The sequence below is a fragment of the Carlito syrichta genome, unplaced genomic scaffold (genome assembly GCF_000164805.1).
Source record: "Carlito syrichta isolate Samal-C Ts95f unplaced genomic scaffold, Tarsius_syrichta-2.0.1 Scaffold197851, whole genome shotgun sequence".
Taxonomy (NCBI): domain Eukaryota; kingdom Metazoa; phylum Chordata; class Mammalia; order Primates; family Tarsiidae; genus Carlito; species Carlito syrichta.
In genome coordinates this window covers 187,290-259,378 of record NW_007141947.1, presented here as the reverse complement: position 1 = coordinate 259,378, position 72,089 = coordinate 187,290, and the positions used below count along the sequence as shown (strand labels likewise).

General features: G+C 40.5%; 2 protein-coding genes across 4 annotated transcripts; both read right to left on the bottom strand.

Moving 5' to 3' along the window:
• Positions 1–29,465: 29,465 nt before the first annotated feature.
• SYCE1L (synaptonemal complex central element protein 1 like) lies at positions 29,466–42,687 on the bottom strand. Its single transcript, XM_008051562.2, has 11 exons — positions 42,622–42,687; positions 36,958–37,020; positions 34,242–34,301; positions 33,943–34,017; positions 33,368–33,415; positions 33,041–33,095; positions 31,432–31,495; positions 30,221–30,290; positions 30,045–30,132; positions 29,749–29,864; positions 29,466–29,587 (listed from the first exon to the last, which is right to left on the bottom strand). The coding sequence occupies exons 1-11, from the start codon at positions 42,680–42,682 to the stop codon at positions 29,577–29,579; spliced, it is 711 nt and encodes a 236-aa protein (XP_008049753.1). The 5' UTR covers positions 42,683–42,687; the 3' UTR covers positions 29,466–29,576.
• MON1B (MON1 homolog B, secretory trafficking associated) lies at positions 40,050–51,096 on the bottom strand. 3 transcript variants are annotated; one of them, XM_008051559.2, is made up of 5 exons: positions 50,490–51,096; positions 48,273–48,599; positions 46,877–47,696; positions 46,352–46,499; positions 40,050–43,971 (listed from the first exon to the last, which is right to left on the bottom strand). In XM_008051559.2, exons 1-5 carry the CDS (start codon positions 50,635–50,637, stop codon positions 43,771–43,773), a joined length of 1,644 nt encoding a protein of 547 aa, XP_008049750.1. In that variant the 5' UTR covers positions 50,638–51,096; the 3' UTR covers positions 40,050–43,770. The 3 variants fall into 3 exon arrangements, with proteins under 3 accessions (XP_008049750.1, XP_008049751.1, XP_008049752.1); XM_008051560.2 differs by lacking the exon at positions 48,273–48,599; XM_008051561.2 differs by lacking the exon at positions 48,273–48,599 and having other exon boundaries at positions 50,855–50,904.
• Between the last annotated feature and the right edge of the window lie 20,993 nt (positions 51,097–72,089).

Here is a 72,089-nt window from a genome sequence, read left to right as displayed (position 1 = left end):
GCTTTCCCTGTAGGTGGTTGTGTGTGTGTGTGTGGGGGGTATTTGTGGATTGGCTAGTTTAAGGAAAACATATGTGAGAAAGAAGGAGTTTACAGGACTGCTGCTAACCACTAGGTTTTATCATGGTCAGAAGCTGTGGGGTGCGATGGGTTTTGGGGTCAAAGAAATGAGGAACAAGCGAACTATATTGCAAACCACCACACAGGGTGGGGAAGTTTTAACTAGGCCAAAGGTGTCAGGGTACATCTAGGTTTCAAACAACTTATGTGAGACCTAAAAATGGAAGCTGAGACAGCAACTATATTACACAAATTTATTACAGCCACACACTGTGCTTGAGTCGGAGGATTACTGGAGAAAAAACTATTCTGACATGTGTGAAAAGACTCTTTTACATGACTCTGGTGTTGACCATTAGGTTTAATCATGGTCAGCAGCTGTGGGTGCAATAGGTTATTGGGTCAGTGAGATGAGGAACAAGCGGGCTATATTGCAAACCACCACATGGGGGAGGGAGTTTTAACTAGGCCAAAGGTAATGGGGTATATCTGGGTTTCAAACAACTTACATGAGACCTAATTAATGGATGCTGAGGCAGTAAGTGTATTTAACAAATGTATGCCACAGGAGTAACCCAGGAATTTGTTTGTATACTCTTAGCTTGTGTGGGGATAGAAACAAAGTAATAACTATTTTCTTATACATACTAGAGAGGAAACTGTCCTTTTGACAGACCCTATTAAGATGTATGTTGACTTTCTACGTGGCGTTTGGAGCAGTAGGAATATTTTTACTTTCTGTACATGTTTGTAGTGTTGGAAAGCCTTCTTCGGCTCATATTCTATCCCAGATGCATTTAGACCTAAGCCCCCTTTGGGTGTGTAGGAAATCTCTATTTCCATGCCAGCACTGGCCTACTTATAGCAGTAGAAATGTGTCTTGGACAACAGCAACATTTCTGACTTCCACCTAAACTCCCAGGACTGTCAACAAGTCTTACTTTTCATTCTCATCAGTTCCTTCTACATTTGCCACAGTGAAAAAGCAAAAACAGCCAATAAAAGAGTCTTTATCAAGCCCCTGGAGACACTCTGGGAGCCAGTACAGAAGCATGCCTCAGACTTTCCTCAGCCAAAGGACAAGGGAGCTGGAGAATTTAAGCATGGCATCGAGTCAGAGTCCAGAGAAAAACTACATAGTCATTTGAACAGATAAAATTTAAAATAAATGATTATTCACAGCCGGGCTCGGTGGCTCAGCCTGTAATCACTTGTTTTGGGAGGCTGAGGTGAGTGGATTGCCTGAGCCCGCGTGTTCAAGACCCACCTGGGCAACTTGGCAAGACCTCATCTCTACAATAAATCAAAAAATTAGCCGAGTGTGGTAGTGTGCACCTGTAGTTCCAGCTACTTGGAAGGCTGAGGTGGAAGGATTGCTGGTGCCCAACAGGTCGAGGCTGTGGTGGCCGGGAGCATGCCACTGTACTCCAGTCTGGGCGACAGAGTGTGACTCCAACTCAAAAAAAAAAAAAAAGATTATTCACTAAAATGGATTATATAAAAAGGGGTTGACTAGTAAAAGTAAAGAGAATTCTAGAGGATATAGAAAAAGCACAACTACAAAGCTGATATGGAGCATAAAAGGTAAACCCTCTTCCTACAGCCTGAAAGACCTTATTAGATAGGCTATGGCTGACACTCTGAATGGCAAAGAGATTGCTGTGGCACTTGCTTTGCAGAACTTTCAGGAAATCTTTCTTTTAGAGCTTGCCAGAAATCCATCCCCTAAGGTGTTGGGAAACCTTGTTTGTAGGGAGATATCTTACTAGGGTCTCTCTGCTACAAAATGACTGAAGTTGGGGAACCTGGTGGCTGTGGTGCATATGGGAGCCTAGTGCCGGAGAAACCACCCACCCTGCAGGAACCTACCCAGCTGGAACACCGGAACCAGAGAAAATGTCTCTCCAGAGCCCTCTACCGAGCAAAGGTTAATATTATATCAACTGGTGAAAAAAAACTATTTAAAAGGCCCAATCTACTTTCTCAATTAGGTACTAAAGGTGAATATGGAGCTGAGAGGCAATAAATTGTTAACTGGCATATATACCCAATCTTATCAGTTGCTAGATGAAGTCTTCCGGAGAGGGAGAGGCAGAGATTCATTCTGCAACACTTCTAGCCCAACACACAAACAGGTCAGGCATACCTCAGCATCCCCAGAAAAATGTCATGCAAAGGAATTTATGTGCTGGCAGATGGAAGTCAGTATTAGTGTACAGGCAGACACTGATACTATCTACTATGACCAGTATTCCATTTTCAAACTGCAATAAGATCATAATTGTGTTCATGCACAAACAGGCTAGCCTCATCCAGAATCCCACATGAGGATCTTTTCCCCCGGGTCTACTCCTGGTAGGAAGAATATCAGTCAGGGTCTCATCAGGAAAAAAGGGAGAATTTATTTGCAGCAGAGGGATATAATGCAGGTGTGATGGTTCGGGATAAGGGATACAAGATAGCTAGTAACACATTATTTCTGGGTGTGTCTGTGAGGGTGTTTCTGGAAGAGATTAGCATTTGAATCAGATTACTCTCATCCACTGTGAGAGGGCATCATCCAGTCTGTTGAGGGCCCATTAGAATAAAAAAGGCAAATATCCTCTCTTGTTATCATGAGACATCCACCTTCCTCTGCCTTCACACATAGGAGCTCCTGGTTTTCAAGTCTTCAGACTCTAGGACTTACACCAGTGCTCCCTTCAGCCTCAGAGTGGGAGTTACACCACCAGCTCCCTTCTTTCTCGGGTTTTTTTTTTTTTTTGAGTTGGAGTCTCACTCTGTCACCCAGACTGGAGTGCAGTGGCTGCTCCTGGCCACTGCAGCCTCGACCCGCTGGGCTCTGGCGATCCTTCCGCCTCAGCCTTCCAGTAGCTGGAACTACAGGCGTGTGCTACCACGTCCGGCAAGTTTTCTGATTTATTGTAGAGATGAGGTCTTGCCAAGTTGCCCAGGCGGGTCTCGAACCCGCGGGCTCAGGCAATCCACTCACCTCAGCCTCCCAAGGCGCAGGATTACAGGCCTTTCTTGGGCTTTTAACTTGGACTGGATTAACTTGGCAGTTGTGCCTTTCCTGGTTCTCCAGTTTATAGGCAATATATTGTGGGTCTCTTCACACTTCATAATCATGTAAACCAATTCCCATAATAATTCTCCTCTTACATATCTCTATAAATCTTATTGGTTATTATTCTCTGGAGAACCTTGACTAATACAGTAGGAATTGCAGGTGATGGAGGATCTGAGAACCAAACATGGAACTGGGAGTTAATAAGAGATTATCAGGGAGGCAGAGTTACTGGAGACCAGGGTCAGGAATCATTCAATAGAGGCTACAATCAGAATGAATCTGTCTGAGATTTAGTCACTGAGAAGAGGAAACCATTACTCTAACATTGTTTCCTTTTGATTGAACTCACTCAGAACCCAATGAGTAGAACTCCACCAATGCAGTTGCAGGTGAAGGGGAAGAAATGTCTATGAGGGCAAACAATCTCCGGGCTGAAAAATTAGGCAAGATTGTTGGCTGAAGACATGGGATTATATAGGTTGCTACTACATGAAAAGAAAGAAAAATGCTGTTTCAAAATTGGATCTTTTGAAAAAGACGTGGATGGGAAACATGTTAGAACATTCACATTATGAAACAAGGTAATTGGGGGTGGCATTGCTTTTAATTTCATTTAAGACATGTGACCGATTTCTTACTTGGAGGTAGTGAGTTAGATTCAATTATTAATTTGCATCTGATTGTGACAATAGTAATTTTTAAAATTCAGAGTATCTCTTCTTTCTTGTTTTATTTCTGAAATAAACCTTTAGAATTCTTACTATTTCCAGAACCTATTTAATCCTCAAACCTCGAAGGGTGTTCTTATCTGGTCTTATAAGAATAATGTAGTATTTAGAGCAAAGATGCAGTCAAGTAGCCTATCACAGGAAGCTGAGATGAAGACCTTCATGGCCTTCAAGAACTTCCCCTTGGTGCCATGATAGACAGGAAGGAGTGTGACCCAGACACTGAAGAACACAAGCTTGTTTATCTTCTATCACAAACCAAACACTGGATCAAAAGATACTGAAGTAGAGATTTATGTATAATCTCCACAATGCTCCAAGCTTCCTTTCTGCGCCATGACTTTCTCCTCCAGGAAAAATCATTTGGTCTCTTCTTTACCCGACTAATTCCTACTTGCCTTTAAAGAAGTAGTCAGCATTACCTATAGTAGAACATACTGGCATGCTTTCCCAGACTCCAGTATGTGCTCATGTCTTTGAACTCTTTATCCTAGAGTGTCTTCTTCATTAGGCTATGAATTGTCAGTGACAAGCACTGAAAAAATTGGTACCTGAATAGACAAGTAAAGGAGCATACTAAGAAAAAATCCATACAAAGAAATTTGTTGTAGTAATATTAATATCAGGCAAAAATAAAATGTAAGGAGATTTATAGAGGATAAAAAAATTTCAATATCTCAAACATGCCATGTTCTTTTTTAAAAGACTCGATATAACAATAATATTAATTATCTGTATGTCACCAGGCACCGTGGCTCATGCCTGTAATCCCAGCAGTTTAGGAGACTGAGGCAAGAGGATTGCTTGAACCCAAGTGTTCGAGACCAGCCTAGGCAACATAAGTAGACCTTGTCTCTACAAAAAAAAAAATTTTTTTTAATTAGCCATGGAGCCGGGCTCGGTGGCTCAGCCTGTAATCCCGCGCCTTTGGGAGGCTGAGGTGAGTGGATTGCCTGAGCCCGTGGGTTCGAGACCGCCTGGGCAGGTGAGAACTCATCTCTACAATAAATAAAAAAATTAGCCGGGCATGGTAGCACGCGCCTGTAATTCCGGCTACTCGGAAGGCTGAGGCGGAAGGATCGCCGGAGCCCAGCAGGTCGAGGCTGCGGTGGCGGGGAGCAGCCACTGCACTCCAGAGTGAGACTCCAACTCAAAAAAAAAAAAAAATTATCCAGAAATTGTGGCATGCCTATTCTCCCAGCTACTCCAGAGGTTGGGAAAGAAGAGTTGCCTGAAGCCAGGAGGTCGAGGCTGTGGTGATCCATAATTGTGCCACTACAATCTAGCCTAGGAGACAGAATGAGACCTTGACTCAAAAAAAATTCCTTGTATGTTAATGTATACATTTAATTCAATACAAATATAATAACAATACTTTTTTTAAAGTAAATAGACAATATGATTCTAAAGTATGTGTAGGACTGAAACTATCTTGGAGAAATTCTGAAAAGGTAGGATAATATGGAGGAAATCTCAGCTGGACAGCTTTATAATATTCTTTAAAGCTATTATAGAATAATGGGAAGTTTGGCATTGGTGCATGAGTAAAGAAAGATAAAGAAATGGAATAAAAAGTTCAGAAATTGACCAAAATATATAAGATTATTTGATATAAGATGAGGATGGCATGGCATTTAGGGGGGAAATTCTGTTAAGATGATGCATACAAACAAATTCCAAGTGGTTCAAACATAAACAAAATCATAAAAGTATTAGAAAAACCACTGAGGAAAAAGATTTAATCTTGGTATGGAAGAGACATTTATAGGTAATAGGCATTTTAGTTAGTGTAGGTTTAATAAGACTTTAGAAATAACACAAGAAAAGAAAAGCAGGGTCTTTCCAAAAATCAGACAGAAAATATAAGGACAGTGAGTCCAGAGAAGAAGGTCATTAATGCCTACTGACTTTCACAAGATAAAGCAGAAAGAAATGTTTATTACGCTTACATAGCTTTGAGAAGTAAAACATGACTTGCACACGCTAGGAAAAAACCAATTAATTTCAGATTTATCACTAAGGAAGGACTGCAAGACAACAAAGTAGCTGGGCTAATCTAACCATCTCCATGTTACAAAAGCTAGATAATGAAAGGAAGATGAAGGATGGAAGCAATGTGAACTCTGGATAAAATGCTATTGAGGATCTCAGTGAAAAAGATGCTAGATGAGTAATAAAAGAGCACAAATGGGGGTTTGAGTTTTGTAGGAAAATGGGAAACAGTATATGTACTTGTGAATGTTGTCGGTATTGAAAATGTGGTAATTCTGCTGACTGATTCTTTCGAATAGCTTGTAGGTCAGGGGTAGAATATCCATTTATCTCTACTATTCTACTAACTGGTTGACATCTGCTCAACAAAATCCTGGAACAGAGAAACACATGAGCTCACTCTCTAGCTTCCCAGGAAAAGGTTGCCTGTGATTGTTTTTACCTATACTTGATGTTTAGATTGCTATCTCCAATCTAAATATAATATAAAATCCAGTGATCAAAAAAGAAATGATGGATACATTTGAACCTATGAAACACAACATACTACATGGCCTAAAAATCTCATAAGCAAATCAAAGAGTAAGAAAATATTTTTCATTTAAATAGCATAAAAATGACTTGATCCCTTAATTTCTAAAAAGAAATAATTTAAATAAGAAAAAGACAACTCAATGGGAAAAAATGGTAAAAGGAGATGAACAGGCAATTCATAATAAGGAAAATTAGAATGGTTCCTGAACATATGAAAAGATGTTCAATTTTCCCCTTACTAGAGAAATTTAAATTAAACCAACCATTTTACCATTTTGTCTATCAAGTTAGCAAAGAGCAGACCAAGTACCCTCCCCTAAGTTTCTATAGGCTTTCCTTGCATTCAGAGACCATCTGACAGAAACAAAGAGGACATGTAGAGGACAAAATATCTCTTGTAAATTTCCCTCAGATAAGTTGCTTTAAGCCAGAATAAACTATTATCTTCAGTTGGGAAGTTTTAAGTGTTTTCCCCCACTACTTGCATCCTTCAGGTGTGGATGTTCATGAGACTAGATGAGATGTGCTATTTATAATTAAGCAATTTTATAATAAATATTTAATTGGGAGATGATAAAGGAGTGAGGGACAGTTGAATGTGACTTTATTGTAATACCTGTCTGATTGGAAACCTGCCTCTCTGGACAATGTTTACATCAAAGCAGCATGTTATCTTCCCCTCTAAAGAGCTTTTTCCTGATTCCTGGACCACAGCTAGAATGGCACACAGAGGTGAAAGTTAAGAAGTATTACTAACAAATGTATGCATTAAGAGAACTAGGTAAGATAGCTAGACATCAGAAAAGTTTAGGTGGACATTCTCAGGAGCAGGTGCCAACCTAAAAAAGATTGAAATCATTTGATGACAGCATCCTTCTCTTAAAAGCACCACAATTTTGATAGCCATTTCTTTTTTCAGGTCCCAGAGGAATTGCTCACCTTTCCTGTCATCTGAGACAAACAGACCTGCTGATCTCCAGCTAAAATATAACAGTGAGACTATGCCTAAGGCCAGGGCAGAGTCATTGGTGTCATCTGATAGAGTCGGGAACTGGCTTTGGTCACTCAGGAGTAGATCGAAGGGTCCATAAGAAATCTTAATGAAAGAAGAAAAACAGTCCACTTTGAGTTCTATGAAAGTAATACAGTGGAAAAGATTATCATAAAATGTAAATCATTTACTTTTTAATTTTTTATGACTAGAAACAATTTGTAGATGTTAACCACTGTTCCCTACAAGTGTAAAGTGAGAGATTATCTCATCCTGTTATCTTTCTAATCATCACACATTTATGATGTACCTGGAAAACCATTGTCCAAAAGCACAGGTCCTAATAACTACTGAGATCTTCTTCAGCCAATAATGCATAGATCTTGATGCTCCTTCTCTATACCTCTCATTTCCAACCAAAACAGCAATACACCATGCATGTGGTGTATTCTAGCTGTACACTTTGGAGAATGGTTAATCTGTGATCTCTCCCATAGGTTGTACACTCTGTGCATGGAAGTCCTGCCCCATCTTCAGCCCTACCTGTGGAAATGTGTAGAGTCCCAGCAACACTTTCACTTGGGTGAAAATACTGCTGCAATGACTGCCACCAACATGTTCTGTCTGTTGCAGCCATAATTAGGGATGGTTTTCCTCTGACCTGACAGCCACATCCGAGCACCCTCCAAAGTCCTGTGATCACTATGGTAGGCAATATAAACATGAAACCCCAGGGATACATTGGGTAGCAGAAAGGAGTTTTTGTTGATCTCCTCAATTGCAAACACAAAGGCCAGAACATAGTTGTAGTGCTTGAACATCTACCTGTATTGAGAAAAGAGTATTAGGAATAAGAGTCAATTCCTAGACTTCAGAGGGACCACTTCAAAAATGTATAGTTAAGCCATACACAGTGAGCAGTTGAGAATCCAGAGCTAATGTGAGTAGAGGAACCCAAGTTCAGTAAGTCTCTAATTTAGGGATTAGAGGCAATGACAGTATTCAAATGGGAATGAAATTAAAGTCAATGCGGAATGTAAACAGTAATTTTGAATTTGTTTCCACTCATTAACTACTTTATTTTGTTACCAATATGTTGTAGAAGGTAAATGTGAAAAGGGAAAGTAATATGAAGCCAAAGTATCAAAGCCAGGACCAAAGGACATGAAGTGAACAAGGAAGTAAACAAATCAGGAATAAAGGTAGCCAGGTATTACAGTGGTTTTGTGTGATGGTTGTGATCGAAATTAACTAATTCAACTTGTTAGTTCTGCCATCACTATGAAACAGGGAATCCAAGTGAGGATGTAAAAATTTTTATAAAAGGATGGCCCAAGACATTCTTGAGAAAAACATAAAGAAGCAGAGGCAAAAGATGACTGTAATCAGTGCCGAACACTAGACAAATCAGTATCTACTAAGCAATGGAAACATTAAAATTTATTTTTAAGATTTGGCTTTACCTTGTAAAAACATAGCAAAATGAATAAACACTTAAAAAGATAAAAATTCAGAGGAATCAACAGCAAGAAATACACTTGAGGTATAAGAAGTAAAGATTTAAAATCACCTGAGGGTCACTAAAAAGTGAGTCAAACAGTGAAAAGTCATACCACATTCTCCATAGGAAGACAATAATATAGGTGTTGATTCATTTATTCAACAATATGTATTATTGTTTCCTCTGAGTCTGGCACTTTTCTAGCTACTGTTGATTCAGCGGTGAATTTTTCCTAAGCTAATGTGTATATTTGATTGCATCTCAATTAACAGAACAGAGATTTGTAAAAATGACACAATGTGATCCTAAAGATCAATTCAAAAGTAAATAAGCAGGAGTAAACAAAAATTAATGATAAAAATAGTAGAATGAATGGAGTACTGGTTTCAAGAGATGTTAAAACATAATACAGTAATTAAAAATTTGTTTCAACATTGATGAATGTTTGTTCACTCCCCCAACTTAATTTTAGAAATAGTAAATTACAATAGCATCAAAATCTACAATTATGTAAAAATAACTTGAACAAATATACAACCTTTACAGAGAAAAACTTAAACATTATACAAATATATAAATAAATGTTCTCTCTCTCTCTCTCTTCCCAAATAGATCTGTAAATAAAATGTAATTCCAGTGTTCATGGACTTTTCACCAACTGTCTTCAAATTAATCACAAGGTAATTATAAGATTTATAAAATAAAGTTAAAAAGCCATTGCCAAGGCATCTAGAAAAGAGAACAAACAGTAATGAATTATTTTACCAGAAACCAGGCACTAATACAAAGCTGTACTTTTTAAAACTGAGAGATATTGGCACAGATAGGCATTAGACTGATAGAATAGAAAGACTTGAAATCATGTCCAGGTAAGTTGGGAGTGTATATGTAAAAAGGTGACACCAAGATCAGTAGGAAAAGACTGAACTAGTCAATGAATTGTGCTTGAAAAATTGGCCATCATACAGCACAGACGAAATAAGATCTTTACATCATATCGTTCACAAAAATACATTCCAGATAAGTTAAATATCTTAATTTGAAGAAGCAAAACTCTAAAACTTTTAACCAAAAACAAGGGAGACTATGCAACTAGCAGAAAATAATCAAAGAGAAAAAGCACAAAGCAAGGAAAAATATATTGCTATGCTTCACTACATTAAAATGCAAAACCCGCCGGCTCGGTGACTCAGCCTGTAATCCCACGTCTTTGGGAGGCTGAGGTGAGTGAATTGCCTGAGCCCGCGGGTTCGAGACCCACCTGGGCAACTTGGCGAGACCTCATCTCTACAATAAATAAATTTTTTAAAAAACTAGCCGGGTATGGTAGCGCATGCCTATAGTTCCAGCTGCTTGGAAGACTGAGGCGGAAGGATCACCGGAGTCCAGCAGGTCGAGGCTGCCGTGACCAGGAGCGGTCACTGCACTCCAGTCGGGGTGACAGAGTGAGACTCCAACTCAAATAAATAAATAAATAAATAAATAAAATAAAATGAAAAATATTTTTCATAAACCTATGTTAAATCAATGATAAAGGCTATGATTAAACTTGTCAAAAATAAAAATATGTTTAACTCTCATTATCAATGAAATATTAACATTCAGAATATGCAAAATGTTTTACAAATCAGTAATTTCAGGCAGAGAAATATTGGCCAAAAAAAGATACCATAGGAATTGACAGAGAATAAAGATAGACATACAATAGATATATATGAAGATAGCGAACTTCAGTTAGTAGTCAGGACGATAGAAATTAAAACAAGGAGATAACGTTTTGTTATGACAATACAACGTGTTAGCAATAATGAAGGAAATTAGAACTCTTGGGGGAGGAAAAATTGGTATAACCATATTGGAAACTGCCTAGTAAAGTTGATGATACATATTATCTATAACCTGTCAATTTTACTTCTGGGTGCTTATTAGGGAACAGCTCTTGTTCATGAGGGCATGTACAAAGGTATTTATTTCTGAGTTGCTTGTTATACAAGGCCAAGAAAACCTAACTACTGGTCAGTAGAATAATGGAAAAATATATTGTGGACTATTCAATGGAATATATAAAAAAATGAAAGTGAATAAGTAGAGTTGCATGTATCAATATGGATGTGTCTCAAATACATAATGCCATTTGTATGTGTGGGGGGTATGGGAGGGAAGCATAGTGTAAGACTATAGATATCGTATCATAGCATTTAGTAAGTTTATCAAAAAGAGCAAGACATTTAAGAATATAATATTGGCCGGGCTCAGTGGTTCATCCTGTAATCTCAGCACTTTGGGAACCCGCAGGTTCGAGACCAGCCCAGGCAACGTGGCGAGACCTCATCTCTATGTTAAATCAAAACTTAACCAGGTGTGGTAGTACGTGCCTGTAGTTCTCACTACTTGGAAGACTGAGGCGGAAGGATCACCGGACCCCAGCAGGTTGTCACTGGGGTGGTGGTGAGCATGCCATGGCACTCCAGCCTGGGCAACGGAGTGAGACTCCAACTCAAAAAAAGAAGAAAAAAAAGAAAAAAAAGAGTATAATGTAAACTTATTTAAGAAAAGAGATTATCTATAGGCAGAGAAGACTGGGGAAAGATAGAAGACAGGACTTTAGCTGTATCGATAATATTGTATTTCTTTAAAAGAAAACAATCTGGAGGAAATACAGTCAAATATCCATAACAACTTAATCGCAGAAGTGTGTTAATGTCTGGAGTTCTATCATGTTCTGTTGAATGTAAATATTTGAAACAATTTAAGAGAACATGTGTTAAAGTCCCCATATAGAAAAAGAATTTAACTAAGAAATAAAAATAGTAGAGCTCATAAATAATGCCTAAATTATTTGTGTTCACATGGCTTGAAAATATTGAATAAAAATATGTTGATAGAGAAGATTTTAATGTAAAAGATTATTAATTATAATCTGGGTCTAAAAAGCCCATCCTGTATTTTTTAAATTGAGAGGCATAAAGAAATGAACCAAAAATAAACTATAGTTTCCAGTCAAAAAGGAGTAGTAATAGGTACTTTGAAATGATTGATACTTAAAAGAATTATGGTTTCAATCTTAAAAACAAAAAAATTAATTATAAATTGAATTAAAGAAATAACTAACTAGAGAATACCTGGCAAGGAAGACATTAGGATTGCAGCAAATGATGAGAGGAAATATGAAACAAAATTAAAATGATTAAATTAGATTTAAAAGCAAACTAAATTTGAAACTGAAACCTCAGTCTGAAAGATAAATTTCACTGTGTTGTTCATAGAACACATACCTAAAGCTACAGCTTGTCAGTTGTAAAATTAAGGTACTGAACAATTTTCCTCTCTAAGGCAAACAAAAAGAATGACTGACACATAAATTGCAATTTGAGGTAAAAATCATTTATAGGAGAAAAGATTAACAGTGATTAAAGGTATGGTCTACAAGGAAGATAAAACAACCAGAAAATGTTTGTAGCAAGTAATATAACATTGAGGCATAACAAAAAGAGTTAGAAATACACAGAGCAATATAAATCAACCACTTTCTTAGTTTTGATATATTCAGTAAATAAAATATAAATAAATATAAAAGTTGAATACATAAAAAAGAGGATCCAAGATGGCCACCATGGAGCAGCAAACCAGTGGTGCCTCTCTTGCTGAGCAAGGCAGAGAATAGGGACCCAGCCAATGATAGACGGAGACACCTCTAACACTTTTGGATGGGTGAAACACTCTGCACTAAGCAAATGTCTCTCTGAACACATAGAGACCAGAAAGCAACAGCAGATGCAGGAATTTGAATGTCCCCTCCATGGGCCAGGCTTGCACAAAAACTGAAGTCCTGCCCTACAGATAACCCCACATATTTAAAATAAAATAAATACAATAAAGTAATAATAACAATAATAAAGAAAGTGGATGAGTGAGACAAAGATGCTTTGGGATGGTTCACACCCTCCAAGCTTGCTTGGGTCATCAGTCTCATGCAGGAGAAGTCTGGGCAGGGAGCATCAACTAGCAACTGCAACCTAAGCAGAAAAGGAAAAAGACCTGCACTGGTTCAGCCACCATGAATGCAACTTCCCCAGTGCAGCCATCATGTGTGCAGCTTCCTCAGCGCAGGCAACATGAGTGCAGTTTCCTGTGGACTGATGGCTCACAGGTAGGGAGGACCCACCTGCAGAGTAAACACCAGCTGACATGCACTGCCAGTGGCTGGTGGCCATCTCCCCAGCCAGATCAGGAAGAACCACCCCAAAGCTCTGCATCCCTGCAGGGCAGAGACCTTCCCCTTCTCCATGGCAGAGAACTCACTCTATTTCAGGAGCAGAGTATGGACCCAAACAAGGAAGGAATGACAGGAAACATACTCAAGGTCTGTTTCAATGGGAAGGTCTCTTGGGCCATAGGCTACAGATAGCAGACTGGAGACCCATCCCACCTCTTGCTCTCCATAGAGTGCTAGCAGTAGGGGCTGAAAGCTGGTCCAACTAGTTTAACAGTAGGAGAGAAAATATGCAGTGACAGAAACCTGTCACAGGGTGGAACAAGAAGCAGAAATGAATGCCCCTCCATCTCTTACTGAGTGACATATATTGGACTACAGAAAGAATCCCAGAACAATGGATATATGAATAGCTTCAGAGCATTCTTCAAATCAAAAGAGAAAGTATAGAGAGTGAAGAAAGTCCTGTCACAAATGAGAAAAAATACAGGCAATGCTCAGAGTACTAAAGAAACAGCACCCCAAAAAGCAGCTGTCAGAGCACAATGAAACCCCCCCAAGAATGACCTGCCCCAAAACATGAACAGGAACCAAGAGAAACTCACTAAAGTTACACAGGAAGTAAAAGTGGAGTTGATTAATTTTAAAAAAAAAAGCCTATTCTGAAATAATGGAAATGAAAAAGTACATCTTGGAAATTAAGAACACAGTAACAAGTATAGGAAAGAAGGTTAATCAGGAAGAGGAAAGAATCTCAGGGAAGACCAATTTATAGGATTAATTCAGGCTGTCAAAGACAGGAGGAAAAAATGCTCAAAAAGATGGAGCAATTCCTCCAAGAGATGTGGGACTATATCAAGAAGCCAAATCTGTGCCTGACTGTTATCCCTGAAGCAGAAAGGGAAACTAAGAAAACCGTGGAACAAGCATTCCATGAAGTCATTCAAGAATACTTATCACATCTTGCTAGAGAGGTGAACATCCAACCATAAGAGATTCAGAGAACCCCTGCAAGTTATCATATGAAAAGACCATCCCCAAGGCAAATTGTAATCTGCCTCCACAAAATAGCATTAAAAAAAATCCTAAAGGCAGTGAGAGAGAAAGATCAGACTATCTATTAGGGAAGACCCATCAGAATTGCTCCAGACTTATCTGCAGAAACACTACAAGTCAGAAGGGGCTGGAGTCCAATTTTTTTTTTTTTTTTTAGTCTGAGTTTCATTCAGATGCCCAGGATGGAATGCAGTGGCATGCTCACAGCCACTGTAGCCTTGATCTACTGAGCCCAGATAATCCTTGCATTGCAGCCTTCCATGTAGCTGGAAATACAGGCATGCACTATTATGCCCAGCTAATTTTTTGACTTATTCTAGAGATGAGGTCATGCCCAGTTATCCCGGCTGGTCTTGAACCCCTGGTCTCAGGAAATCTTCTCACCTCCACCTTCCAAAGTGTTAGGATTACAGGCACGAATCACTGTGCCCGGTTTCATGGAATCCAATTTTTAATGTTCTTAAAGATAAGCAATTCCAGCCAAGAATTTCCTACTCAGCCAAGTTAAGCTTAATCAGTGATACAGAATTAAAATTATTCCCGGACATCCAATCTCTAAGAGAATATGAAATGAAATACCTTGGCATCTACCTAACTAGAGAAGTGAAAGACCTTTACAACAAGAACTGCAAAACACTGCTCAAAGAAATCAAGGGTGACACAAACAAATGAAAAAACATCCCATGCTCATGAATTGGAAGAATTCATATTGTCAAGATGTCCATCCTATCCAAGACAATAAATCTACAGATTCAATGCAATACTCATCAAATTACCAACATCATTTTCTGAGACCCAGAAATGACAATATAGAGTTCATATAGAAACCAAAAAAAAAAAAAACAAAGCCAGAAATAGCCAAAACAATCATCAGCAAAAGGAACAAAGTGGGAGTTGTCACATTTTCAGACTTTAAACTCTACTACAAGGCTACAGTAACCAAAACAGCCTGGTATTGGTACAAGAATAGGCACATAAACTAATGGAACAGGACAGAGATTCTGGAAGAAAAAACTAATCTTTGACAAAGCCACCAATATCAATCACTGGGAAAAGGAGATATTTAGCAAATGGTGCTGGAAAAACAGTATGACCACATGCAGAAGAATGAAACTGGACCCCTACCTATCACCATAGATAAAAACCAACTCAAAATGGATCAGAGACCTAAATGTAGAAATTCAAACTATAAGAATCCTGGAAGAAAACATTGTTGTGCACATTGGAGTAGGTAACGAATTCTTGAACAAGTCCCCAAAAGCAAATACCATAAATGCTAAGATACATAAGTGGGACCTCATTAAAAAACTTGTGCACAGCAAAAGAAACCATCAAGAGAGTAAAGAGACAACCCACATAATGGGAAAAAATATTTGCTAATTATATATCTGACAAAGGCTTAACATCTAGGATCTACAAGGAACTCAATCAAAGTGAAAGGGAAAAAAAACCCATTAAAAAGTGGGCAAAAGGACATGGACAGAACAAATAGACATTTCTCAAAAGACAGCATACATGCAGCTAACAGACACATGAAAAAAATCCTCAGCCTCACTAATCATCAGAAAAATGCAAATTAAAACTACAATGAGATATCACCTAACTCTGGTAAGGATGGCCATTATTAATAGGTCAAAAAACAACAGATGCTGGCATGAGTGTGGAGAAAAGGGAATGCTTCTACACTGTTGGTGACAGTGCAATCTATTTCAACCTTTATGGAAAGCACTGTAGTGATTCCTAAAAGAACTAAAAATTGACTTTCCTTACAGTCCAGCAATCTCTCTCCTGGGAACATACCTGGAGGAACATAAATCTTTCTACAGAAAAGATACTTGCACACACATGTTTATTGCCACACTATTCACATTAGCAAAAACATGGAACCAACCCTACTGCCCTTAGAAAGTGAACTGGATAAAGAAAATGTGGTACATAAACACAATGGAGTACTACGCAGCCATAAAGAAGAACAAAATCATGGCCTTCACATCAAATTGGAGGCAGTTGGAGACCATCATACTAAATGATCTATTACAGAAATAAAAAACTGAATACTGCGTGTTCTCATTCATAAGTGGGCCCTGAACATTAGTCACATTAGCACAAGTTACTGGGCACTGCTAGGGGAGGGAGGGAGAGAGGAGGGTGGGAGGCATGTAATAACACAAAAGGTATTTGGTTCACTACGAAGGAAAGTGAGAGCCAGTTAGAAGCCCAATTCACTTGCATGCAGCCTACTTATGTTAATTCTCACTTGTAACCCCATCTCTACAATAAAATACAATTTAATTTTAAAATTGAATATCATTTATAATAATTTTGACAAAATATATGCATATATTTATATGTACATTATAATTATATATTTCTTTATATTTAAAACCAAAAAATCTAAAATACACACTATTTTTAAAAAATCTATAGAATGCTTTTGTAATTTGGTTCCAGTAATTAACTAGAAGTTCTAAAACCTGGCTACTCCATATGTTTATACAGTGAGCTATCTGAAAATGCAGATTCTGAATTTTGAATCAGAACACACAAAGTTCTGATTCAATATATCTGGATGGTCCCTAGAAGCTTTGTCTTATTTTTGCTTTTTGTGTTTTTTTAATTAATTTTAGAGACAAGATCTCACCAAGTTACTCAGGTTGGTCTCGAACCCTCAAGGCTCGGGCAATCCACTCGTGTCGGCCTCCCAAAGTGCTGGGATTACAGGCTGAGCCACTGAGCCCAGCCAAAATTTTGTTTTAAAAAGATACATATTTGGTTCTAATGAATAGTTAATATTGGGATTTCTTTCCCTAGATTTCAAAGAAACTCTAAATCTTCAAAGTTAGATAGCAAAAATTATATTTTCTGACAACACTGGAATAAAACTAGAAAATAATTTTTTAAAAATTATTAAAATGGGAAAAGTCTTGCTAACCAATACATAATATTACAAGTAACTACATGGTCAAAAAAAAATCTGAAATCTCAGTTTATTGAGAGAGAAACAGTAATAGAAATAAGATATTAACATGTATGGAAACATATTTAGAAATATCAAATAACTTAAATCTCTTAATTTTATAGACCATATAGATAAGAAAAATAAATCAGCAAACATTTTAATTTAAAGCAAACAGTAAACTCAAGGGAACCAGCAGGAATAGTGTGAAAATAAAAACTAAGTAAGAATACAAAAACCTAAATTTAGGGGTGGTTTCATAGAAAAACACAATATAATGGAGGAATTTCTTGCTTGTCTAAACAAGAATAGGAATAAGGTAAAACTGTAGTTGAATTATCATTATAGATGAGAAGAAGAATATAAGCAAATTTTTAGATGCATATTTATAAATAGGTAAAAATATGTACAATTAAGGCAAGTAAATTCTAAAATCTCAATGGAGTATACAGACTATTAGAAAAATACTATTTGTCAAAATTCAATTATGAAATTTTGGGAATTTCCCATAAAAAAATAAAAAATGTCAAAAATGTAATTTCAAACACTATGCAGTATCATGTGGTTTTACTCTGGAAGTTAATTCCAACTATAAATATAAAAGTTAAGAATGTCTAGTCAGTGTCTCATTAGAGACTTTTTGTTATTATGTGAAAATAGCACATTTATTCTTACAGGTGGACATAAGACTTATAATGAATAATAAAGAAGATATTTCAGCCGGGCTCAGTGGCTCAGCATGTAATCCCATGCCTTGGGAAGCCGAGGTGAGTGGATTGCCTAAGCCTGCGGGTGCGAGACCCGCCTGGGCAACTTGGTGAAACCTCATCTCTACAATAAATCAAAAGTAGCCAGGTGTGGTAGCGCGTGCCTGTAGTTCCAGCTACTTGGAAGGCTGAGGCGGAAGGATCGCCGGAGCCCAGCAGGTCAAGGCTGTGGTGGCCGGGAGTGGCCACTGCATTCCAGGATGGGCGACAGAGTGAGACTCCAACTCAAAATAAATAAATAAATAAATAAAAAATAAGGAAGACATTTCAAATTTAAGAAAAGATTGATTAAAAAAGGATTGACCACTTGCAAATTAAAAACTCAAATTATATTTTATTTAATGCAAACGAAAAATAAAACAAGCAGTTTAAAGAGCAAAATATAAAAATAAAACAGCAGTAGCCTTCAATAAAATGTTTAAGGATAATGAATAAGAATAGAGGTGCATTATTAATTTAAGCTTGTGGAAGTCAAGATATCACATCCACATAAAAGTAAAAAAATGAATAGAAACTTCAATAAAATTGATAAAATCAACATTTTATTTATGGTTAAAAGGTCATAAATAAAATAAAATAAAATAACCAAATGGGGAAATAGTTATACCATATATCACAAATATAAATATCTTCAACATTTTAAAGGACTTGTACTTATTTTTAAAAAATAGTAAAGTAGAAAAGGCATGCAAATATCATAAACTGTCAATTTAATACGTGTTATGTTAATGCAAGTCACTAACAAAGACATGAAAATATCAACTTCATTATCCTCAAAAAAAGGAAAAAAAATTTGTGCAAAGCAATTTCTACATCTCAATTTTGCAAATATTAAGAACAACAGTAATGCACAATATTGGAAAGAAGGAAGGATAAATTGAGCAAACTTTTCTGGAGAGCACCATTATGTATCAGAAGCTTTAAAGCATGCAAACCCACAGACTCAGAAATTCAACTCCTAAAGATTTATCTTAATCAAAAACACGCTTATAAAAATGCTTATTGCTGCTCACTGCATAATATAAAAATTATAAAAATATTGAATTTTCAACTATAGGTTATTTATTGACCTAATAATAATTCTATTTGGGCATCATGCCAAGATAATATAGATATATTATTAATTTGGAAATACATTTATAGATAAGCAAAGCAATATACATATATTCCATATAAAGATTACAGATAATATATAGTATATAAAGACTATAAAAGTCTTTATTACTCTGCCATCATATATATTTATGAAATATTTAAAAGTAAGACTTGAGAGCCTTACATAGTGACAAACATGTTTTTTGACCTGATTGGGCTGATAAATATTATTACCCAAATGATCAGATTACCATCTTTCCTAAAGAATTTGTGATTCAGAATCACATTGTGTACTTTTAACTTTCATAATGTCTATGTGTGACTTTACTTTCAGATCTAAGGGGAAAAAAGTAACATTTTCTTTTTCTTGCTTTAATGAGGAATAAGCAATGAGACTGGAAGGAAAAATGTGCAGGTCTGAGAGGTTAATGTAGGCTTTCAATATTCATAGCTGTTTTGTACCTCCTACAACCATCTTCAACAACCATTAAAAAAAAAACTTGTATTAAGGAGAAAAATCTTACTGGTTAAAATATACACTAGCACTTGGACTTGCATTAAGATGTTTCCGTTGGTCTGAATTCTCATTGGCCAATGTATAAAAGAGGAAGAGCCCACCAATAACAAGTTCCCCATCCCTATAAAAATGGGGCTTCGTGGCCAGAAGATGTCATCTTCACTGCACACAGACAATGGAAGCTGCAAAAGCAAAAACAAAATAATGAGAAGGAACATTAAGGCAAGAATCTTCTCTGTGATGTACCAAAGAGCAGGTAGAACTGGAACAGGAACTATAGCCTCAGCCTTCTACTAGGTGAAACTACAGTCTGTGCAGAACTCAACTCATTCCATGGAAACAAGATGAGGCATGTGACAGGCCCATGTCCAGGACAGTGGCAATGCCAGGAGCACACAGCTGGTATATAATGACATTTGTAGTGCTTGAAGATGTTCTTGTGGTAACTGAATGTTTACTGGCTTATTTTCCTTCACATCCCCTTTACTTCTTTGTCTTTAAGCCCCTCTGGGGAACATTCCGGCCTCAGAGCCATGGACCTGAGAAGCTGCACCCAAAAGAAAAATTAAGGGAAAAATATGTTAGAAACACCACTCTCTGCTCCAAAGAGTCTAAGAATAGCAATTTATGGGAACCACCCTCTTCTGAGGCAGAGAATCCTCCCAATCTACCTGTGGCAACTGTCCAGGTTCATGCAAGGAACAGGTGATTGCACCAGAGGATGGAAATTTGTCTGAGGGACAGAGCCAAAATATAGCCTATTCCAGTGTTAAGTGTCCTCACAGTGCACCCAGGATCATAACCCCCAAAGCCCAGGGCTGAGCACAAAGTTTATGCGGTGCAGCTCTCACCTAACCCGACCATGTCCTGTGTGAACCATGGTCCTGTGTGAACCATGACCCAAATCCCTGTCACCTGCCCAAAGAGTGGTTGGTAAGAATGTTTCAGGGAAAAGCCATTTACACTTCACTAACTTTCAGTAGGCTAAAATCAAAGCAAGAATCCAAGAAAGGGTATTTTTGAACTAGCCACCTGATCCTCATGCTTGCATCCTGTGCTAAACACCTGTACAGATGCTCTCAGATCATCTCAGCTCTAAGTTAGTGTTAGTTTCTGCTTGCATTTTCTGTGTTAACTTCTGGGGGTAAAAGAGGTATCAGAAATCCAAGTTGAGATGCCAGTATTTATAATGTTAGATAACCTTTGAAACTCAACTTAAAGTCTGTCGAGGTAACAACCCAGGAAATCTCTCTCTTGGTGTTGAAGATAATGATAATCATGATGGACACCATATAGGCATGAAGGACACTCCTCTAAAAAAAAATCCATGTCTTAATCTACCTGGAACCTATGAATATTATACGGAAAAGCCTTTGTTTAGGTGATTAAGCTAAGGATCTTGAAATGGGGAGATTATCCTTAATTATCTGAGTGAGCCATCAATGAAATCATATGTGTCCTTATACAAAGGAGGCAGTGTAAGATCACACACACACACACACACACACACACGAGAAGGCAATATGAAGACAGCAGAGAGAGAAACTTTCTGGTCTTGTAGACTGAAATGATGTGACCACAAGCTGAGGGACACCTGCAGATACTAGAAATTGAAAGAGGCAAGGAATGGATTCTCCCTCAAAGGCCGCCCCCCAAGGGAGGGTGATCCTGATGACATCTTGATTTTGGCCTAGTGATACTGATTTTAGACTTCTGACCTCAAGAACTGTGAAGGAGTAAATTTCTGTTGTTGTAAGCCACCAAGTTGTGGTAATTTGTTATAGCAGCAGACGTTATGATGATAGTAATTTCTATTTGTTGAACAAATATCAGAAATTCTTTTCATACATTAGGTAATTGAATAATCTCATAATAGCTGGTACTATTATTGATAGTTTATGTATAAATTTCAGTACAGAGAACTCAAGTATGCTGTCCAAGGTTGCTTTTAGAAAGTGTGAGAGATGAACTGTTCTTTCTTCCGAGACAGGCTGCTTCTGAACATGTTACTAATTCCTGGAGGTCTGACTTCCAATGTCCCCCTTCCTATTAAATTATCAGCATACTAAGTCTCATATCTTTAGAGCTCAAAACTTGAGGTTTCTGAAAAATACTCTCCTTTCTTACCCTTTCAGAATGTTATCTATCCCACCTCTGCCACTTCTCCCCCAAATTACCAAAAATTATATCTATGTAAAAAAATATCCAAGGTACCGTATGACCTTCATGTTAAAGAATCAGGGAATAGACTGTTCCTGCTTTGGCAAGAACTTCAAAGACTACTGCTTCTCTAGCTTTGCCCAGGGAGGAATAGATCCAAAGCAGGCATATAGGTCTTCAGAGAGCACTAACTCTGCCATGCCCCTCTCTTTCAGGTAGAATTAAACTCTAGGATGTAGACGTGATTGGTGATGATGAAGGTGGATATACTGGTTTTTTACTACTGCTGTAATAAATCACCACACACCTAATGGCTTAAAACAACACAAATTTGTTGTACATTTTGGAAGTCAGAAGTCCAAAATGGTTTTCACTATTGCCCAGGCTGGAGCACAGTGGCATGCTCACGACTATCACAGCCTGCTGGGTTCAGTCAAGGTGATGGGAAAAGAATAAAAACATCTAGTGCTGTTTTGGTTCCCAAGACAGTAGCTTGTGAACACTGATATAGATCTCCTGCCTCTTCTACATAGGAGTATAAACAAACAAATGGAAATCCTAAGTCCCCTAACCAACTGAACAAACTCCCTTTGGGCCAAGGGAAACCTAAAAAACAAAATTCCAAGCCTTGACAGGAAAGGAGGTCAGGCATGCCTAGTTATACTCCCTCCCCTTTAGAGTTTAGACACAACTGATTAGCATTAACAATAAAATAGAGAGCATAAGATTGACAAAACAGACTATGTGAGAATAAAAAACCGACTATGTGATACCAAATTCCAACTTGACTCATATGACAGATAACAGGCCCTAAAATAAATCAAAATATTGTACCCTAAAATATGTTTCTTGAACATATTGTGAAATGATCCTGCAAAGCCATCTTGTGTGCATCTATAAGAGAATCTCCTTCACTTTCTAGGTCTTTCCCAGATCTAGGAGAGATCTAAGAGTCTGACACTGTTTAAGTTCCCAAAATAGATATTTACTGTCTATTCTCTCTGAAGTCTGCTACTTAGAGTCTTCATTTATATAACTAGTACCTTGACATCCACAAACACCCTTATCTTAACTCAATCATTTCTTTCCATGTCTTTGACTTCAAACTCTTTAGACAAAGCTTAACTCTTTCAACCAACTGCCAGTCAGAACACCTTTGAATCCATCTATGACCTGTAAGTCCCATCGTTCACTTCAAGATGTCCCACCTTTCAGGACTGAGCCAATGTATACCTTAAATGTGATGATATATGTCTTTGCCTGGAACTTCTACCTCCCTAAAATGTATAAAACCAAGCAGTAACCCGACCACTTCGGGCATACATTCTCAGGACCTCTTGACACTGTACCCAGGCTATGGTGACTCATATAGGTTCGGAATAAGCCTCTTTAAATATTTTAAAGAGTTTGGCCTTTTCATCAATAGAAGGGAAAAAAAAGAGGCTCAGAAGATAAAAAAAAGACTTACCCACTATTATAAGGGCAAATATGAATTAGAAATAAGAGGATTAATTCTTCCTGTTGAAAATAGGGGAAGAGGTTTCCCCTGCCTGCCTTTTCTTAAAACATAAAATTTAGAAAACATATTATTTTTCTGTTTCTTTGAAATTAATATAAATCCTTTAGAAAGTTGAAAAACCTCCTACTACCTTTATGACACAGGATTGTATTTCTCAAGGACTTGAGAGCAATCTCTGAAATATAATAATCAAGGAAGAGAGTACCCCTATCTCCCAGTTTCTGTGAGAGGGTAAGAGCCCAGCTTCAGCAGATGCCTTGCTCCAGAAGTGCCTTCTGTCATTGGATTTTCCTTTGGATAATGCCAATGAACTAACAGAGCATCACCCAATTTAGGAAGAACAATAACATATGACAAATGGTGCTGTTAAGTCTAGTTATGTGAGAACTAGTTACTGCTCACCAGTAAATGGGTTGTATCTGTTTGGTGACTTAAAAGAGCAATATATTTTTTCTCTCTTTACAATCTCTTTAGCAGATTGCCTGTGGTGTGTATCATATTATTGTTTAATGTGCACTAAATACTAAAACTATTTTCTTTCTCTTCTACTTTTTGTGAAGAAGTTTTCTGTGTTGGCAGGACATCTTCTCTTAGTTGTATCTCCTCAACAAGGTCACACAGTGAACCACAGCTGACTCACCAAAGCAATCGCCTGACTCCTGGCCTGGTACTCTTTTCATTGGCTCACTGTCTTGCAGAATCACATTGTTTTATATCTGCTCTGCTATGGTTTACTGTGTACATCTTTTCTTCCTCTGGTGAGTCCACTGTAAGCTCCTTGAAGGCAGAACCTGTGACTGAAACATTTTCTGGTACTTTCTCAATTGCTAACAAACTGTCAAGGATATGGCAGAGCCTCAGTAAATGCAAGATGAATCACTGAACTTGGAAGAAGTAGTTCTTCCCTGGGTTTTAGTGAAATCACCATCTATTTCCTTAACTGTAAAGTGACCAAAGAAATGCCATTTATTATGTATGATTACAGGGATAATGACTAAATGAGGACATGAAAATTATTTGTAATAATGGCAACTATCAGAACATAGTACTTACAATGTATCAAAGTATTGTTTTAAGTACTTTCAATATATTACCAACTTATTTAACTCTTGCAATAACTTTCTACTTTACAGATAAAGAAACTAGCCATTAAAACATTTAAGAAATGTGACTGAAGCTATACAGTTAGTATGCAGCAGAGTTGGGACTCTAAGAGAGTATGGCCCCAGGTTCTGTTCTGTTAACTAGTATGTTCCATCACCTGCCCAGAGGATGGTATTATTAGCCTACTGGAGATTCTACTGAAGTCACCTGCCACTCTTTTTTCTGTGCCTTGTCCAGTGTGCTGCTCAGGTGGTGCTGTATTTGCATCTCCTTGGGCTCTTCTTCTGGCTCCTCTCCTGTTTGTTTTGTTTGTTTGTTTGTTTGTTTCGGTTAACTTCCTTCTGGTTCAATTCTTTCAAGAATGCCCTTCAACCTTTTGGCAACACTGAGTTCCCCCAGGCCCGTTCACATCTGAGCCTGAAAGACAAGCAAAAAAGAAAAGTTCTGAGAACAAATTATGGGAACTGAATGCAAGCCCTGTGGACAGAGGATGTGGTTGGGAAGAGGAAGAAACACTGTTGGAGGAAGTGAGTGAAGACATCCCATGCAGCCATTGCTTATTTCAATGAAAAGAAAAGCAGCCCAGCCAGGAAGGTCCGTTGAGTCAGAAGAACACAGGGCAAATTGAAAGCCAAAGAATGTGGATTTGGTAAGGCCAGGAAAGGCCATGAGAGTAAGAGCAGAGTCGTTTCTCTGTGGGAGCTCCTACAGACCAGGAAAGTTTCACTCTCCTTTACAGTTTCAGAAATCTCTGGCCAAAAAGAGATCAACAACATCTCCTAATCAGCAATGCAACTGGAGATAAAGAGGCCTTATGCAAGAGCCTAAGGTACACTTCTGACTTCCAAGGAACTAAACATCGGTAAAGAAATTCAGAGGCGGGACAAGACCTAAGAAGGACATCATAAACCAGAAAATTTAGTTGTGGAAAAAGAGTTTGAATGAAGACGTATATGGAAGTAGATTCTCAAGTCAGGTTATATGTGCCCATATAAAATGTAAAGTCTGCTGTCTCAGAGACATCTTACTGAGAGGTCAGAGGGATAGGAAGGGACTATAGGGAATGGGCCTCAATCTATCACTTATTATCATTTTTAGTTTTCATTTAATTTTTAAAACTTTGTATTCTATGAAAATGAACCATATAAGGAACACCTGGATTCACCATCTATTGACATCTCACCACATCCACTTCATCCTTTTCTCTGTAGAACACACGTACACATATCCCCTCTGTCAAACCATCTAAAAATAGGTGGCAGACATCATGAAACTTAAAACCTATTTTAGTCTTCATCTCCTCAAATCAAGAACATTCTCCAATCAACCACATCACTACCACTCATCAAAAATCAGCATTATTTCAACAACAGCCTTCAAATTTCTGTTCATTCTTAAATTTCCTCAACATTCCCCACATATTTTTATAGCTGTTTTGCCCTAACCTAGTTTTAGGTTCTAGTAAAAGTTCATGAATTGCCGGTGGTTTTTTAAATTTTGACCTCTTCAAATCAAGAAGAGTTCCCCGTGTGGCAGGCAGAACAACAGTCCCCAAAGATTTTTGTATCCTAGTGCAAAGAACTGTGAATATGTGACTCTACATGATTACAGGGACTCTGCAGGTATGATTTAGTTAAAGACCATGAGATGAGAAATTACCCTGGATTATTTGGGTGGGTCTATTATAATCACAAGCATCCTTATCAACGGGAAGCAGGAGAGTCAGAGTCAGAGAAGATGCTCGTGAAAGCAAAGATTAATGTGAGTTAAGGATTCTAGGCAGCCTCAAGAAGCTAGAAGAGGCACAGGATAGTTTCTTTCCATGACCATCACAGCTCTGATTACACCTTGATTTTACTCCAGTGAGGTTTCTGCTCTCCAGAACTGGAAGGTTCTGTTTAGCCATAAAGGTTGTGGTAACTTGTCACAGAAGCAATAGGAAACTAATATATCAGCTTCCTTTATTCTTCATGACACTGACTCCTTTCAGGTGTTCAGGGCAATTATCTTATGGAACTTCTTACTGTGTCTTTTGCCTCTTGAAGGAATTTCAATATTTTCATCAAGAACCCCTCATGGGTGATATGTACCTGCCATTCAACACATAAAGAGGAACATAGACCAAACTCTCCCAATACTGGTAATGCTAAACTTGGCCCTTGGATCAGGTGGTAGCTCCCTCATTTCCCCATTGTAAAAGTACATCCCCTTTGAGAGTTAATAAATATACCGTAGGATAAAACTTTAAAAATATGTGATTACTCTCTTCCTCAATAGCCTTTCCCCACTGGTGTTAGCATCCATTAACCACTCATGTCTGAATCAATTACTTCATTGTGGATTACAAAATGGCAATCTTTAAATTCTGTATTTTATTCCTCATTTACTAGCTGCTATTCATCTGCAAAGAAGAGTTTGTTCCTTTTTCTGTTTTTATTTTATTTTATCTTTATGAGTACCTTCTTTGTTTTAATTCAATACACTACTCGGCTATTTTGTCTTTTTAGTATCCCCCATCTAGACAAGTCCCTGGCCTCCCTCACTATTGTCACTACTTAAGAAAGTTCAAATTGTCCCCAAACTAACTGTTTTAAATGTATCCACGGTAGCATGGGGTAGGACTCACCTAAGGAGACTGGCCCTACTAAGGACTGGCTATAGGTTTCATGGGTAAGACATATCAGTGATATTTTTTGAAGATAATGAATCTCAATACATAGCACCCTTCTATAAATACTAGTGAAATGACATCATTGGTAACACAATACAAAAATGTCTGTGGAGTAGCTTGTATGTCTTATCCTCCAGGTCTGGATTGTATTCAAGTAATACTTACTCAGGCAAAGCTGAGAAGAGTGTTGCAATCAGAGGGAATGGCATGAGTAAAAGCAATGTTATGGGAAACAGTAGTTAGGTGTTACCAGACCTCTTGGTGGGAATGTGCAGAGGCAGAGACAGATGAGGAAGAAAAGAAAGTGTTAGCCGGGCTTGGTGGCTCAGCCTGTAATCCCGCGCCTTTGGGAGGCTGAGATGAATAAATTGCCTGAGCCCGCGGGTTCGAGACCCGCCTGGGCAGCAAGACCTCATCTCTACAATAAATCAAAAAATCAGCCTGTAACTCCAGTTACTTGGAAGGCTGAGGCGGAAGGATCGCCGGAGCCCAGCAGGTCAAGGCTGCGGTTGCCGGGAGCGGCCACTGCACTCTAGTCTGGGTGACAGAGTGAGGCTCCAGCTCCAAAAAAAAGAAAAGAAAAGAAAAGAAAGTGTTGAACTGGTCATGAATAATCTTGCAAGCAGACCAGGGCATTTACTGAAATGAAAACATTCTGCAGGGAAGTGGCTTTAGCAGTTTGGGTGGTCTGAGACAACCTCATGTACCAGTCATTTCCATGTACTGTCCTACATCCACGTGAGGGGCAATTTAGCTTGTCCAAGAGCCCAAAGGAGGTTCCCAGAAGGAAGGAGGAGTTGACCAGGCTTATAATAAGTTCTACGTAGTTGGTATCAGTGTTTTGCAAATTTGGTCATTGAGTTTTGGAGGCATTAAGCAATTTTCCTGAGGTCACCCAGTCAGTGTACAGGGAAGCTGGAATTTGAATCCTAGGTGGAAAGTGAAAAATCAGCAGAATATCCAGGTTGTCCTCATTTGTGTGATACAGAGGGGTGATGATGAAGAAGCTAAAATTCCTCAGAAACTCCTGGAAACTAGCCTAAAGCAGGGAAGGAGTGTCAGGACGGTGGGGGATGAGGTTGGGGGTAGGAGACAGGGGGCGATCAGAGGCTGAGCCTGGAGTCAGCTGTGCCTAGGTATAAGCCATGGTCCAGGGACTCAAGCTTCCTGGGCCTCATCTGTGGATCTGGGATGATAGCAACAACTGTGAACCACAACATTTATTGACATCTTACTGTACAGACTTGCTGCCTTAATTTTCCTCAACTCTAAATTTGGATCAACAGGAATAGTAATGAGAACAATAAATGATAGGTACCATTTATTGAGCGTTTACCATATAATCTGAGAGATATACACAACTTGGCTTTCCTAATCTGTAACCTGGGAATGATAACAATAAATAATATGAACTATTTATTGGTCACTTAATAGATATAAACCCGTATTCTAAGTGATTCATATGTCTCAGTTGCCTTCGCCTATGAGCTGGGATTAATAATGACTCATCACAAGAGTATATGATAGCTAACATTTACTGAGCATTTGCCATGTGTGTGCCAGGTCCTGGTTCCAGAACACTACACGCATTAGATAAGGCCCAACTCATCTAGTCCTGGAAACTCTCCGGTGTGGTCTCCTTTGCTCTCCACCTCACTGTGCTCCACCATGCTGGCCTCCTCCAGACCTCTCCTCATACACAGCTAAGTGCAACCTCACTTCATGTCCTTTGCATGAGGCCTGCCTTCTTTCAGGCACCCCTTTCCCCAGATACCCACGGGCTCACTCCCTCACTTCTCCACCTCTACTCCCCACTCAGACACTAGTTCCTCAGTGAGACCTTCCCTGAAAGTGCTATTTAAAATCCAGGTCCTGCAACAGTGCATGGGACACGGCAATCAGCAAATGCTTGTTAATCAATACATTCTCAGCAAATGGCAGCAGCCTGGTGCAAGCTGCTCTTTGGAGTTGGGTCCCCAAGGCCAGTCTCCTGAGAAACTGACATATTTAACAGACCTTAGGTGAGGGCAAAAGTCATGAGGAGAGCTGGGGGATGTGTAGCCCAGAAGAGGACACAGCAGGGCAAAGGCACCAAGAGGACACAAGTTTGGAGTGTGTGAGTGTTTGAGAAGGGTGGAAAGGCAGCTGTAGGCTAGAACTCAACAAGTGAGGTGAGCCCGCAGGTCAGAGCCAGTGGGAGTCTATGGGTAGTGCAGAGACTTTGGGAACCGGTTTCCCCAGTCCACCCGAGACACACAAGGAGGACCTGACAGAATTTTTACCACCTTCCCTCTATCCCTTGTTGATAAAATAGGTGGTTCAGGAATGGAGAGCAGGCCATGGAGGTGGAGTGGCTCTGCCGTATTGTACGGGGGCCTTGGCACCCTTTTATTCAGTGAGTTGCACCTGGGCTGGTGAGCGGAGCCTGGCCGAGGCCCCACCCAGAAAGCCCTAAAGCCCCCCACTCCACCGTTGGGTCCGACCTCCCACTCCCAGTGACACCCGAGCATCGACTCAGCCGAGGAGAAGGAGGACGGTCAGAAATCATCGCCTTTATTTCTCGGCAGGCCTTGAGGGCAGGTCAGGACGGGCTATCCTACGGGTCTAGGCTCCAGGTCCTCCTTGTCACCAGCGGGGGGAAGCTCAAGGCCGATCTGCCACGAGCAGGGATTAAGGCCTCGGGGCGGGCTCGCGGGCGCCCTCGCGTCCACCCACGCCGGCCCACGCTGGCGGCAGGCGACCCCGGGACACCCCGCCCCCCAAAGGCCCTTCCCCAGGGACACCTCTGAGGACTCCCGCCCGCTCTGCCTCTTGCCTCTGTCTCCGCCCGCCTCGCCTCGGTTTCCCGGGCTCCCGACCGCCTCTTGGCCGGCCACGGCCTCGGGCGCCCTCTGGACCGGCTCCCCGAGTTTCTCCAGCTCCTCCTTGAGCCTGCGGAGAAGGAGAAGGGGAGAGAGGAGGGAGAAGAGAGCGGGAGTCCAGGGGGACGGGAGAAAGCCACTGAGACACAGCGATGACGCGGAGAAGCAGAGGTGGGGCGGGGGAGGACAGTGGGGGCGGAGCTGGGGGGACACGGGTCAGTCCCCTCCTTCTTGACCCCCCCCGCCTTACCCGTCATTCATTGCCTGGACGCTCTCGACCTCCGGCGGCGAGCGCAGCCGCCCCTCCACCTCCCGCAGCCGGGTGCGCACCTGCTCCCCTACGGGTGGGCAGGTGGGCGGGGTGTCAGCGGCGCGGCCGCGGCTCAGGCGGGTAGCCCCCCACCGCCCGCCCCGCAGGGGTCTCACGCTCAGTGAGCAGCTGCTCCTTGCTCCTCTCCAGGGCGCGGATCTCTCGGGCCAGTCGCTGCTCCAGCATCTGCGAGGGCAGAGGAGACCTACCTCTCGGTGTGTGTGTCCTCCAGACTACACCGCCAGTCCCGCCCCCTCTGAGTTTCTCTCCAAGTCCTTACCTACATTGGGTCATTCATTCATTCAACTCAACGTACGATTTCTGCTGTGATGGAGACCCATGTTCCCTAGTCGCCCTCCGTGCCCCGTGTACCTCGCAGCCTTCATCTCCTCCCACTCTCCTCCTCCCCCACTCCACGTGCTGCTCTTTTTTATTTTTGAGTTGGAGTCTCACTCTGTCGCCCAGACTGGAGTGCAGTGGCCGCTCTTGGCCACCGCAGCCTCGACCTTCTGGGCTCCAGCGATCCTTCCGCCTCAGCCTTCCGAGTAGCCGGAATTACAGGCATTCGCTGCCACACCCGGCTGATTTTTTTGATTTATTGTAGAGATGAGGTCTCGCTGCCCAGGCGGGTCTTGAACCCGCGGGCTCAGGCAATTCACTCATCTCAGCCTCCCAAAGGCACGGGATTACAGGCTGAGCCACCGAGCCCGGCCACGTGCCGCTCTTTAAACGTTCAGGGCATAAGGCTTCAGGGCCTTTACATTGGCCTTTCTTTCGCCAAGAACACTTGGCTTCTTCCCTCACTTCCTCCACATCCACGTTCACATGTCACCTGCTCAGAGGCCTTCCCACGAGCATTACATAATCTGGTCACGTATTTACTTGGCTAGGGTTTGGGTCTGGCCTCCTCTGTCCGCAACCAGCTTATAGCACCAATGACTGGGCCCCTAAGGCCTGCCACTCTCTCCCTGCCTCCAGGGCTGCTTGATGCCCCCGCTGACATTCGTTGAACGAAGGAGTGACCTGACCATAGCTTTCTCAGGGTACCCATTTGCCACTGCAAGATGAACACACTTGAGGTGGGCAGGAGGGAAGCAGGATCAGCCATGGTTGCTGCAGCCCTCTGGGCAAGCCATGCTGGGGTGACAGTGGGGGATGGTGAGAAATGGGCAGATTTGAGGTAAACTAATAGATAGGCAAGAGGAAGAGAGGAATCAAGGGCTATTCCACAGCACTGGGCTTGGGCAGGGGTGGACACTGGGCCAGTCAGCAGAGATGCTGAAACCAAGGCGGGTGGCTTTGGTTGGAGGCAGTGACAGTGACTCACGTGGAATTCCCAGAGGTCCTTGTGCTGACCCATCAGATCCTCCATCTGTTCCTTGACATGCAACCTGGGGGCCAACACACAGGGATGGAAGACCACAGGCTAGGATGGACACTCAGCCCAGTGCCATCTGGGGATGCTCGTGCACAGGCCTTCAAATCTTTGCCCTGTGCTCCCTCTGTGGGGGGCCCCTTCAAGGGTTTTATCCTCCAAGCCTTGATTAGAATGGCTCTTCTTTCCAACAAACTCCCTGATGCAAGCTCCACTTCCACCCTCCACTCAGTGGCTCACCAGGCTCCAGGCTTGGGAGTTATCCCAGCTTCCTTTGTGTGGGACCTTCTGTGATCTGAGAGTTGTGGACAAACATTTGTTCCATGTACTCGCGTAACATGTGATTTGTGGGAAGGCAACAACCACCCTCAGCCATATTCTTTGAATGACCCCCTGCTCCCTCCAGCAGGACATCTGTTCACATCTGTTCTCCTTTCTCCTGTTGAATGTGAACCTTCATGAGCCTCTGTTGAGAATATCACACCATCCATCCTGTCCTCATGGAGCCATGCCTTACCAAGAAAGCTGTGCAGGCAATGCAGTAGTTTAACACCATAGATTCTAAAGTCATGGCTTGATTTCACTTGTTCGCTGTGACACTGAACAAGTTACTTAACCTCTCAGAGCCTCAGTTTCCTTATATGTAAAATGGTGGTAGTGGTGAGAGGGTGACATTAACCCTTCACTTCTATAACTGTCATAGTGAGAATTGGGTACATTAATGAACATCATCAGTGTGTGTAGAGTGGTTAATTTTACACACACATCAACTATCTATCATCAGGTTATCCTCACACAGTTAAAGTGATGGTGCACCAGGAGGGTGAGACCTCCAGTCACAAAAGTGTGCTAATCAAGATTCAGAGGATGGAAAGATGGACATATACATGGTTGGATGAACAGTTAACTGGATGGGTGGGTGACTGACTGGAGAGATGACAGTTGGTTAAAGAAATGAGTGGAGGCATTGTTGTTTGGATGGAAAAATAAAGGAAGGATTTCTGGAAGGATGGGTAGATGTCTGGATGGATGGTTGGGTGAAGAAATGAGTGGCTAGATGCATAGATTACTGGGAGAATGGAGAGAGGATGTGCATGCATAAGTGGATGAATGAAAGACGATAAGATGAAAGGTTGGAGATATGATGGCTGGCTGGATAACATGGTTGGATAGTTGGATAGTGTATGAACAGATGAATGAATGGATGAGTAGCTGGATGAGGTGGAGGAATGAATGGGTAAACCAATGACAGGGGGCCTGAAATGAGCAGACAGATAAATGAGTGGGCAGCAAAGGATCTGCATGGCCAAGGGAAAGACTGCGAATAATGCCAGTGGATGGAATATATTTGGTAAAGAAATTAGCAATTGATGATTAAACATGTGAGTTAATCTTAACACCACCACCTAATATCAAAGATGTTTAGAGAAGTATTTTGTCTCTGCTCTATCTTATAGAAAGATTAAATGGGGATTGTGGTCCCCACATGTCCCTAGCTCTTGCTCCCTCCTTCTTCAGGTTGGGCGGTAAGATAGGGAGGAGCTGGGGCAGGGCCTCTCACTTCTGGGTCTCACTCTCCTTCTCTTGACAGTGCAGCTGGAGAATCCTCAGTGCCTCTGTGGGGAAGGAAACGAAGAGACCCTGTGAGAGCTCTTGGAGACTCAGGGTTGGACAGAGGCAAGGGGTCCTACATCACGTCAGGCACTGGAGGACACTGAGAGGATGTGGATGTTTATTTCAAAATGAAGTGCAACCAAAAGAGAGATTTGAGCAGAGGGGGAAGCACCCTGGCTCAGGTTCCAGTGGGATTTCTCTGGCTGCTCTGGGGAGTGTGGACTTGTGTGAGGTGGTGGGATAGAGCCAGGAAGACACAGCAACTGGTAAATACCTTGCTTTTTGCTCAGGACCTCCTCTAGGTGCACTTTCTCCCCATTCACTGGAAAACACAATGACATTTCAGCCCCCGGGGTCCATATCCCATGTCCCCTTTGCAACTTCGGGCCAGGGGCAAAGTCACACAGAAGTACAGCCCCAGGAGAGGTAAGGTATCACTTGCCACCCCTGCACCCATTTCCCATGAGGGACTATCCAGATCCAACTTTTCCCCCTCTGTGCCCTGTAAGTGCCATGCAGAGGAAGACCCTGAAGATTGTATAAGGTTTACTGAGAGGAGAGATAATCATAAGTAAATAAACACACATTGTCAGGTAGAAGTGAAGAAACAAATCAAGTAGAGGAGAATGTGACAAAGAGAGGGTGGGATTCTATTTTTAGATTGGGACCATCAAGGAAGGCCTGTCAGGGTAAAGTTTGAGCTGAGAGCTGAAAGATGGCATGGGAAAGCAGAGGCAATCCAGATTATGTGTGTTAAGAGCATTGCAGGCAAAGGAACAGCACATGTCAAGGTGCAGAAACATCAGCAGTGGTTGCGGGATCTCTGGGTCCCTCTTTTTGCCCACTTACCAGAGTCTAATTCCCTATTCAGGGCCTCCCAGAGAGCTTGGGTCTCTTCCAGTTCCTCACTGGATTTCTTCTTTGCTGAGAAAAGAAGACATGGTGTGAGTGCAGTCTCTAGACTTGCTGTTCTCTTGCAACTGCGATATTGCACACTCTTTTTAAAAAAATCTTCCCCACCTGCCCCCACACTCATCTTTAAACAACCATGGAGGGGCCTGGGTTCTATAAATGAGGGAATGAAAGGCAGTCAAAGTTCAGGCCTTTCCTGCTGGCCCCAGCTGACCAGTCTAGGTCCCCAAGTTTACCTTGTTGAAGCTTGTAAATCCGGTTAATCAGGTCCTCAGTCTGTGGCTCCAGGCTTCCCTCTGAAGAAAAAAAAGATTGAGCCAGAGAAGACAGATGCTTGGCTGTCCAAGGCAGATGGAGGAGGGGTGGATGCCAGCACTGTGTCTGCTGCTTTCAGTCAACAGGCATATATTGAGCACCTGCTGTGTGTTAGGCTTTGTCAGAGGCCCTTGCAGGGCTTGTATTCTGGGTGGGGAGATGGTAATTGAACAAAGATATATGATTCAATTCAGGTGGCAGTAACTGTTGTGAAAAGAAACAAAGTGGGGCAAGGTATTAAGGGCAAAAGGGTAAAAGGTGCTTCTTCTTTATTCCCCCCCTAGGAACACACATGAAGAAAATGGAAAGAATAGGTGCTTCTTGACTATGGAAAGGTCCCAGATCAGGAGAGAGAAGCAGGCCCTACAGTTCTGTGGGGGTGGAGAGTGTGAAGCAGGAAGCCATTCCAGGCAGAGGGAACAAGTGCAAATCCCCTGCAGTGGGAGTGGGTGAGGCATGTGTCCAAAGTTAACAGTGAAAGACTGGTATGGCTCCAGTCTAGTGGGCAAGTGGAGAGCAACAGGAGGTGGGGGGTGGGGATGGGATGTGAGGTCACTCAGGGCCTCTTGGAACACAGTAGAGGCATCCAGATGTAATTCTGACTGTGGTGGGAGCCAATGAAGACCTGCTGTCTGCTCTATTATGTCAAAAGCTAGGCGTGGTAGATTGTCAATTCTGCCAATCTGGATTCTGATCTTGGCCTCAACTGAAAAATGGGGGAAACACTGCTTTCTTATTGCGGGCGACAACTTGCAGGTTCCCCAGTGACCGTGTGATCACTGTTCCTTTCGGGAGTCATCTCTAACTTCTCACAGTCCCTATTTCAGGTCTCTGCACAGAGAAGTCTTCCTCTTCATCCCTTTCTGGCTTCAAGGTTGGGAACACAGAGTTGGGGCAAAAAGCTGCCCAACCCTTGCTGGGTCTCACTGCCATCCCCTCAGACACTCAGGCTAATAAGCTCAGGCCCTGGATTTTCCAATAAAGATTTAGAGGATGGAGAGATGGTTGGATAGACAGTTGAACGAACAGTTAACTGAGTGGATGAGTCTGAAGAAATGACAGCTGATTAGAGAGATGATGAACGGAAGGATGATGACTGGATGGAGAAATATAGGAAGGATTGCTAGAAGGATGGACAGATGTCCAGATGGATGGTTGGGTGAATAAATTAATGGCATATGCAAAGGTCACCAACTCCAGTTTTTGTGACTTCCAGAAGAATGGGCACTCTCCATGGTGCTGATTATGACTGCTAGAAATCCGAGGGTCTTTGTATTACTGGAGATAGTCAGGGTGGGTCACTATACATTTCCAGTGCTGAAATTTCTTGACTTAATTTAAGCCTAGGTAGCAGTCCCAAGACACATCTTCTGCAAGGGGGCACAGAGTGGGGGAAGGGGAGGTTACCTTTTGTTTGGAACAGAACAATTATAGCAGGGGTCTCCAACCCCCAAGTCATGGACAGTACCAGGTCACAGTACCAGTCTGTGGTCTGCTAGGAACCAGGCTGCACAGCAGGAGGTGAGCAGTGGGTGAGTGAGCAAAGCTTTATCTATATTTACAGCCGCTCCCCATTGCTTGCGTTACTGCCTGAGCTCCAACTCCTGTAAGATCAGCAGTGGCACTAGATTCTCAAATAAGTGTGAACCCTATTGTGAACTGTGCATGTGAGGGATCTAGGTTGTGTGCTCCTTATGAGAATCTAATGTCTGATGATCTGAGGTGGAGCTTAGGTGGTGATGCTAGCAGTGAGGTTTGACTGTACAGAGACTGTAATAAATCAATTGCTTGAAGATTCATAGCAAAACTCTGTCAGTGAGTGGCAAGTGAGTTGATGTTCTTCGATTATACAGCTACAACTGGTGGCAGGCTATAAGTCAGAATCCAACACTTATTTTAATCCATGTGTTGCCTGCCCATTATTTTATTTACCACTTCTGCCCATGACTCTCTTTTATGGTGAATTGTATAACCGTTTCATTATACATTACAATGTAATAATAATAGAAATAAAGTGAATTATCGTGAAACCATCTCCCCACCCCTAATCCATGGAAAAATTGTCTTCCCTGAAACTGGTCTCTGATGCCAAAAAGGTTGGGAACCACTGAAAAATAGCATTTTAAGCTGAGAATGGGTTGGGGGTCTAACCTCAAACCTCATCAGCACTGCCCCAGACAAACTGTAGGTACTGGGTGTAAGTTCGTTTCCTGATCTCCCTCAACAAGCAAAGCAGGTGCAAAGGTGTCTGCATTGCCATTTGGCATTTACATATAAAAACGGAGGTCAAAGAATACATTTCCATGAATGCACTTCTTTAAAAAAAAAATCTCTGGAAAGAAACATAAGAATTTAAAAACAGTTGCTGCCTGCCTGTGAGTCTGGGAAATGCATGACTGGTGTGTGTGTGTGTGTGTGTGTGTGTGTGTGTGTGTGTGTGTAAGAGGTAGGCTTTTCCATTTCCTTAACTTTCTTGAATTTGGAACTGTGGACTGTATTTTTTATTTAAATTGTATAAGAGAGAGAAAATGCAATGGGATGATTTCCCAAGGCTATGAGGTGAAGGGGCTGGATTTGAAACACATCTGTCTGACTTGAAACCCCAGGCCGAGGCTCAAACGCAGGGAGATACATGACCTTTCTGCAGCTTTATCACCATTGAAAGCAAATCTTCAGTCTTCTTCAAAGACTCAGTCTGATCTGTGGAGATAAAACCAGAAATACAGGGCTCAGTGAGAGTGAGATGGGGTTGTGAAAAGAGGAAGAAAGTCCATTGGGCTCTGCAGATACCTCTGGGCTGGGGCTGAGGATGAGCTGAGAGACAGGTTTCCAGCCAGTGCAGGGCTCCTGTAGGACCTCTGTTCCTTGTCCCTGAGGTTTATTTGTGTGCTGGATGAATCAGGACCTGTAAGGGTCAGCTCCTCCCTGAGGGGCCAAAAGGCACCACAGACATCCCCTTAAAGAAACTCAGGGGTGAGAGAAAGGGATGCACTTTTGCTGTTCAAGATCCTTAGGAAGTTCTAACCAATGCAGTAAAGCAGGGCAATTTCATATGAATTTCTTTAAAATAATTATAGCCCATAATTTACAATTCTTAATGAATTGATATTTCTAGACAATGGTTATTAACAGCTGCTAAAATATTTTAAAAATCTGGACAGTATTCTTGCTGGAAGAACACAGTGCTGTCTAGGAAGGATTTTTGCTCCCCAAATCTATAAAAAACCCCAAAAATGTATCCTTTAGAAAGGCAGTGATTTAAAAAAATTTTTAAGTGGAATGTCATAAAACTTCTATATCGAAATACTAAATACAAAGAGCAGATAAACATATTAAGTGACACCATCAGGAATGTGACAAAAACATGCAGGCTATGGGATGCTACAGAAAAACTTGGTTTCTTCAACAAATAAACTGCAAAGAAAAAAATGAAGGCAAGGGAAAACTCCATAAATTAAAAGGACTTGGGGCATACAATCAATGCATCCAATTGTAATGAATAGACCTTATTTGCACAATGTTTCAAACACACTTTTTATCACATAGACTTCTATATACATTTTAACATGAGCCTGTGTTACCTTGAAAATTCAAGTGACAACAAAAAATTCACAGAAAACTAACATCTTAAAAACATCTTAAACACTTGAAATCAATGATAAAAGGTTAAATTCAGTAATACACTTCTCTCCAAGGAAAATTAGTCAGACAAGATGAAAGTCAGCTCAAGAAACACATATGACAATAAAGAAGTGAATGAAGAAATGCTTACCTACAATAGTATACAGTGAAAAGTCTCTTTTCTCAGACCTCATTTCCCCTCTTCCGAGGCCACTAGTTTTTCAAGCTATTTGTGGATACTTGGAGATAATTCAGTTCACATACAAACATACACACCATTTTCCTATGTAGGTGATAGCATGGCATACATTATGCTTTACATCTTATATTCTTCATTTGATAATATATACTGATAATTGTGTGTGTGTGTGTGGCTGCATAGTGTTCTGCTGTATGGATAAACCATAATTTAAGAGCAGCATCCTACTGATGGATATCTAGGTTGTTTCCTTATTTTGCAGTTACAAATGATGCCAAAATGATCATTTGTTTTCTCAGGCTACCAGAACAAAAATGTCACAAACCGAGTCTTTTCTCTGTGTTTGTGTCTTCACGTGTCATTATCTCTCTGTATCTCTGTATTTCCACTTTCCCCTTCTTATAAGACACCAGCCATTGAATTGGACCAACCCTAATTTAGTATAACTAAATCTTAACTAATTATATCTGTAAAGAACCTATTTCCAAATAAAGTCACATTCCAGGCATAAATATTGGGGGTACACAATTCAACCTAGTACATGATCTTTGCACATCCTTCTCTGTGCTTGCACTAGAGTGTATCTACTGGGAACACCTGGAATACTACCTAGAGGCTACCTGCTGGATAAAAGAGTGTATATATTATAAAATTTGACTGATATTAGGAAATTGCCTTTCATCTGCTTTGGGTTCACAAAAGAACACTTCTTCATACTTTTACCAGCCAAATATGTTTTCAATCATTTTTATCATATTGGCAAAAAAGGTTTTATTTCAAACATTCTGGTAAGAAATATCAAAACCGTACTCATCTCCTCTTGCTCAGAATTTCCACTCCTAGAAATGCCTCTTAAAAAATAATTTTAGAATTTCTCAGCAACCTGGATGGAACTAGAGTCTATAATATTGAGTGACCTCTCACAGAAACAAAGATCCGAGTATCACATGTTCTCTCACTCATATAATGGACCTTGAACATCCAATGTAATACTATAAGAAAATGACTGATGGTACTGGGAAACTATGGGGGGGGGGAAGGGAGATGGGATTAACAGTAGCAAATATCGGTCTGGGGATGGGGAAACACCTCTTATCAACAGGGTGCCTGAATGAAACGTACTTGTACACCTAACCCTTAACTGTACCCCACAAAACCATAATAAAAATACTGATTAAAAATAATAATAATAATTTTAAATGATGGGCAAAATGGTCATTGTTTCATTGGTTATAATTTTAAAATATGGAAGTAACTTGAAGATACTTTAGGGGACTAGTTAATTTCAGCATGTCTGTAGGATGCAGTCATTAAAAATCATGTGGTAAATCAGGGTTTTTTAACCTGAGCTTATTAAATTTTGTTGAAATGTTTGGGTGGAATGTTCGTTTTCTTTGCATCTTTTTGTCTGGCCTGAAATATTTTATAAATTTGTATGCATTAGTTTAACTTTGCATTTTGATTTTTAATTACTTATAATTTATGACATAATTTGCAGATGTAGAACTTTCATAATAGGACAAATATAAGAACAAAAATAAAAAGTAACTGTCTCTTTTCACCAAAAGCCACTTCTTTAAGTTACTCTTCTTCCCTGAAGCAACTATTGCCTACAGTTTAGTGATGATGCTTGGACCTTTAGTAAAATGTGTTTCATGTACTCCTTTACTTTTACTTTCTTACCCAAGTAAAATTCTGAAAAAATTCAAACACTACAGAAATATGTGAAGTTAAAAACAAAATTTCCCCTTTTCTCCTTGGTCCTAAATCTCACTTGTCTTTTCCAGATATAATCGCCTTTAATAGGTTGGTGTATGTCCTCTTGAAATTTTTTAATTTTTAAAATATTCTTAATAGCTAAACATAAAAAAATTAAAGCTACTTTAATAACCGTAAGGGGAAGTGTTTGTGATTTTTTAAAAAAATATTTTATTATGAACATTTTCAAATACACAAATTAGAGAAGATACTATAATGACCTCTGATGTACTCATTGCCCAGATCTTACAATCATTAACATTCATCCATATTTGTTTCAGCTATGTTTTGCCTGTGTTGAAGTATTTTCAAGCAAGGCCCAGGCTTCTTGACATTTTATTTCCAGATACTTCATTAAGAGTCTCAAATACTTAAGGATATTTTCTTAGATGACCCCAATCCTATAATCACACTAGACAAGATTAATACTCATCACATACTACATCCAATACCCAGACCATGTGTGGTTTTCCCTAATTGTCCCATGTGTCTTTCACAGCTGGCTTTAGGAACCATTTTTGCAAAAGCTCCATCTGGGTTTTTCCTCTCCACTGCTTTCTAGTGCTAGTCATTAAATAAGGCCAAGAGTGGGTGATAAGTCAATCTTACAAATAATCTAACTAACATCTTGATAAAAATTTTCAAAATTCTGTGTTATAAAATAAAACAGCCTGTAGAGTACGAGCACCCTTTTAAACATTTTATTTTGAAGTAATTTCAGATGTACACAAAAGTTGTAGAAATATGCCACAGCGCCTCCATTTACTCTTGTGTCAGATTCTCCATTTGCAAGTGGTTCTGAACCATAAGTTTCAGACAACTTGTCCCATTACTCCTTACTATATTCCAGTGTCTATTTCCTGTACACAAAGGGAATCCACCAGGTAACCAGAGTATAACTATCAACATCTGGATATTAATATTGACTCAATATTAATATAGGACCTTCAGATCCCATTCAACTTTCCCCCTTATATTTTAAAATGATATACAATTAACTTTTCTAAAAGAAAAATAAAACAACAAATCAAAAAAGATACCTCCACCTCTGCACCACTCCTCAAATTCAAGTCCTCTGTCCAGAGTTATCAGTTGGGCCTTTAGCCTTCAGACATTTTTCTGTGTAACACACACAAGCTATACCCTGCTTCTTTTTCATTTCAATTCAAATAGGTTTTTCTCTAATCAAAACGTGATCTCTTTTGAAGTTTATTCTGTGTCAATAAATAATGCTCTTATCCATTTACAATTTAAATTTAAATTAGAATTTTTTTCTGCCCTTTTAAAAGAAAAAAAAAAAAAACCCGTAGCACAGGCATTCCATAGTGTGCATAGATAGACCTAGATTTAGTCATTTCTGTGATTGTTCCTTGTAGTTTGCTTCCATCAACACTCCAATGATCATTCATGGTCTATGCATCTATGTATTCTCATAGGGTTACCTAGCATGGTGACTGAAGATATGGGACAGCATTTTAGAAACATACTCTACCAAACTGCCTCTAGCAAAGCCTTTACTGGTCAGTTCCCCTCCTAGCGAGGTAAGAGAAGGCCTGTTATCTCCAGTCATCAATACCAGATGATATCCCTCCCTATATAAAACCAATTTGATGAGTTAGAAACGGTAACTTGATACATTTTTCAATTTTCTTCTTTGCTGGTGAAGTTAATAACTTCAATTTTGAGGAATTTGAAAGGGTTACACTAAACTTTAGAAAAAAATCATAGTGGCAGCTATATTACATGCTTAATAAACAGGATCTGTTTGCATCTGTCTTATTTCTGTCCTTTGTGGAACGCTGGCACTAAACATGTGGCTCTAATCTAAGAGAGCTCTGTTATTTCATCATTCATACATTGAAAAAAAAAAAAAAAACACAACTGAGCACCTATACTTTAGGCCAAGTAGGCATTACATTAGGTGCAGGGAAAGATCTCTGTTCTTGTGGAGCTCACATCCTAGGACAATAAACAATAATCATTATTTTGATGTCGTATGGGTAGCTCTGGTAGGATGCAATTCTGTGTACTAATATGGCAGTTTAAAGAGTGTACAGAAAACGTAGTTAAAAAGAGGACAGAAAGTTGAAAACTGTTGAAAGCTGAAAACTGATGGGTGCATGGGTGTTCATTATGCTATTTTTTCTACTTTGGTACACTTTGAACAACTCTATAACAAAAAATGCCAGTGGCATGCTAGTGGATTATTACTTTGGGGGATTTTTTTTCTTATGGCTGGACTGCAATTTCTAAGTCTTTTGACCGAATCTTCCCCACTACCCTTCCCGTCAATACAAGAGAAAAGTTGTCAGTGGGGAAGATCACTTTCAATTAAGGGTTCATGCAAATGTGATATGGGCTGGGGGTGGAATAATATTAGGGAATTACTGTTAATTTTCTTAGGAGCGGCTGCAGCAGGGTGATTTTTTTGAGAACACTCCCCTCCACTAGTTTGAAGAGATGCATACTGAACAAAGCGTTGTTTACTTTAAAATAAACAATATATTCTATAAAGCTGACAAGAGCTAATCTAGGTGACGAGAATGTGTATATTATTTATCTTTGCTGAACAGTTAAAAGGTTTGTCTTCTTGAATATCAAACAGCTTAAAATTTTACTTAAGAAAAAAAAACTATTGCTAATATAATTTCATTATTGTAATGAGACAGATCTTTCTTTCTGCCCTGTTCGGGAAAGAAGTGCAGACCGCTTGCCCTCACTACCTTCGGCCTCCTCCACCGCTTCTTCTGACTGCACTTGCAGAAGCTCCAACTTCCCTGCCATTTTCCAACGATGATTGGTTTAAAAAAACCACGTGAGGGTGAAAGGGTCTGCAGTGCGCATGCGTGCAGCCTACATCTGCGCCGTTAGGTGTATCAGACTGGTCTCTTTCGCGAAGGCGCAGAACACCCTATGCCACTGATTGACACCGCACATGCGTACAACCACGAGGCTGCAACTCCAACTTAAACAAGGGCAGAGCTAGGGTATTGACTAGTTGGGGAGTGAGGTTGTGCACAAACATATAAAACCCTAGCAGGGGGTGGGGTCTGGCTCGCTTCAGGTTGCTTGTGTTATGCAGGCTGTCAAAGCCTGGGACAAATGTGCATGTAGTAGTATTCAGGAGTTCAAAGTCCCTTTTCATATACAAATCTTCATTAAAGTTTATGAGGGAGGGCTAGTTATCTCTATATTACAGGTGAGTAAAATGAGCCTCAGAAATTAAGTGCACCTCCTACATAGCCGCTGTGAGAAGTCAGGTGCCCTGGGTTAAATAAGTGGACACTGGAGACCACCTTCTCATTAATATTAACAGCAGCCAGCATTGACGGAGGCCATTTTTGGCAGGGTAAAGATGAAAAGTACAAGAAGGGCAAAGGAATATCCTCGTGGGGCTTGGTTTTAGGCCTTTTATGTGCACTTTTGTCTTTAAAATACTTTCAGGCTGGTTCCTGATACAGGCTGGCCTCATATCCCCAATTCCAGAAGCCCAGAGACCTTGTCCAGTCCTGGACACTCAGGGCTGAGAGTCCATTGAGAAGGCAGATCCCTGAAACAAATTTGGAGGGGACAACCCCTTACAGAGGCTGGAATATCATCCAAATGGAGGAGGTGAGGCAGAGGGAAGGCAGACAGAGGCACAAGGATTTCCCCAGAGGCTGAAGTGCATGACTGGGCTGGGAAAGCAGCTTGTTTACCTGACTGCTGCCACCCATCTCTCTTCTATCGGCAGGCCCTCAGATCTTGCCCCATTGTCCAGGGAGACAATGACCAGTCACAGACACACCCCCACCCACATTTCCAGAATGGAGACAGAAGGTAAAAACCAAGGTTTTTGCTCCCAGCACTGCCTTGTCTGGGAGCTCTGCCTCTCAGAGTGCAGTGAACAAGCCATTATGGGGAGCTTGGTCCGTAGAGGTGGCTGGTGGTGTGGAGTACTTGGGTGGGTAACGAATGAAGAGCCGGTCCTCCTCTTTCCTCACCCAGCGCAGCAGTTTGGTCACTACCAAGATGGCACCCGCCTTGGTCACCAGGGGGCTGAGGCAGGTATAGAGCTCGAATTTGGAGGTCACCTAGGGATTTGGGAAGAGACAGATTCAGATGGGCCAGAGTTGGGCAAGGACAATCTTGTCTACCCCATCCCAGCCCATGTCTACCTCCTGAAGCTTGGAAGATGTACCTGGCAGCAACTCCCACCTGATGCTGTCTGGACACTGGGTTAAGGCAGGTAAGCTGTTATTATTGTGTCATGAGTGGGCTAGGGGTTCTCAGTTGGGCGTAGGGGTCAGCTGGACCTAGTGGCTTCAGCTGGATGATGCTGGCTATGTCTGTGTGGATGCTCTCTGGACCTCAGAGTTTGCTCATCTGTAGACTGGGGATAACAGTAACAACAATGTTTAATAGTCAATGAATAATTATTGGATTGTAAGCTCCATACACCTATGTTTTCATCATCTACAGCTTGGGCACAATATAAAAAGGGACTCAATTTAATCTTCACACGAACCTGAGAGACCTGACTCCTCCAGGTCACCACGCCTTTCCTGTGCCACCTCCCTCTGCTCTCCCCTTTACTCTCTCTGTTCCAACCACTGTAGCTATTTGTGTGTGTGTGTGCTGTTCCTCAAACAAAGCCAAGCTCAGTCCCACCTCACAACATTTGTAGTCCTTTCCTTCTGCCAGGTGTGCTCTTCCTCCAGATGCTCACCTGGCCCAATACTTCCCCTCTACACTCAGATGCCATCGCCTCAGGGAGGTCTCCCCTGACCATATGGCTTCAAATCCTGGGTCTACCATATCTTGGTTTTTAAATACCAATCTCCACTAAAAGGTGTAAGGACTCCTTGAAAAAATGACTGAGTCTAGGCTTGGTGCACAGAAAGTCAGGTAAGATGTGCTCACACAGTGAGGAGGACTTGTCAGAAAGACACAGGGAGCAGCCTGGCTAAATCAGGGCTCCCACTAGCTAAATCAGAGACAACTGGAGCACCAAAATGAATGCTGGAAAAGGATTTTAGCCCACTGGATTAAAGAAAACTCCATGAGACCATATTCAATAAAGTTAAAAATTCAACAAATAAATAAGAGAAGGAAAAGTTATTTCTTATAGTAGAATCCCAACCAATAAATGTAGAAAAAAATGAAGTTAGAAAAATCACTATCTGACAAATCAGTAGGTAAAAAGTATGATTAAAAAACAGGACACTGACATTATCACCAGAGATATTTATTAACTCCAAAGGAGTAAATATTGACTTTATACTGGAAAAATATGGTGCACACCACCTTAACCAAGTGATCAAAGTTGACATCGATAGGACAGACTGACACCACATGCCTCCTGATACGACACAGGAAAGGGCACAATGCCACTTCTGTGGTATTCTTGCCAAAATTGCATGGCCTCGGTTTATTCATGATATGACATTAGAAAAATACAAGTTGAAGGACATTCTTCAAGCTAACTGGCTGAAGCTCTATAATAGTGTCAAGTTCATGAGAGACACAAAATTTGAATGAGGAGCTATTCCAGAATAAACAAGACTAGGAAGACACAATAAATCCATCATGGGCTCTCAGACTGGATTCTGGACAAGTAAAAGGACAGGAGTGGGCCAACTGGTGGAATCTGAATGAAGTCTGTGGATTAGATGTTATTGTAACAATGTTAATTTCCTAAATTTAATAAGTTACTGTGGTTATATAAAATGTTAACATTTGGAGAAACTAAGTGAAGGAGGGCCTCTTTCTAATAACTCTTTATACTATTTTTGCAAGTTCTTTCTAAGTCTAAAATTACTTGAAAAAAATGAAAGTTAAAATAAATAAATAAATAAATTCCTCAGCCTAGAACAATGCCTGATACACAACAGACATACAATAAATTATTTAGTAAATGTGTGCCACGTGGCAGAGCCTGGGGGGAGGTGCCATTTTCAATGAGGGTACCTTCACTGGTCTCCAGAATAGCTGACCTTTGACAAACCCATAGGAAGCGAGGACTGGAGCCCAGAGGAGACCCCAAAGAAAAAGACTACAGGTAGAGGGTGCAGCGTAGGACCAAGCCTATAGCATTAGAGGAGTGTGGAGGACTCATGGATTCAAAATGATCTGGTAGCTAATAGAGGCACTCCAGATACATGGGAGGGGCTACTGGGGAATCAGCAGGCACTGGTGGTTGTTTAGGGACCTCTTGAAAGTCAAAGACACTGTCCTGATGGCTAATGGGGGAAAAACAAACAGAATGAGGAGACTGATGTAGGGTTGTAGACACTGGGATTCGTTGTTATGGGTTTCAAAGAAGCGTGTGTTCGAGACAGTGTAGGAGGCAAGGCATAGCCCAGGCAGAGGCCGGATGTACTTGATGGAGGCGCCATGGCTGGAGGGGATACAGTGGAGGGAAAAGAGGCTTGAAGTGGGGAATTAATTCACTCAGAGCCCTGCCCGACTCACCCAGGCCAGCAGCGTCTCCTTCTCAGCCACATGGTAAATGAGGCGCAGGGGTCGGGAGGTGCTGTGGAGGCGAGCATGCAGGCGATGGTACAGGTCTGACAGCCGCTGCCGTTCCTCTTCTCTGCTGTATGGGGCTTCTAGCTCGGGGCTGCCATAATGGAGGAAGATGGAGGGCAAGGTGAGTCCAGGGCCTTCTTGGCTAGCCCATCTCCTCCCTCAGTGTAGGGACTTTCATTAAATTAGGAAGATGGGCTTCTCACATTTGACTTGAAAATTCTCAGTGGTTGCAGGCCCAGCTTTTTCCATCAAACTATGGGATTCCCTGAGAACTGAGGTTCACCTCTCCACTAGAATGGGGAATGCCTTTAGGTTTGTGGTTCTGCCTCCATGAGAGACTTGTTCTGTTCCCTCTTTCCAGAACACGGCTGGCTGGCTCATCTGAGCCATGTCTGTGAGACGCTGAACTTCCGGGTTAGACAGATAAGCCTTCCCACCCAGTCAGTTGCCCATAGAGTCAGAGCCTACCTGGTGAACTGGGGCAACTGGCGGTGGTGGTCAGGGATGTCCAGTGGCTTATAGAGGAAGTGCCGGAGGCCGGGTGCTCCCACAGCTTGCACGCTGTAGGCAGGAGCATTGGCTGAGGAGGCATTAGAGAAGCTGGCAGCCTCCCCAAGGGCACGCAGGGCACCAAGGGCACGCATCCCATCTTCGACCAGTCGCCGGCAGGCGGCCATGGCATGGAAGGCTTCCCGTTGAGTGCCAAGCAGCAGCAGACAGACAGGCATGGCATCCAGACGGGCCACGTAGGCATAGAAAAAACCATCGGGGTTGAAGCGGGGCAGGCACACAGGTGCCCATGCCTCGCCTGCCGCAAAAGCCGGTGCACCCACCCAGTCGAGCAGCAGTTGCAAGTCTGCCGGATCCAGCCGGCACTCAGCCAGCACATTCCGCTCCTGGGCGGCTGTTACCAGTCGACCGCCAACCGACAGCACCGACAGTGCCAGGCCCGGTGCCGTGCAGCGTCGGAGCAGCGCACCCAGTGCTTCGCGTAGCGGGCGGGCGAGGGGCACGCAGCGCACCGCGCCCAGGAGCAGGGCACCCGGGTCCTGCTCCACACTGTCTAAAAGTCGGTCCAGCGTACGCTCTGAGCCGGCCAGCAGGCGGCGGAGGTCATAGTTTTGCTTGTGTGCGAAGATGCGGGCCACGCTGGCACGAGTCAACGTGCTCACAATCTGTGCGTGCACAGCTAGTAGCTCCCCGCGCAGCTGGGCTGCTGACTGAGGAGTCCGGGACACCGCCACCAGCAGCAGAGGGCCCTGCTGTAGGAACACCAGCTTGTGGTCCTCTGGGGGAGGGAAGGGGAGGGATGTGGGAGTATAGATGGATCAGGAGTGGCTGGAGGTGAACAGGCGGGGCTCTTCCGCCCTCCCCTCAACAAGCACACACCTGGGCTGAGCCCACCGATACTCTGTGGGCTGCTGGACTGGGAGAAGAACAAGCTGGGGGAGCTTGGACATTTGTAGAGACATGATGGGACAGTCAAGGGATCAGGTAGGTTGGACACAGCAAAGAACAGGGGAGTGTGGGGGGAGAGATGGAGCAAGGACTGATACAGAAAGACTCCCAACCAGTCACACAGCCCCCGCAGTCATGCTTTCAGGCAACCAGGAAGTATTCTATTCAGCTAGTCACTTAGATTCCAGCACCTCAGTCACTCAGAACCTAGCAGGCCAGACAGAGAGATGAACCCCCGACAGACAGACCCCTAGCTGACCATCCACACACAGACTCACCCTTGGCTGGCTGCACACTACCTCAGGCAGGCAGACCTACCCACAGCTGGTTAGAGAGATCTCCAGCCAGCCAGCCAGCCATATTCCCCATCACCATCTCCCACTCTGCCTCCCTCTTGTTTGCTTACCAGCATAGATGGCACGGATGGCATCTCCTGCACTCTGCACAAAGGACACCAGGGCTGTCATCACACCCATGGTGGCTGACAGTGCCTCCACACTACCGTACCGTGAGTAGATGGGCTTGCCAGCTTCGCTCAGCACAAACACATGCTTCCGCTGACTGCGCCAGTCCTCATCACTGGGGTCCCCGCCTTGGCCCCCAGAGCTACTCTCTGGACTACCCATGGGACTACTCTCACAGGTTGCAGGATCCCAGGGCTGAGAGGTGCTTGATGAGGCCTCTGACTGGGGCAATGGTGACAGGCTGGGCGGCTGGTCCTTGTCCTTGGATCCTGAAAGGAAGCCCTTGGGGAGTCATCTGCCTGTGAACTCCCTATTAACCCCATGTCCCCAAAGACCCACCAAATCTCTACCAAGTCCCCACAATTTCTTCAGGTAACATAGACTTTCAAGTGTTTCCCCTATCTACTAATGACTTCCCTAGGATCCTCCAATGGTGTCCACTAACACCCAGGTTTCAATGCTCCCTTAAACCCCCGATAACCCAATACACTCTAACTGTTATTCCATTAGACCTTCTATGTCCCTACAGACCAACTGTTCTTCTTTTAATAAATGCCATTCCCAAGTTTCCAAAGCACTCTGTTGCCTCCTATTAACATCCTCAATGATGCCCCATGAACTCCTCTGACCCCTATTTATTCTCCCAATACCTACTCACCCTTCAAATGACCACCATTCATATCTAATATCTGAAGATTTGAATGTCCTCCCCTGCAACTACCCTAACTTGTTACTTATTCTCAGTGACTCCCCTTATCCCTCATTGACTTTTCTGTTCAACCATTTATATTCTTGATAATTTTCCCAATGACTGTCATTAATATTCACTGGCACCCAGATCTTCAGGACTCCTCTAACCCCCTATTTACTCCCAGTGTGGTTCACAAAAGCCCCCAATGGTCCCACATTAACCTCACTAACACCTGGGTCTTCAATGCTCCTCAATGGCTGCCCTAATCACAATTTATTCTACTCCATGCCCACCTCCCCTTCCCCCCCACTGAACATCATTAACCTCTACTCATACCCCAGGGCTTCAGTGGCCTCCACTGACTCCCTCAACTCCCTTTATTCTCATTGATATCCACTCCCCTCCACAATAACCACCATAACATCCATTAACCACAAGACTTTGATGACTTCCATTGCCTGTCCCATGGTTATTGTTAACAGTCACTAAAACTACAGCATCAATGGCCTCACTGATATTCATTTATTCTTGTTGATGTTCACTCATCTCCCGATGGCAGCTTTTATTAACTGTTTGAAACGATGTCTCAATAATTTTCCCATAAAGTTCCAATGACTGCACAATCTCATACTCTCATTGATATTCACTGATACTTTCATGTCCACAAATCTCAATTACCCCCTCCCAATAACTGCTCTTACCTGCCACTAATTCCCACATCTTTAATGACTCTCCCCGTTTATTCTGTGATGTCCACTGATCCTTCCCAATGACTCCATTAACATCCACCAATTCCAAAGTGATCAACGAGCACTGATTTCTCAGTGACTTCCACTGATACCCCAATGAACAATTTTACACATCCACTATCACCTGGGTCTTCAAAGACTCCTTCTGATCCCCTGACTCTTCAAATAATCTCGGTTATACCCACACGCCACTGATCACCATTAACATCCACTAACATTTGGTTTCTTAAAAACTCCCTCCACCATCCCACCACTGACTCTTCAATGATGTAAATACTCTGTCTACTAAATACCACTGATCCCCTTTTCCACTTCAGTGCCTTAAATAACACCCTAGTCCCCAAAACACTGACTTATAAATAGTCCCCCTTTGACTCTATTAACTTTCCTTAGAACATTCGTTAACCTAAACACCCTAAATTCCCAATGACCCTCTTCGACCTCAACAGACCCCTTTTCAATTACTCAATGATCTAAACTCATTCCAAATCCCCAGTGAACAATCCATTGACCCCCAATGACTTCCTTTTTATTCATCAGTCATTTGAACTACAACACTGAGTCCACGATAACCTCCCACTAACCTGGCTATAATCTAAGCTACTTCCCTGAGTCCCAAAGACTCCTTATAGGTCTCCCATTGGCACCCCTTACTCTCCGGATCAATAATGAAAATCTCTAGGGATTCCTTTTAAGATTTCAGTAAGAGAAGGGCATACCTGTTTCCTCCAGGCGCCCGTCTCCGGGATCCGGCGTGCCCGCGTGAACCCCTCCACCGTCTCCAATTTTCTCAGTGGGGAACCGCGTGTCCTCCAAGTCCTCCGCGCCCCCGGGGGCTGGGGCAGCAGTGTCTCCTCCGACCTCCATCTGCACATCCCCTGGGGGGAGGGGAATCGAGGGTGATGGGCAGTAAATTAAACTTCTTCATAGAGTCAGGCCTCCTTGGACACACTCCTACTGCTTGTTTCCCCACGGATTTTAACAAGATCAGACATTCAAAAACATGACCAAACACTTGCACCCTGCAACACTTTCCGAAAAAGAAGACTCTATCGGGCCTTAGGAAATAAAGATACATAAACACCTGTTTTAACCCCGTATCTCAATTGGCCGGATACCATTAATTCCCGGGAGCGGCGGCAGCATCACACTTCCGGGTGCGGCTGGAGATTTGCCACACTTCCGGGTGCGACACCTCCCAGAGGACACTTCCGGTTGCTGGGCTCTATTCGCTCCCCGCGGCGCCCCTCTCCCGCCGCCTACGGGTGTTCCCTCACAGTTGAGATGTTGCGTGCCACTCCCGGGTCTACGTCGGATCTGGTTGTGAACTCAGTGAGCCCTCTCTGCCCTCTTCCACGGATCTGGCTACAGCTGCTAACAGGGGCGAGCGAGGCCCACTTCTACGGATGATTGTTGGCGTGAGGAGGGAGCGATTCGTGCTAGCCAGTCCCGGAGCAGAGAGGGTGGGACCGTCTGTTCTGGCCCAATCAGCAGAAGCCAACACCCCGGCAGTCCTCCTCCTCCTCTCCCACCTTGTCCCCGTCGTACCTCAACTAGTACTGTGCGTCGTATTATATTTGCACCCGCCCATCCCTTGATTGACATCTCCCTAGACCCAATAAACTTGAGCCTGTTCCTCTCTTTACTTAGGACGTTTGCAGTCTAAATTCTAATAGATGCCTATGTGGACAAACGAACTCGCTCCCTCAGAGCTGTGGAAACTTCACCCTCCCTTATCCACCAAGAAAGGCAGGCGCGCGGTGGAATAGAGAGGAGTATATACTTGACGGGCAGTCGCTACTTCCAATCAATGTGTTGCGCTCAGTCCGGTCCGCCTATAGATCTCGGATCCTAAAGAAAGAGACAAGTCCCTCGGAAGTAGGAAGTATTCGTATTCAGCCCATCGGCGGCCTCTGGAAAAAGGGAAGCGAGAGGCACGGACATCCTCGTGACGCCAGGCAGTGGGGTTGCGAAGGCAAAGCTCAGGCTGATTAGGATGTGTCCAGCCCTGCAACAAGCCCCGGCTGACGCCACTCGCATAGGCAGGGTCTGTGGGCTGAATCGTGCGGATTAAAGCGGGATCGACAAGTGGGCGTGGCCTTTGGAGTCTGCGCGCCTCTATTGGCTGCCTGGAAGGGGGAGGGGTGCCACGGCCCAGCAGCTGGGACCCGCCCCCTGAATGGTCCGTAGGAGTTTAGAGAGGCACAGCGGCCGCATTGGATCTTATTCGGATGGCACTAGGAACTGCCACCGAAGGGCTTCCGCGGCCAGGAGAGGTCGGCTCCGCTGACAATCTTCAGTGTGAGGGCAAACGCAGGTGTGGACGCGCCTGCTCTGGACTGCCTAGGTTTTTTACACCGTGTGACTCTATGCTCTTCCTGTGACTCCCTGAGTTTCTGAGTCTCTGCCTCGCTTTCTTTTTTATTATTGTTATAGAAATGTGGGAGTACAAGTCAGGATTAGCTACACAGGTGGGCTGCATGCAGGTGAAGTTTAGGCCTCCAACTGGTCTTCCCTTCCCCTGGTTTAGGACCAGGTACTCTCTGTGTTGTTACGTGCCCCTCACTCCCTTCCCAGGCAGTGTCCAGCGACTGTTGACCCCTCTCTTGTACTAATGTGATTAATGTCCAGGTCCCACCTATGAATGAGAACATGCGATATTCAGTTCTTTGTTTCTGTGATCACTAAGTATGATCCAACTCCATCCCATTTGTTGCAAAGCCCCCAATTTTGTTCTTCTTTATGGCTGCGTAATACTCCATCATGTTTGTGTACCACATTTTCTTTATCCAGTCCACTTTTGATGGGCAGTAGGGTTGGCTCCATGTTTTTGCTATTGTGCATATTGCTGAAATAAACATGCGTGTGCAGGTGTGTTTTTGGTAGAACGATTTATGTTCCTCCAGGTATATTCCCAGGAGACAGATTACTGGATCTTACCGAAGGTCAAGATTTAGTTCTTTTAGGAATCTTCACATTGCTCTCCATAGAGGTTGAACTATCTTGCACTTCCATCAACAGTTTAGAATCGTTCCCTTTTCTCCACACCTGTGCCAGCATTTGTTGTTTTTTGATTTATTAATGATGGCTTTCCTTACTGGAATTTCATTATGGTTTTGATTTGCACTTCTCTGATGATTGGTGGGACTGATAATTTTTTCGTTTATCTGTTGATTGCTTATATATCATCTTTTGAAAAGTGTCTATTCATGTCCGTTGCCCACTTTTTTTTTCTTTTAATTTTTTTATTTTGAAGATGTGGGGTACAATTCAAGGTTAGGTATAAAAATGTTCATTATGCAGGTTCCCTTGTTGATGAGGTGTGCCCCCCTCCCCTGGTAGATTCCCACTACTGCCAGTCCCGCCCCCCACCCCAGTTTCCTGCTACTGCCAATCCTTTTCTTATACTATTACGATAATTGTTCAAGGTCCGCTTATGAGTGAGGACATGTGATACTCAGTTCTTTGTTCTATGATACATCACTCAGTATTATAGACTCTAAATCCATCCACGTTGCTGTGAAGTTCATGATTTTGTCCTTCTTTATGGCTGCATAATATTCCATCATGTATATGTACCAAATTTTTTTTATCCAGTTATCTTTTGAGGTGCAACACTGTGGGTTCCATGTTCTTGCTACTGTGTCCAATGCTGTGATAAACATATGTGTGCAGGTATCTTTTTTATACAGTGATTTGGGTTCTTCTGGGTATGTTCCCAGTAGGGGGATTGTGGAGTCATATGGAAGGTTGACTTTTAGATCCTCTAGGAATTGCCACACTGTCTTCCACAGAGGCTGCACTCCATTCTGTGGGTTTTCTCCCCCACTCTCTTGATGGTTTCTTTTGCTGTGCAAAATCTTTTCAGTTTGATGAAGTACCACTTGTCAAATTAGCTTTTATGGCATTTGCTTTTGGGGATTTGATCATGAATGTGCTGCCTACTCTGATGTGCATATGGGTGTTTCTTATGTTTTCTTCTAGGATTCTTATGGTTTAAAGTTTTATGTTTAGGTCTTTGATCCATTTAAAGTTGATTTTTGTATATGGTGATAGGTAGGAGGCCTGTTTCTTCTGCATGTGATCAGCCAGTTTTCCCAGCACCATTTGCTAAATATGGTCTCCTTTCTTCAGATGTTGTTATTGGTGAATTTGTTGAAGAAGAGTTGGTTGAGGGATTGAATTTTTCCAGAATCTCTGTCTTGTTCCATGGTCTATGTGCCTATGTGCCTTGTACCAATACCAGGCTGTTTTGATTATTATAGTTTTGTAGTAAAGTTTAAAGTCTGGACGTATAATGCTTCCTGCTTTGTTCATTTTGCAAGGATTGTTTTGACTATTTGTGCTCTTTTTTGTTTGTTTGTTTCCGTATGAATTTCTATACTGTTGTTTCTAGGTCTGAGAAAAATGATGTTGGTAATTTGATGGGTATTGCATTGAATCTATAGATTGCCTTGAGTAGGATGGACATATTGACAATATTGCTTTTTCCAATCCATGAGCATGGAATGTTTTTCTTTGCTTGTGTCATCCTTGACTTCTTTGTGCAGAGCTTTGTAATTCTTGTTGCAGTGATCTTTCACTTACCTGGTTAGGTGGATGCCAAAGTATTTCATTTTTGTGTGTGGCTATTTTGAACAGAATTGTGCTTTTTATTTGACACTCTGTCAGCTTGTTGCTGGTGTATAGAAATGCAGCTACCTTTTGCACCGTAATTTTGTACCGTAAGACTTTACCCAAATTGATTATCAGTGCAAGGAGGCTTTTGACGGACTCTCTAGAGTTTTCAAGATATAAATCATATTGTTTTCAAAGATGAATAGCTTGACTTCCTCTTTTCCTCTTTGGATACCCCAATTTCCTTCTCTTGCCTGACTGCTCTGGCTAGGACTTCCAACATTATGTTGAACAGGAGGGGTTAGCGTGTGCATCATTGTCTACTTCACATTATCAGGGGAAATGCTTCCAATTTCTGCCCATTGAGCACAATGTTGGCTGTGGGTTTGTCATAGATGGTTCTTACCATTTTGAGGAATGTTTCTTCTTTGTCTAGGTGCTCAAAAGTTTTTTTATCAAGAAGGGATGTTGGATTTTGTCAAGTGCTTTTTCTGCATCTAACGATATAATCATGTGATTCTTGGTTTTACATCTATTGATGTGCAGTATTATGTTTATGGTCTTGCAAATGTTGAACCAGCCCTACATCCCAGGAATGAAGCCCATTTGGTCATGGTGGGTGATCGTTGAGATGTGTTGTTGGATCTAATTTGCTAGAATCTTGTTTGGAATTTTGGCATCTATGTTCATCAAGGACATTGGACTGAATTTTCTTTCCTTGCTGAGTCTTTGCCAGGGTTGGGTATCAATATGATGATGGCTTCATAAAATGGATTGGGGAGCATTCCATCTTTCTTGATTAACTGGAGTACTTTCAGTATGATTGGTATCAGCTCCTCCTCATATGTCTTGTAGAATTCAGTTGGAAAGCCATTGTGTCGGGCTTTTATTGGTAGGTAGATTTCTTATGACTTAGTCAATTTTCTGGATTGTTATTGGTCTGTTTAGAGTTTCAGTTTCTTTTTGTTTCAACTTTGGAAGGTTATATGATATCAGAAAGTGCTCCATTTCCTTTATGTTTTCTAGTTTACATGCATACAGGTTTTTATAGTAATCTCTGATAATTTTTTGAATTTCTTCAGGGTCACTGGTGACTTAAATTTTTGTATTTCTAATTGTGTTTATCTGGGCTTTCTCTCCCTCTGTTTCAGTGTGACCAGGGGACTATCAATTTTATTTACACTTTCAAAAAACCAGCTTTTGGTCTTATTGATCCTTTCTGATATTTTTGTCTTTTATGTCCTACAACTCTGATTTTTATCTTGATCTGGATTCTTTTGCAGTTAGGATTTAGGTGATCTTGGCTTTATAGCTCCTTTAGGTGTGACATTAGTCTACTTATGCTTTTTCCCATTTTCTTGATTTGTACATGCAATGTTATGAATTTTCCTCTTAACACTACTTCCGTGGCATCCCAGAGATTCTGTTAAGATGTGTCTTTGTTTTCATTTGTTTACAGGAATATTTTTATTTCTGTCTTGATTTTCGTGTTGACCCAGAAACCATTCAACAGCGTGTTGTTTAGAGTACATATATCTGTGTGTTTTGGAGGATCTTGTTGGTGGCAATATTTATTTTTATTCCACTTTGATCTGAGAAGATGCATGGTACTATTTTTATCTTTTGAAATTTGCTCATGCTTAATTTATGCCCAAGAATGTGATCAATCTTGGAGTATGTTCTATATTCTGAAAAGTAGAAAGTATGCTCTGTATTTGTTGGATGAAGTGTTCTGTAGATGTCTAGCAAATCCATTTGATCAAGTGTTGAACTGAGGTTCCAGATCTCCTTGGTGGTTTTTTGCCTCGATGATCTATCTAAAGCTGTTAGTGGCATATTTAGGTCTCCTACTACGACTGTGTGAGAGTCAATGTCCTCTTTTAGTTTGCTTAGTAGTTTTCTTATACAATCTGGTGCACTTGTGTTGCGTGCACATATGTTTAGGATGGATATTTCTTGGTGGTGAAGTGAGCCTTTTATCATTATGTAGTGTCCTTTTCAATTTTTGATGGCTTGAAGACTGCTTTGTCAGACAGTAGAATAGCTACTCCGGCCCTCTTCTGTTTTCCATTCTCCTAAAAGGTCATTTTCAAGCCTCCAACCTTGAGTCTGCATGTGTCTTTTGCAGTTAGATGAGCTTTCTGGGGACAGAAGATTATTGGATCATGGTTTTTTGTTTGTTTTAATTCAGCTTGCCACTCTATGTCTCTTCAGTAAGGGGGTAAACCAATTCAGAACATTTATAATCACTCACCCTTCTCTTTCTCCAAAGGGATCCTCATTTTCTGTGTGCATCTGGTGCCCAGTGACTGCTACAGGGTGGGGGATGAGGCACCTGGAATTCTGCACCTGCTGCATCTTTCTGGAGTCTGTGCACTCAGAGAGACCTTCAGTGGATTCACAGTGATTAACCCATCCAAAAGTGCTCTGGGTAACTCCAGCTAACCAGAGTGGAATCTCTACTCTCTTTCTTGCTGGGTGAGAGTGGCACCAATCTGCTGCTCCATGGTGGCCATCTTGACTCCTCGACTTCTGTTCCTTTCTGTATTTGTGTCTTTGTATGTCTGTGTGCTCTTCCTTCTGACCTCTAGCTCTTTCTATCTCTGTCTCTTTCTCTAGGTCTTTGGGTGTCCCAGTTGTTCTTTAGTTTTCTCTTCTCTGTTGTTTCACTGGCTTCCCACCCACTCTCCCTGCTAGAACAATGGCACCCACCCAGTAGCCCCATGAGGCCTATTGGAGACTCCAATCCCTTCACCCATAGGATTCTCATGCCTTCCTGGAGCTGAAGGAAGAATCCCAGTGGCTTGAGAAAGGTTGGAGCTGGTGCTGTGGGAGGAACACCTGGCGGGTGCCCATCTGGTGCTGGACCTGCCAGACTCTCTCCTGGTCCCTGGGAAAACAGGTGGTCACCTCCTTTGATCAGTTTGGGGAAGGATGTGGAAGAGGGAAGAGGAGCAAGGAAGCCCTTGGATCCCTGCTAAGGGAGGAGCCATAGGAGCCCAAGATTCAAATTCCCACCCTGACAATGATTGCAGACTGAAAGCCCCTTGGGCATATTACCCCAAGTGCTCAGGCCTTGGTTTCCCCACCTGTAAACAATGATATGATATTCTAGGCTCTATTTATCTGAGGATTGCTTGACCTGAAGTGAGTGGAAGTGCTAGCACATGTGAAGCAATTGCTAAGTGGAAGCCATTGGTACTAGTACATTGGTATTAGTTATGAGCATTATTTTAATTATAATTAGGGTAATGAATTTTAAATACAAATGTAGCATCATATGCCATGCTTACAAGAGATAATAAGTAATGAAATATATAAAATATAATTTATATAACAGAAAAAAATATAGTAAATTTATGTATGTACAAAATATATTTACCCAATAAATTTAGAAAATACATAATATATAATAAACATGTAAAACACAGTAAAATAATAACTTATATAATAAAAAAGTAAGTAATTATATAGACTCAAAAGTATAACATATAAAAGGAAATATGGTGAATAAAATAATTATATAGTAAATGTCCTTAGTAGACAGTAGAATATGTAATACTCTAAAATATAAATGAATAATACATATACATTTAAAATATATAGATTTTTTTTTGAGTTGGAGTCTCACTCTGTCACCTAAACTGGAGTGCAGTGGCTGTTCCCGGCCACCTCAGCCTCGGCTTGCTGGGCTCCAGCGATCTTTCCGCCTCAGCCTTCCAAGTAGCTGGAACTACAGGCACGCACTACCATATCTGGCTAATTTTTTGATTTCCTGTAGAGATGAGGTCTCACCAAGTTGCCCAGGCCGGTCTCGAACCCACGGGCTCAGGCAATCCACTCACCTCAGCCTCCCAAGGTGTGGGATTACAGGCTGAGCCACCGAGCCCAACTAAATATATAAATGTTTTAAGCATTTACTAATTTGTATAATTTCAACACACATGAGTATATGGCATATTATAAAATAATATACATGACATACTTATTATGACAGCAAACTTGTTTTGGGTTGGTAAGGTGTGTACCCTCTGGTGCCAGGTCAAATATCTTCTCCCATGCTAGCACTCACATACTTGTGACCTCAGGGAGGTCACTTGGTCTTTCTCAGCCTGGCTTCCCTCACTAGTGCAGTAGGGTTATTAATAGTGGTACCCATCTCACTGGAATATTTCTGGAAAATATTAAATGTTTGCCTAAAACAGGGTCTGGCACATAGTGGGCACTTGGTAAATATTAGGTCGTTAAATATCATTAGATACTATTATGACTATAATAATGATATGATAATTATGATAAAGTATCCACTAATTATACCAATATGAAAGTATCCACTAATTATACCAATATGAAATTAATATTTCACACAATATATTATACATTATGGTTCATATGCATTATAAATTGTGTCATATATTATATTTATTTATATATAACATAAATATTAAAATTATATTTCCAAAACATTGATTGAGGCACAGGCAATGTCTCAGTAAGCCAGATGGACCCTTAGGAAATCAGACAGACAACCCACCCTGCAGAGGACAGACCTCTAGCTGAACATACAAAGCCCCAGGCAGATAGACAAACTACCCACTAGCCAGCCAGCCTGACGACCCCCCAAGCAGCCAGATATCAGATGAAGAGAAATCTTGGTTTTAACATCTTAGTAGTGAAGGAGGAGAGGATCCAGGTGGCCAATAACATTCAAGCACCACAAAATCATTGAGAAAATAAGTCTCTCTTTCTTAGAGAAAATTTAAACCAATGCCCGAATGCTATGTAGTTTCTGTGATATGATTTGTAGTATTTCTCTAGGTTGTAAGTTTTAGATTACATATTTGTAGATTCCATTGAATTTTCATATTTATTTAATACCTGCCTCATATTTCAGCAAAACCATACCACAATTTGGCTCCTTTAAAAAATTCTTACTCACTTGCTTTGTGAACTTTAATAATTTTTTTTTTCAGGGAAAATAGCAGAGCTAAGAACAACAGTTATACAATCTCTTATCTGAAACTCTAACACCAGATGAATTTTGAATTTATGCTTTTTTTGATTTAGAGATAAAGTTAAAAATGAAAATATTATATAGCACCACAGCAGGGAACTGAGCAGCACCTGATAATTAAACTCATTATTTCTGAGTGAAACTTTATTACTCCCACTAAGAGCAATAACAACTAAACCACCTTATGCTAGTTTAGTTCAGGTTTTGCTACCACATGAGTTTTCTAAGATTATTTTTTAGAGCTTTTTGGATTTTAAAACAGCAGATGTAAAATTAGGGGCCATTATTAGCATTAAGTATTTGACAATTTGCCACTCTAGACATTTTCTGCAATAAAAAAAGAGAGATGGAAGAAAGTGAAGGAACATAGAGCCATCCCTGGTGTGTCTGTCTTTTATTTGTATCAGAAAAATAAAAAAAATCTTTGCAAACCTTCCCAATAGTTTCACAGTTATGGCTCATGGCCTGAATTAGAGGGTATAGATGTTTTGGATATATACATATATATATATATATATATATCCCATACATAATACATAATATATAAAAAAACTTGTAAAAACATATACTATATACTCCTAGGTGACCCCAAGCTACAGATGAGTCTGGGAAGCAGGGAATAGGATAGGATTGTCTGGTCATCTTGGACATATCACAGTGCATCATCTAGGGCTGTTGACCTGTCCAATGTCTTATCTCCATACCAATGTACAAGAATCAACAGAAGCAGTTTTTCTTTTAGCCTGCAGGGTCAGTGTTATATATGCACGGTATTTACTTAGGGATACATCAGATCACCTGTTTTCTGTTATAATATAGTCTTCAGATATATTGATAATTTTTTTTAGTTTTAAATATTTATTACCTTTGTGTTTTTCTATCTTTTTGCTATGAACAATTTCAAACACATAAAAGTAGAAATAATAATGTTATAAATCCCTATTACCCATCACTCCCACTTCAACAATTATCAATATCTTGTCAAACTTGTTGATATTGATTATCTTGACAGTCTATAAAACATCACAGTGGTCCACTACATTGATGATGTTATGTTGATTTGATCTGGTGAGCATGTACATGAGATGCCTTAGAGAGACATATGCAAATGACAGGGCAGATATAAATGACATGCCATCCCAGTGAAGTTTCTGGAAATTCAGTGACCTGGATGATGTCAAGTTATCCCTCCAATATGAAAGACAAGTTGCACCTCTCACTATTTACTACAAAAAAAGATGTACAATGCTAGTATCTTAGTCAGCTTGGGCTGTCACAATAAAATACCATACGACTGGTTTAGACAAAAAAAAAAAAAAATTTTTTTTTCACAGTTATGGAGCCCGGGAAATCCAAGATCAAGGTGCCAGCAAGGTCAGTTTCATTCTAAGGTTCTCTCTTCTTGGCTTGCAGGCAACTGCCGTTTCACTGTGTGTTCACATGACTTCTTTGTGCATGCACAGGGAAAGAATTATGAATTAATATGAAGTGGTAAACATATATGCAGGTGGAGTCCCAGGGGAGATGAATTATGAATTTAATAAATAGAGCCAAGTGCAGTGGTGGCTCATGCCTGTAATTCCAGCACTTTGGTAGGCTGAGGTGGGAGGATTGCTAGAGGCTAGGAGTTTGGGACCAGCCTGAGCAACACAGTGAGACCTGTCTCTACAAAAATATATATTTAAAATTAGCTGGATCTGATGGTGTACACCTTTAGTCCCAGCTACTTGGGAAGCTGAGGTGGGAGGATCACTTGGGCCCAGGAGTTTGTAGCTGCAGTGAGCTATAATGGTGCCACTGCACTTCAGTCTTCTGGCAAGAAAGTAAGACTTTGTCCCTAAGAAAAATAATAATAATAGCCCCAAATTTCAATCTAATATAAATTATTAACTCATAGATCCAAATAGCTTAACAAAACTCATGCAAGGATTAAAAAAAAGAACATCTCACTAGGGCATATTATCAATAAATTTGTGAAAACATCAAAACATTATAAGTAGCCAGAGAAAATAAGACATATTACAGTCATAAGAATAAGGATAAGAATCAAAGAAGATTTCTTATAAGAAATTATTCAGGACAGAAAACAATAGAAAAATTATATTAAATGCTATAAAGAAAATAAAATGAAATCTGTTAATCTTGCATTTTATACCCTGTGATATTTTCTTTCAAAATGAAGGCAAAATAAAGACTTCCAAACACAAGCTGCAATAATTTGTCACTAGCAGATCTGCACAACAATAAAAGTTAGAGAAAACTCTTGAAAATGCAAGTTAAATAATAGTTGGAAGATTGAGGTACATGAATGAATTATGTGTACCAGAAATTATAAATAAGTTGATAAGTATTAAAGTATATTTTCTCATTTAAAAAGATAATTGACTATTTAAATGTGAAAACAATGTATTACGGGGTTTATAATATTTGTAGAAATAAAATGTATGACAACAATAGCATAAAGGACCAAAGTCATAAATAAAAGCATATTACTTTGTAAGGCTCTTCCATTTTATGAGAGTTATTATTTGAAGATACACTGTGATAAATTAAAGAAGTATTTTGCTAGAGGAAAAAGATACAAAATACCAAAGAAATATAACGAATAAGATAAGAGTTGTGATAAAATGGAATGTTAAATACAGGCAATCCCAAGGAAAGATGAAAAAGAGAAGCAAAAGAATAAAAAACAGATGGGACAAATAGAGAGCAAATAGTCAAATGATAGATATTGATTCAACTATGTTAATAATTGCATTAAATACAAATAATCAGTCCAGTTAAAATGTAGAGATTGTCAAGTTGTGTATAACAGTAGGGCCCAGCTATATGCTCACTATGAAAAAAATCTCAATGTAACAATGTGGTCTACAAAAAATATAATAATGATGTCCTGTAAATATAAAGAAGCAGATAGTTTTAAAGGAAAAGGGAAAAACAAAAACAAAAACAAAAAAACCTATGTGGTAATACAGAAGTGATGAAATCTGAGAAAGTATATTACTATCCGAGAAAATAGACCTTAGGATAAGGAATATTAAAATGGGACCTATCATGATGATCTAAAGGTCAAAAAGAGATTTTTATCTAGAAGATACAACAATTCTAAATAAGTATATGTCTAAATACAAAACTTCCAAATACACAAATCTCCAACTGACAGTTGAAAGAGACAAACTCATAATGCTAGTTGGAGGTTTCAGCACCCCATACTCAGTAACTGACAGGACAGAAAGGCTTAAAACAAGTAAGAATATAAAAGATGTGAAAACTACCAGCCAAACTGACTTAATTGACATTTATTAAAACACTCTACCCAATTATAACAGAGTATACATTTCTTTTACGTGCACAAGGGACATTCACAAGGCAGACTATATGTTGGGTCATAAAACAAGTGCTAATACATTTTTTTTAAAAAGTGAAACCATATAGAGTATGTTCTTTGATTACAATAGAATCAAAATAAAAATCATTCAAAATTGTTTCTGGAAAATCTTCAAATGTTGGAAATTTAAACAGCATATTCATATTAACACAAAGACTAAACAATAAACCATATGGAATACTAGAGAATATTTTGAACTGAATAAAAGTAAAAACACAACAAATAATTTGGGGGATGCAAAGTAGCACTTACAAGAAAATCTATAACTTCACATACTTATACAAATATGGAGAAATGCCCATAATTAGTGATCTAGATATGAACATTAAGAAGCTAGAAAATAAAGAGGGAATTAAACTCAAAGTAAGTAAAAAATAAGAAAATAATTTAAAAAATGAATAAAACTCAGTGAAATAGAGAAAATACAACCAAAAGAGGAAATCAATGCACCAGTATTTGATTTTTTTGAACAGGTCAATAAAACTATCAAGCCTTGTGTTTAAATGATAACACAAAGAGGAAACAAATTACCAATAGAAGGATTGAAAATGGCAACATGAGTTAGAGCTTATATACATTACATGGACAGTAACGGTATATTATGAACAATTTGATGGCAAAAATCTTGACAATCTGGATAAATTGGACAAATTGTTGAAAGAAACAAACACAAATATTTATTCACAAGGCACTAAAAAAACTGAAGAGTTCTATATTGTTAGATAAATTGAATTCATATTTTTAAAATTTCCCATAAAAAACTCAAGGCCTAGATGGCATCAATGCTAAATTCAAATACTTAAGTAATAAGTATTGCCAATTTTATACAATTTTTTTTCAGAAAAGCAAGAAAGGGGATCAATTTTCAATTCATTTTGTAATTTGAGCATTACCTTGATAATGAAACTAAAACAAACATTATAAAAATATAAAAGCAGACAATTCTTTCATGAATATAGATAAAAAATACTTAGAATATTGAGTCCAGTATACCAAAGATTAAAAGGGAAGAATATGATAAAATAAGATGCCTGTTTATTATAGATATTCTTATCAACTAGGAATAAAAAAACACCAAGCTGATACAGAACATGGAGAAAAAAAAATCCTGCAGCTAACATCACCCTTTATGAAGAAAGACTGATTGTTTTCTTTCTAAAATTGGGGAAAAGTCAAGGATGTCTGCTCTTGTCACTTTTACTTAAGATTACATTGGATGTTTGTTTAAAGCTAGTGGTAATAGAAAGAAAAAGAAATAAGAAACCTAAATATTAATAATAAAAAGTCTATTTTATTCCGAGACAATGTGATCTGGTATATAAAATTTTAAAATAATGTGCATGTGAACTTAACAAGGTGAAATAATATAAAAGTCAATTTTATATGTACAGTATACACACTGAGAGAGATACTATTAATGAAGGAATGGAATCTGAAATCCTAAAATATACATACCATATACAATAGCATCATAAACCTGGAATACCTAGGAATAATTATAATGATATGCTTTAAATATCTACTGTAAAATCAATTTTTTTTTTGCCAGAAGAAACTAGAATATCTAAGTAAATTGAGATATTTACTATGCCCATAGATCAGAAACTTCACATTATCAAATTCTCTCTAAAATTAGTCACTAAAATTTACATAATTCTAATTAAAAACTTAGCAGAGTTTTCAAAGACAAACTACAAAATTATTTTAATATTGATATAGAAATGCAAGTATTTTTAAAAACATTTTTAAAGAGCAAAGATTAGTAGAATTAGACTATTCATACATTATTTGAATACTTACTATAAAGCCAAAATAACAAAAATCAGGTATTGATGTAAAAATATGTAAATATAAATATAGATCAATTGATTGAATTACCCAGTTCCAATTTTTCCACACCTATGTAGTTCAACAAAGATGTCAAACTAATTCATTGAAAAGATGATAACTTTTTCAACAAGTGGAGCTAGAATAGTAGATATTCATATGAAGAAAATGAAACTCAATCCTTATTTAAACCCCATAAAAACTAAATTCACAATATATTATAGAGTGAATCATAAAAGCTAAAACAATGATATTTCTGGTGGAAAACATTGGAGAAAAATTCTACAACTTTGGGGTATATGAAGATTTCTTAGTTTTGTCACAAAGGCATAAGCCATCAACAAAAGCAATGATAAATTGTCTTAGTCTTTTATGCTGCTGTAATAAAATATCACAGATTAAGTAGTTTATAGTGAACAGAAGTTTATTTCTCACAGTTCTAGAGGCTGGGAAAGAAATCCATTCAAGAGACTGGCATCTGGTGAAGGCTGGATCATCCCATGGCAGAAGGCAGAAGGGCAAGAGAGAGAAAAAGAGGAGGCTGAACTTGCCCTTTTGTAATGAACCCACTCTCTTGATAATGGCATTAATTCATTCATGAGGGCTGAGCCCTCATGGCCTGATCACCTCTTAAAGGTTTTGCTTTTTAATACTGTTATAAAGGCAATTAAATTGTAACATGAGTTTTGGAGGGACAAACATTCAAACCTTAGCATTCATTTTTATAATGAACCTATGAAGTGATACATATTGAACATTTTTTACAAAAAAGTACACTGATGCCCAGAAAGTTCGATTAACTTTCTCAAGGTCATATAATTAGAAGAATGTGCAGAACTGTTTAGATATTCATACTACATGGAATTAACAAGATGGTCCTTGATGTTGGCAATGGTGTGGCTTTATGAATTCAGATGAAAAGTAATTGCTCTCTTGACCCAGTGACACGTGTTAACATCTCATTACTGGATCACTGGAAAAAGTGGATACGGGAGACTGTTTTAGCTTTGTTACACAAAGTAAGTGTGACCATAAATTAATTCTTAAGGGGATATTGTGACAATAGCTAGGCTGATATTAGCAGAATATTTTAAACCAGGACTGTCCTGCTGGCTCCAGGTTACATGACCCTCTACAGTGTAATAGAGTGGGTAAACACACATCCCAGCTGTTTTGAGGGACAAACTCAAGGTTATCTTCCACCTACTCTACAGGCATAACACCACCTAAATTCTTCCAATCTGATGTATTTCTCTGGTGGTATAACTTGATATTCAAGAGCTTTGTGTAACAGCTCAGCATCCTAGGGACAGGGTGAGTTTTGTCAGTTCTGGGGTGTGTGTGTCAGAGCTCTGTGCCCAAAAAACAGCTTCCACACTCACTGACCCATTTCCTAAAACCCACAATGGTGGTGAGGACTCTTGGTAGAAAGGATAAACGAACCATATCCAGCTCACTGTAAAGGTGGCTATAAAATCACGTAAAGATACCTCATGACAGGCAGAATAAAAGGCAGATGGACTTCGGGAGGGTTGGAATAAGGAACCGGGAAGAAGGATCCTGAGAATTTTTCCCAGCCTTCTCTTCTCTCTGTACATCTTTGTTATATACATTCTCTGAATCTTTCCATACATCTCTCCTTGTGTATCTCTGTTATTTATTTCTCAGTCCCAGTTTTTCCTTTTTCTGTATAAAAATCCTGGTCACACAAGGCACCTAAATTCCTATGTTTGCTGTTTAACTACAGGGAAAATCTGACTTGCTGGTCCCAGTTCCAAGTTCTTCAGCAAATATCTGACTAGTTCATTTCTGGGACTCACCTCTAACCCATCATCTGTTAGCAGTCGGGATTATGGCTTGTAGGAGCCTGGCTCTACCATGTGTGACAGTCACTTTAGGACAAGGGCACTAAATTGAGGGTATAGATCGACAAAGCTGCAACAAACAGAAAGAAGCTTCTTTTCTCAGTTTTACTCGAAGTAGACTTGGCTTAAGACAGTAATGCGTAGTTGATGGTGTCTGAGACCCCACCTAGGTGGCACTGCTAGGCACCTATAAATGATTTCCATATAATCATAGTCTTTCTGGGTCAGGGAACACTACAGCTCAAGAGGGTGTGTGAATCGTGATTTTTATTCCATGTCTTCTGAAAGTGTTGCTTCTCTTTCTCTTTCAGGAAAGTCTCCTTTTGCAGCACATGGTCTTTTTGGCCAATTAATAGCCTCATCCACCCTTCCCTAGACACATAAATAGAAGGACTAGGCCACTGGGTCCAATCAGAGTGCCCTAGTCCATCCATAGTGTGATTGGTTCAAGAAAGAGGATGTGACCCAAAGTGGGCTAATGAGGGTTCTCCTTGAGACCTTCTCTACCTGAGATGCAAAACGACGTAAGTCTTTTTCAGTAGATTTGCTGAGCTGGTAAATGTGAACCTGGGGCTGTAAAAGTCCCCCAACCTGCTGAAAAGTGGGAGTCTTTCAGGGGAATGATGCCAGGAGAGTAGAGCAGAGCTGTACGGAGGAGACGGACCAAGAGCCCTGACGCCAGTCTTCGGGTCAAACCAGCCCTGAAGTCAAATGTAGTTCGGTATTCTTCATTTCTGAGAGTCTATACATTCATTCCCTTTTGCTTAAGCTACTTTAAGCTAGTTTTCTGTCACTTATAACCTAATACACCGATTTTAGACCTCAACCCACAACAGGCTCTGAGTCTCCACAAGCTCTACATTTTCTTAATGATATATTATTTTATTTGTAAAATCTTCAAAAGAGGACATCTAACTAATGTCACTATTCATCACACTTCAAAATAGCCTCGCTGTCTGTGCTACAATTGGTAACATTTGGTGTTACCTCGTGTAACAGGTTTAGGGATATTATCTTGTTATTATCAGTTTCCTCTTACCTGAACATTTTATAAAAAGATCATGAAATAATTTTTTATAAGGGTAAGTTGCCTAACTTGAGGGAAAGTCCACTAAAATGTTTTCAAGCCTAATTTGAGGCCTTCCTGCAAAGCTAAATGAAACATAGTTAGCTATAAGGACACCATCACACTGCATATTATACTGGTTTTTAGTCCAACGTTTGCTCTTTATGTGTATTGTATTCTATAAATTTAAATTTCATATTCTGTTTCTAGCATTGGCTTTTGTATGTGAGTTTAGCTGCCAGAGAAGTATCAAAGCAGTAAGTGACTTGCAGTATTATGCAAAGGTTTAAATTTGTTTATTGTTTCAGGCTTTAGAAGTTTATATGTTTTGCTTTTCTAGTAGTAATAGGGCTGCCTTTGCTTACTTCAATAAGACTGCATCAGCACTTTTAATATAACCTGTTAATTTCAAGGGACTTTTTAAGCTGGCTGTAATCCACATACTCAGAATTGGGAAACATCTGTTTCTTTTGAGATAGAAATGTCATTATTTTCTTTTCTTTTTTCTTCTTATTTTCTTTTCTTCTAAAAACATGGAATGCTATTCTTTCAGGTATTATGTGTATCTTTGACAACCCACAGCCTGCTTTAGTTGAATTTAATGAGCACTATCTCCAGCTGCTCAGCTGTGACAATGTTATTTATTTTTTATTTTTAGAGATGACTGAGAGTGCCTTGTAAGAAGTGCACTTGAATGTCAGTCTGAGTCACTGATGCCCTCTTGAGTACCGGCAACTCAGTACGGCAGGGGTCGCTAGCACTCCTCATTCTTCTAAGCCTGTGCGAAGTGAATCCTTGGGTCAATCTGACAAGTGAACACCGTATACGTGTGGACGCCAGCTCCCTGTTTTTATTGCCCTTTCTCCCCCGCATGCCCACCCAAGCTTGATGGCAAGTTAAGCGGTGATACTTATTTGGTTATTTGAGAATTGGTAAACAGGGCCCAAAATTGAGGAAAAAGAGGCATCATAGACCAGAATCAGACCCCAAGAAAGTCTCCAAATGGTTTCTTCTCCCTCAGTCATCATCCTATTCTCATTCTTTGCTAACAGAAGATTAGAAAAAGGACTCGGGGTGTACTGTGGCCTTTCCACTGTGATTTCCACTGCCACCCCCAAATTTAGAGCTTCTCCAAATACCTTATAAAGACTAAGGGGTTGAGCATTGTAGAGACCAAAGGGCTGCATAAATATAAATACACAATTTCATCTGCTGGAAGGATTCTGCTTTGTTCAGGAAAATAGATTGAAGAGTGGGAAAGATAACTTTAGACAGGTAGCAGAAAGGAAGGGAGATAGGATCCAGTGGAACCCCATCGTTTTGAAGTGGCATACATATGTCCCATGGATCAAGAAAAGCTGCTGAGGAGGTGCTGCTAGCCTTAAGTCTTCTTGCTGGCTTTATCTGATAAATATCAGCAGTTGTTATAAAGCTTCTTTCTCAAACTATAAACAAATTAACTCCAGGTATATTCTAGGCCTACTTATAAAGAATAACAAAATAATCCTCTAAAAATAATATAGGAGAATATCTTCATGGCTTATTGTTTGACAAGTTTTTCAGCAGGACACATGCGCGCGCACACACACATACTTTATATGCCAATATTATGCAGCAGTGCCAGGTGTTTTACATAATTTAATTTTCTACTCACACAATTACATGATTTAAGAAAAACATCCCACTACTGAATCTTGGGATATTAAAATTCAATATTAAATTTTGCAAACCCAGTGCATGCGTAGTAAGTGTGACTTTAAAATGGAAAATGAGAAGCTGATTGGAATTCTCATGTGAATCAAAAATCAACCCAAGTCTACCTGCAGGCAGGCTACAAGGATATTTGTAGTTAAAATCCAGGCTCTTTTCAAATAGAAGTATTGGATATACTGAAATTAAGGGGACAAAAATCAGTATTTATGAAGTATGTACCATGTCAGGGCCTGAGATATATTTATTCCTTTCTTAATCCTTACAACAGTTTTATGTTGCAAATATAATGATACCCATTTTATAGCAGATGAAGCTGATTGACAGAGTGGTTATGGTCATGGAGGAGCCAGGATTGGGATTCAGACAGTCGTCATCTATTATCCACAAAGTTGCAAGAGTTGAAGTTACTTGGCTCGCAAGTTTTTCAGAGCATATGCTATCCACTACTGGCCTCCAGAATAGGACAATCTTGTTTTTCCTTCCCTGGAACCATGGGACTTCCATGTACCTTTTTTTTTTTTTTTTTTTTTAAACACTCTGTGAAACATTTTCCAGCTAAACTTAGAGAAATTTGGGACTGGATTTATTTGACTTTTAAAACTTTTTTGCTGAATGAGGTCTGCAGAGGAAAAACAAAGGAGACCTTTATTAAAAAATGTTTTTGCAGATGAGGAAACACAACAGCCTTTGAGTAAAAAGACAGTGTGCTCTGGAGAAGAGAGTGGGTGTGGCTTGAATAGGGAAAGTCCAGCCTCAATTGTCAATTAGGTCCTCATATAAAAAACCACACAATCCAAACTCATTCATCCCAATTGGTTGAAAACAGCTATGTTCCAATTGATTAGTTTCAAGTCCAAATGGCAAGTCTCTGTTGGATGGCCCTTTCCGGTGCTGGAGGAAGGACATTTTCCAGCCTAGGTGTCTCAACTCCAATTACAGGAACTGTTTTAGTCAGAGGCAGCCCAGTTGGTTACAGGAACTGGATCCTTTTCTGGAGCTGCCCTCTCTGGGAACAAAGAAGGCATGACTGCCCTTCTCTCATTTTCCATGGCTGCAGGGTTAGTTTCATTTTACAATATCAAATAGCAAGTCCAAATTTGATGAAAAGGCATAGGAGTCCCTCCTTGCTGCTGCAAATGAGAAATAGAAGTCAAGAATCCACTCAGTGTCCATGGCTGTATTTGTTAGGGTTCTTCAGAGAAACAGAACCAAGAAGATATATATATATATATATATATATATATATATATTCTGGGCGTGCCAAAAATTACACATTTTTAAGAGATGCCGTCTATGTATTATTTTTAGTTTGTCATAATCAGAAGTATCTGGACGCTGATGGTAACCACTTTGAGCACCTCTTGTAATTGCAGAAGTCAGACATGATGTATTCATCTTTTGTTATTGGTATATATTGAGTGTTACAATTTTAATAACAGCTTATTTTAATAACAGCATTTAATAATACACGTTTTTCCTTTCTTAAAATGTGTATGCAGTTTTTGGCACCCTCTGTATATATAATATGACCTCCCCAAACCAGAACTTATTTACAAAAGATTGTATATTTATTCTTACATGTTTAAACTTCAGTCACCTTCAAAGTATTATTCATTTGATACAACACACCTATCGAGATGCTTTTTCCACTGCTTAAAACAGTTTTTGAACTCATTAGTTTTGATGCTTTTTACTGCTTCTACCATTTTTTGTTTTACCTGTTCCAGATTGGCAAAAGGTTTCTCTTTGAGGACTTTTTTTTTAATCCCTAGGAACAAAAAAAATAGTCACTCGGGGAGGGATCAGGTGATCATTTTTGATAAAAAAACTGCTGAACACTGAAAGAGGTGTGGGCAGGTGTGCTCGCAAATCACCCATCATGAAATGTGTAAACTTGTTCGAAGGATCTCTGGAAAAAAAAAAGTCACCGAAGCTTAATGCAGCATTCTCACAACAATGCTAGCTGGTGCACTGATGCCGAAGAGTTCCTAAAATAGTTACTTAGCAAGGGAAGACTGTATGATAAGGGACCCGCCCTCCAAAAATATTTTCAATATTTTTGGGTCCCCCACTCATATATACCAGGCATTATCAAAGCCAAGACATTTCTATCTTCTCTCATTAACAATATGAATTGGTATTTCAAACAGAAATATGTAATCTAAGTCATATTTTTTATAAACATCTTGAAAAACCTGAGGGCAGGTTCACTAAAAATACTCCATTAGTCACATTTTGAGATTATTTACATTGAATTAGTGGTTCCTAGACGTAAAATTTCAGCCAAAAAATGAAAACAAATACGTAATTATCATCATTTAATTTTGCTGCATTACTTTAAAGTTAGTGGCTATAGATATAGTCATACAAATTTAATATGTTGTAAAAAAGCAGTTGCAATTTATTTTTTTTCATTTATTTATTTTGAGTTGGAGTCTCACTCCGTCACCCTGGCTGGAGTGCAGTGGTACACTCACAGCCACCCCAGTGTTGACCTGCTGGGCTCTGGCGATCCTTTCCACCTCAGCCTTCCAAGTAGCCGGTACTACAGGTACACGCTTCCATGTCCGGCTAATTTTTTTTTTAAATTGTAGAGATGAGGCCTTATCAAGTTTCCCGGCCTGGTCTCGAACCTGCGGGCTCACACAATCCACTCGCCTTGGCTTCCCAAAGTGCTGGGATTACAGGCTGAGCCACCAAACCCGGCCAGGAGTTGTAATTTAAATGTAATGCATAATGCATTGTATCATACATTTAAGTAACTTTCACTTTGAAAAGATAAAAAGTCAGACAATCCCTTGGGGTCCCCTCTCACTGTGGGAGCTTTTC

Excerpts from the sequence above, each read along its gene's own strand:
- SYCE1L (XM_008051562.2), bottom strand. The coding sequence starts at position 42,682 with ATGGCAGGGAAGTTGGAGCTTCTGCAAGTGCAGTCAGAAGAAGCGGTG. Across the intron at positions 34,302-36,957 it reads GGTGATAAAGCTGCAGAAAG|AGGGAAGCCTGGAGCCACAG; the intron begins GTCATGTATCTC and ends TTTTTTCTTCAG. Across the intron at positions 33,416-33,942 it reads GAATAGGGAATTAGACTCTG|TGAATGGGGAGAAAGTGCAC; the intron begins GTAAGTGGGCAA and ends TGTGTTTTCCAG.
- MON1B (XM_008051559.2), bottom strand. The coding sequence starts at position 50,637 with ATGGAGGTCGGAGGAGACACTGCTGCCCCAGCCCCCGGGGGCGCGGAG. Across the intron at positions 47,697-48,272 it reads CATCCGTGCCATCTATGCTG|AGGACCACAAGCTGGTGTTC; the intron begins GTAAGCAAACAA and ends TCCCTCCCCCAG. Across the intron at positions 43,972-46,351 it reads AGGAGACGCTGCTGGCCTGG|GTGACCTCCAAATTCGAGCT; the intron begins GTGAGTCGGGCA and ends CCAAATCCCTAG.